This window comes from Molothrus aeneus, chromosome 5 (assembly GCF_037042795.1).
Source record: "Molothrus aeneus isolate 106 chromosome 5, BPBGC_Maene_1.0, whole genome shotgun sequence".
Taxonomy (NCBI): Eukaryota; Metazoa; Chordata; class Aves; order Passeriformes; family Icteridae; genus Molothrus; species Molothrus aeneus.
Genome location: NC_089650.1, coordinates 10914814 through 10986902, shown reverse-complemented (window position 1 = coordinate 10986902; position 72089 = coordinate 10914814). Strand labels below are relative to the sequence as shown.

The 72089-nt window shown below is 41.9% G+C and overlaps 2 protein-coding genes and 1 long non-coding RNA gene across 4 annotated transcripts; 1 reads left to right on the top strand and 2 right to left on the bottom strand.

Annotated features, from left to right (window-relative positions):
- Positions 1 to 5198: 5198 nt before the first annotated feature.
- On the top strand, positions 5199 to 8671 carry LOC136556429 (uncharacterized). The gene is made up of 3 exons (XR_010783677.1): positions 5199 to 5312; positions 7039 to 7333; positions 8623 to 8671. It is a non-coding gene; the product is annotated as an uncharacterized lncRNA (long non-coding RNA).
- Positions 8672 to 14214: 5543 nt separating this feature from the next.
- Positions 14215 to 34122, bottom strand: SVOPL (SVOP like). The gene is made up of 12 exons (XM_066550543.1): positions 34051 to 34122; positions 33822 to 33946; positions 32502 to 32565; positions 30985 to 31110; positions 29511 to 29639; positions 27900 to 27973; positions 25755 to 25957; positions 24431 to 24542; positions 23960 to 24041; positions 22506 to 22595; positions 22011 to 22124; positions 14215 to 14269 (listed from the first exon to the last, which is right to left on the bottom strand). Exons 1-12 carry the CDS (start codon positions 34120 to 34122, stop codon positions 14258 to 14260), a joined length of 1203 nt encoding a protein of 400 aa, XP_066406640.1. The 3' UTR covers positions 14215 to 14257.
- Positions 34123 to 42873: 8751 nt separating this feature from the next.
- ATP6V0A4 (ATPase H+ transporting V0 subunit a4) lies at positions 42874 to 66316 on the bottom strand. 2 transcript variants are annotated; one of them, XM_066549697.1, is made up of 20 exons: positions 66185 to 66316; positions 65638 to 65716; positions 64743 to 64837; positions 63556 to 63681; positions 63076 to 63170; positions 62195 to 62321; positions 61543 to 61625; positions 56756 to 56849; positions 55970 to 56182; positions 55550 to 55700; positions 54650 to 54789; positions 54217 to 54374; positions 53675 to 53768; positions 51240 to 51358; positions 50005 to 50221; positions 48296 to 48403; positions 46269 to 46403; positions 45181 to 45298; positions 44007 to 44178; positions 42874 to 42967 (listed from the first exon to the last, which is right to left on the bottom strand). In XM_066549697.1, the coding sequence occupies exons 1-20, from the start codon at positions 66299 to 66301 to the stop codon at positions 42874 to 42876; spliced, it is 2535 nt and encodes an 844-aa protein (XP_066405794.1). In that variant the 5' UTR covers positions 66302 to 66316. The 2 variants fall into 2 exon arrangements, with proteins under 2 accessions (XP_066405794.1, XP_066405793.1); XM_066549696.1 differs by lacking the exons at positions 46269 to 46403; positions 63076 to 63170; positions 63556 to 63681 and adding an exon at positions 64628 to 64669 and having other exon boundaries at positions 62195 to 62322; positions 64703 to 64837; positions 66185 to 66301.
- Positions 66317 to 72089: the final 5773 nt, after the last annotated feature.

The following is a 72089-nucleotide window of genomic DNA, read 5'->3' as shown; positions in this document are numbered from 1 at the left end:
CAGGTCCAATCTGGACCACCCTTGTCTTGTGGTCTCCACATGAGGCTGTGAAGCCAAGCAGGTCCTGGCACATTTGTTTTTTTCCCATCAGCTCTTCCATCCCACTTGACCCAAGTGAGAGGTGCAGGTTTCCCTAAAGCTGAGATTTTTATTTCCCAGAGTTACAAGCAATAGCAGAGACTCCTTGGGGGCCAAGGCCACATTGCTGATATGTGTGGCAGGCTGCAGACCTCACTGTGTTTGTACCTCTGGGTACAAACCTTGGCAGATCTTGGTGCCCTTTGCCTGCTCTTGCTGCTCAGTTTCCAGCTGAAATCTGTGCCTGGCTTCCAGGTGCTGCTGGTGTTGGGAGAATCTGTGAGGCACAGGAAGGAAAATCAGTCATAGAATGGTTTGGGAATGTTAAAGCTCCACCTTGTTCCACCCCTCTGCCGTGGGCAGGGACACCTTCCATTAGACCAGGTTGCTCCAAGCCCCATTCAGCCTGGCCTTGGACAGTTCCAGGGATGGGGCATCCACAGCTTCCCTGGGCAGCCTCTGCCAGGGCCTCACCACCCTCTTGTAGCCACATTTCTCTTCCCAGAGAAAAGCAGGGCACAATTCTTCCCAAGAATATTTCTGGGTTTCACATTCTCTGAACCTCAGAGAACGAAAACACAATTCTTATCATTTGCTGTGCCTGTGTTTGTGCAAAAGTAGAGTGCAATATGGAGATTGTTTAGCCAAAGTGATGGTGTTTTGTTTCTATCAGGGTCAAGTGTGTGTGTGTTTGAGGATTGTTGGGTGACAGTCACGAGATTCTGTGCAGTGTGAGCAGAGTTGAGTGCTTGGCAGATTCAGTTTTAGATGAATAGAATAATAGGGTATAATAAAGTAATTAGTTAGCCTTCTGATAGCAATGGAGTCAGATGCATCATCCCATCACAGCACTGCTATACCCTCTCAATAAATGTGCTTTCATGGTTGGTGGCATGGTGTTGTGCAAACTCAGGCATCTGCTCTCCCTCCTTAGAGCATCTTTGCTCCCAAGCAGTGCCAGGTGAGGATGTGCTCGTTTACCTCAGTGCTGTTTGGACCTCAGACTTCTGACTGGGTCTGGGCGGTCACAGATGCTCGGCACATTGGATCACCCTAATGTTGAAGGTGCGTGCTGTTTGTTAGGTGTGCCCTTGACTAAGAAATGCTTCAGCTCAGGTTGCTAATGCTGCTCCTGGGGCTGCCCGTGGCTGTTTCCTCGCTTTCCTCTGCTGCCACCGCGTGGGCACGTCTCGGTGTTCATTTATTAAAGGCTTGTATTAATCTCTCAGAAGAATCCCCTCCATCCGTGATTGTGCTGCAGTTTTCAGCTGTGCAGAATGTGCTTCTTCATTTGCCATAGGATTCAGCAGGGGTGGAGTCTGACACGTTAAAAGGACAAGATAAGGAGAGAGAATATCCATCGTGTTTTTCTTTCCCATTTTTCTCCTGAATGACTTGCAGAAGGTGTACATTTTTCACCTCTGGAAAAGGTTATGTAGGAATAACTACAGTTACTTCTACATAACCTTACTTAAGTGTGCATGGCAAGTTACAAACCTCGGACAGAAGTTTCACAGGCATCTCAATTAAAAACCAGGCTCAAGCATTAGCAAAACTTTTCCAAAGGGCTGTTCCTGAGGCAGTTATAGGTAGGAGACTCTGTGTCACTGCGGGCTCATTGAGTGGCTTTTATGTGCCCTATATTCAGCTCTGAAAATTGCACTTGGTACTCAACACCATTTATGCTCCTCTGGAAATATTTTTTTGAGAGCAGAGCTCTATTGAAACTACCAAAATGGAGTTTTAGAGTGGAAGAGGGACTGCTGGAGATGTCTGGTGCAGCTTGTGCAGTTTCATTTCAGAGCAGCTTTGGAGCAGCAGCGTGACCTGGATCCTGCTCACCTTGGGGCTCCATCAGGCCAGAGCCAAGTGGATAACTGTATTTGAAACTGGACACAGACGAGGATGATCTAATTTTAGATTGAACTATAACTTGTTCTCCTATATTTGTCCATCAATGACTTTCTATTTATTGTTTAATCAATAAATGAAGCATTTATAACCTGCTGCTATATAAAAAGGCAGCATAGAGATGCAATTCTGTTAGAAGTGATGCAAATTTAGCTTTTGTGAGGTGAATTTGTATCAGTATTGAACATGAACAAACCCCTCATGAGGTCCTCACTTTGCCAATTGGTTGGGCTTCAGGAACAGTACTCTTTCCCTCTGCCATCAAATACTGCAAGCAATGAAAATTTGGGGTGAGGGGCTGATCTTCTTGCCTGTCCCCTTTCAGTCCAGGGATAGTTGCTGGAAGTAAACACCTGAAAATGCTTTCTTTCTCTTTGTATCAGAGAAAATCCTTGTGAATGTCTGGGGCACATTTGATCATTTTACAGTCTTGTTAAAGGGAAAAGGTTTAAATGAAACACAGACTTTAATGCAACAGGTGCAGCTCTAGGTGTATGGAAAACTGTGCTGAGTCTAGTTTTCCAGAGCCATGGGTCAGCTGCCAGGGCAGATTGCAGCTGGATTCAGTCCTTGACCTTAGCTGTGTAGCAGGATGTTCAGTGTGGTTACAATACCTAAACCAATAACTAAATATCGTGTGGGTTTAGCTGTTACATTAGCTCTGACAGAAGTAGTTTGGCCCCAGGGCTGTGAACTCCTGGGCCTGTATGATAGAGAATTGGTGTTCATCCACAGAGAATCAAGGATGACTTTCCATTTCCTCTCTCTTTTCTCCCTCTACTGGCCAACAGAATAAGAACATAAAGCATTCAGAGCTTTCTTTTGGTTTTCAGAGACATACTCACCTAAAATTCATCCAAACTTCCAGCTTTGACTCATCTTGAAGGTAGAATTAAATGAGCCTACACAGCTGCATTCAAGACCTACACAAGGTGCTGTTCTGTGGCTAACTTTGGTTTCAACCCTTGTCTAGCAGCTGTCACAGGAATATTCTGGAAGGCTCAATGTCCATCAGTGCCTTGGAAAATTCCCTGAGAGTGAGTCTGGGACATGTGGCTGCCCGGGGCCAGGCTGAGTGTTGTCCCCCCAGCACTGCAGGGCCACCAGGGTGTGAAGGCTCCCCTGGAAGTCTCCAGCCCAAGCTCTGCTCAGGGCAGGGTCACCTGAAGCAGGTTGTAAAGGGATGTTTCTAAAAAGTGAGGTTTTGAATATCTCCAAGGATGGAGACTCCACAACTCTGGGCATCCTGTTCCGGTGTCTGGCTACTGTTGTGGTAAAAAAAGCTTTTTCTTATGCTTCATTGCAATTTCCTATGTTTATGTTTCTCATCCTCTCAGTTGAGCATGCCAAAGGGAAACCTCACAAATATTGGTGTTAAATGCTTTTGCATCTTGGAGTTTCAGCCTTTTTCTTCTAGACTGCCTACTGCTTTATGTTTTCTGAGAGGCAATCTCTGATTATAAAATGAGATGATATAGCAGCAAACACTTTTTCAAGTCTGCTTCTGCTGAAAGAAAGCCTGTCCAGCTGCATTAAGAGAAATATGAGCCTCTTAAAGCTGCTCAGCACTCAGACAGAAGGAAGCTATATTCTGTTCTGTCTTAGACAATTTAGAGCAGCCATTCAAAAACAGCCTTTAGCATCTTGAAAGCAAACATGCCCTCAACAAGGCTTCTTGAGAAAAGAAAGGACCCCCATAAAAAACATGAGTAATAAAAGATATTCTCTTAAAACAGCTGGTGAAATAATGGGAGGTGTCCTGGACTAGAGTTAAATTTTGCTATCTTTTTGACTACTCACACCTCAATGCAACTTCAGCGGGGTTTGTCTCTCTCCTGGGCTGTGGGGGAATAATTTGGAACAGTCCTGCTTTAGATTTAGTACACTGACACTGAGGAAAACAGTCTTTAACCATCTCTTTCACCCTCAGGAGGCCATTTTGTCTTTCTTCCCAGCTTCTTGGAAGTTTTTTGTCTCTGGCAGACAAAATGTTTCACAGCTTTTCTTCTGAGAGGCTCAGAAGTGTATCCCATGTGTTGTGCTAGGATGGAATCCTCTGTCTTGCAGGTTCTCCCCACTAATTAAAGGAGTTTTGGGGTCGTAACCTACAACACCTTTGGCAATGTTTTATATGGTGATTCTAATATAACACCCAGAAGTCTCTACTTCTCCTTCTCACCCAACTGCAGTTTTTCACAGGACAATTGCTCTGCCTCTGTAGATCATAGGAAATCCTGTGTATGTAGTAGGAATAATCCATCCAGGCTGCACAGCTGTTTGGGACTGGCATAATTTTCACCATTATGTGAAATATAATAAGAATTATTATAAATAATAATACCTGTTGTTCTGAGGTACTTTTTAAACTTCTGCAGAGGTTTGTGGTGGGACAGTTCAACCATCCCCTTGCCAAGAGAAAAATTAAATCTCTTGGTTCTGATCTGAAATGTTTGCAGTGAAGTGCTGCCAGTAGATAATTAGTCATAAGAATATAGTATGGATATTCACAAGCAGTGACAAATAAATTTGTTGGCCTTTTTTCCTAGTCAAGTATGAAATGTAACTGCAATGTAAGAGCAATGCAGAGGGCCCCTGAAACAGTGGTTATTCTGCAGTGCCTGTTATGGCTTCAGAAAGTTGAATCCTTTGGAAATTTTTGCAGAAAAATGAATACAAAGGATTTTAAGATGCAGCAGTGTCTGTGGGATGACATGAGATGAAAAAATGCCAAAGTTCTATATAAAGCTTTCAGGTTCATTTCTCTCCAAGCACATCATCCATCAGATGATGAGCTCAGAAGTTATGGACTGCCACGTTTAACATTGGAGAAGGAATCCCTGGAGAGCTAAACAAAATCCATGACTCTTTCTTACCTATACAAGAGAATATGAAGTACTGTGTTTTCCTCTCCTAGGGCTGCTGTGTTTTGCTTGTGCTGGCTTCCCAAGAGATCCAAGTGTATAATGAATTGTCCTGGAAAAGCAGATTTGTCATTTTGTTGGAATACCCAGGTCTAAAGCCTGGAATACCAAATTTTTCTGGGAAGAGTGATGAAAACCTCACTGTTTCTGGAAAGCACTGCACCAGGGTGTGGCAGCCATGGGAAATACTCACTCTCTCATGTGTGGGGCTTAGGAAGTCATTCCAATCAGCTCAGCAATAACTTCTGCCTTCTTTTCTTTCTGTTTCTAGAGGTGTGGCCCTCTGAGTCAAGCAAACCTGATCTGTGCTTCTTCAGGGTAAAAACTCTTTGCTTTCCCAGTACCCATCCTGCTGTCCATCCACTTGAGAAATGTGGGAAGAGAGGCTGTCATTAAAGACAGGTAAAAAAACTGCTCAGGACCTCAGCCTTCTCCTGATCTATTGTTACCAGTTTCCCAGCATTGTTTGTTTGGGGGACAGAGCTTGATATCAGTGAACAATTGTCCATAGCCTTTCTCAATGCAGTGTTCCTTTGAATTTAGAAGGCCTCATTTATTTTCAGATGGTCCCTTTTCCTAAAAAGGCAGTGTATCTCTTTTTCTTAAAAAAAGACCCCAAGCACCCAACTCCCCATGAGCAGTTTCCCAACTTCTAACACATCCATGGAGCAAGAAGTACTGTGTGTGGTAAAATACCTCTGCATACTAGATTTTTCTAGTGCTACTAAATTGCTTTACAGCATCAGCTTTGACTTTGTTATTAGTAGAAAAGGAGTGAATGAGGAGTTTAAACACTTTTCTTGAAGACTTGTTTACGGTTCTTTTAACCCTAACTGCACTGTAATTTGTGCAAAGAGGGGCCTGCCTAAGAGGTGGCAGCACAGTCTTCCATCTCTGCATTTATCTGAAGAGTTTGGCTTGGGGATAGTAAGACAGAGTTGCTGCCACTGCTGTGATGTTCTGAGAACCTGCCACGCCAGCCCACTAAAACCCACAATTTCTCCCAGACCAAAGCTGCCAGCAGCCAAGAGTCTGGCTGCCCTTGGAGCCTGAAACTGGGTTAAGGGAAGGTTCCTACACACAGACACATTTTTGATGCACTTTATTAGGAATCCTGGTGAGCCATAGGATTTGAACTGCCTTAGACCTGGAAATAAATCCCTGTTTTAGAAGCTTTCAGCCAATTACTGAAGTTCTCCTGAGATCCAGCTTGTCAGTGGCAGCTTCCCATCCTTCCTGGGAAACTGGGCAGTTTTTTCCCTGGAGAGATGCTCCAGCAGCATTTGGAAATGAATGTTGGGGATTAATCCATAGGAAAGGTTAAATCCATGGTCACTGTCAGGCTCTTGGCAGCACTGAATTCCCAGCTAAGGGGAGAGGAGCCACCAAAATTGTCCCTTCCAGTGCAGCAGCTGTTTTGTGCCAGTACCTGTAACCTGGGATTTATCCTGATTGTCTGACTCTGGAGTCATTGAAATGCTGGATATGGAAAACAGAGCAGACAGTGGATTGACCATTGATTGTGTCCTCTGGTGTTTTTTGGGAAGGGCACAGCAACTGGGCCTTTAGGGAGAGGAGCCACTGCTTCCCAGTGAGGTATGGGAAAGGCAGCCCAGAGGACATGGCTTGGGAGCTGCAAGCTGAGGAGTGGCTCAAATCCACCTTAAACTCCTGAAATAATCCTGTTCCACCCCCATTCCGTGGTCAGGGACACCCTCCTGGGATGTCCATGGAATATGCTCTGTGCCAGGCTGGTGAAACAGGTGGGAATTTCTCCCTGAGCCCAGTGCCAGGCAGGAATGGGGTTTCCATGGGAAGAAGCCTGGGAGCTGCATTTCCAGAGCTGGGAGGCTCCAAGCCTGGAAATGTTTCCAGTACTACTCTTTGGTTCTTTCCAGAACTGGGCGTGATGATGTTTCTCCCCAGAGTGAGGTAGTTTTCCCTGCATTGTTGGGATTACCCACTGGGTGTTTAAGGGCTCTGTTGTCTCTTTCTCCTGCATAGAAGAGGGAGCAAATGGGGATACTTCTGACTGTCACAGGGATGTGGGAACACCCCAGTTCCAGTGAGGAATGTGGTACCCATGGTGTGTGCCCTGAGATAGTCTTGCCTGTTGTTTATTCTTTAGAGCCCATTGGAGTGCTGGCCTGGATCTGGGAGGAGCCACTTAGCCTGGAGTTGTGAGATTTTTTTCCTGTCAGAAATCCATGATTGGGATGTTCTTCCTGGCTGTCACAAAGGGAAGGAACAGCTTTGGAGTTGTTTCAGCCACATGCTGTGGATGCATCCCCTGAAGACAGTTCAGGATTGTTCATCTGACTCTGCCCCTGATCCATGGCTTCCAGGGAGTCTCCTGGTGTCGTGGATATACCCAGAAGAAGATAGTCCAACACGTGCTTTTTGAGCCAGGAGTTCCAAACCCAGTAAGTCGCATTCTGTGTGAGCTGTCCCAGTGGTGGGATGGGAGAGGGAACACCCTCACACTGCTGTTTGAGACATTACAGCTGGGAATTGGGGCCAGCTGGGCATTTTAGAGCAGTGAGGCCACAAGGTCAGCCTTGATCTGCATCCCCAGGGAATGCTGAGGCATCCCATGCCTGTGGCGCTTGGTTAACACAAGCCTGATGTGGAGCAAAAAGAGGGGGGGGGAAATTTTGGGTTAATGGGAGGAATGGAATTGTGATTTCTGGAATGGAATTGGTAGTTTGGCTTGGAAGGAACCAAAAAGACCCTCTGGACTCTGTTATCCCATCCTATGGCAAAGAACACATCCAAAACTGCCTCCTCACCTTCATGGAATGGCAATGGCTTTTGGGAGCTCTGGAAGGAGCACCTGGAGACCAGTTAAAAATAGAAATGGGATTGTTTTGGCTGCTGTTGGATGTTGTTTTCTCTTTTCAAGATGTTCCTCTGATTGATGTTTTCACAGTAGATTTCTAGGCCTCATTTGAGGGTAATTCCAAGAATTTGGAAGTAATGGAAAAGAGTGAGGGAAAAAAGGTGATCTTGATTCATTATTAGTAATTCCAAACTTCTCCCACAACACCATTTTGGGGGAAAGCTGGTTAAATTATAAAGATACTGAAGAACAAGTGCTGTAAACCCCCCTGGCTCTCTGATAGAGCAAAGCTTCCAGTAATCCCAGTAGATCTCTCAGAAAAATTGTGGGATCATGAGGTTTTTCAGGAAAGGAGAACAAGGACAGAAATGAGGGAATAAGTTTCCAATTAATAATAATTTTATGGGCGTAGGAATGATTCCTGTATGTTTGATGCTGCCCTTCATATTCCTGGAATAATTCTAAAGTACTCCTTCAAAAAAATCATTTAAATTTGGGAATTCATATTTGAAAGGAAATGATGCAAAATAAATGCAGGGAGAGATCCTGGAATTGTGGAACGGTTTGGGTGGGAAGGGACCTTTAAGAATCACTACATTTCATCACCCTGTCATTCCATCCACTAGCCCAGGGTGCTCCAAGCCCCATCTGGCCTGGCCTTGGCCTTTTCCAGGGATACGACAGCCATGATTTCTCTGGGTTTATGGGTACAAGGGGAAAATTTTTAGTAGGAACTTAGATGTTTTTGTTGCTCTGTCCAGCCCCAGCAGGCCTTTGGGGGGCAGAGGGTGTGGGAATAGGAGCTTTGTTCACTGCGTCAGGGTAGTCTCTGATGGTCACAAACACCTTGAATCTCCTTTGTTCTCTCTGCAGGCCGTTTTGTGAGCACACAGGTTACCAGACCAAACAAGCAGATGCCAGGTAAATCCAAAATTGGTTTCTACCCAGAGTTAAATTTCCAACCCCGTTTCAGTGCCCAGCATAGGGACATCCAGAGGGTCCCACAAGTCTGTGTGTGCTGCCCAGGTTTGGGATGAGCAGGCTGGTGACCGTCCCTGTGTTTGCTCCACAGGATGAAGAAGCCAACCCTGCTGAGGAGGGAGATGAGCATATGTGGGAGGATGGAGACAATGGTCACCAAAAGCTAGGGAAGGCAGAAGTTGCCTTCCAAGGAGAGGGACGCATCTATCCTGTTGGAATTCAAGCTGTAAGACCAAAGGAAAAAAGGTTAGATTTGAATTTCTTACTCGGGTTCTAATGTGCCATTGAAGAGATTTCTAAAAAGCTCATTATCTGTGATGGGACCTTGGAAAGACAGGAATTGAAGCTTTCTAGAGTGGCCTGAACCTGCCTGCAAGTATCCACATGCAGCTGCCAATTTGTGTTTTTGAGTAGAGCTGTGATAAGTCCACGTGGAACTGTACTGGAACGGTGGAACTGGCCACTTTTCATGAGAAAAAAACCCTTATACCCCCAGTGTCTTGGGGTCAGTTAAGAGGTGTCTTTGAAGCTCCAAGGGCAGTGAGAGTCCTAGTTACTGGCAGCTTTGGCTTCAGAGAAATCCTGCAAAACAGGCAAATTTAGGAGGCGGCAGCCCACTGTCAGCCAGAGTGACTGGATGTGAATGGTGGATAGTTTCTGTGGGGAAAAAAAGCCTCATTCCTCCAGTGTGTCAGGGTCAGCTCAGAGGTGGTGTTTGGGGCTCGAAGGGCAGTCAGAGTCCTATTTGCTGGCAGCTTTGTTGTGGGAGAAATCCTGTGGCAGTCGTGAATTTAGGAGACAGCACCCCCACTGCTGGCCAGTGCAACTGGATGTGAATGGTGACCATTAGCCTTGGGAGAAAAACCTAATTTCCCCAGTGTCTCAGGGTCAACTCAGAGGTAGCATTTGAGGCTCCAAGGGCAGTCAGATTCCTAGCTGCTAGCAGCTTTTGTCTTGGAGAAATCCTGCAATGTTAGCAATTTTAGGAGGTGGCACCCCTCTGTTCCAAGATGCGACTGGACACGAATAGTTGCCATTTTCTATAAGGAAAAAAACTTCTTCCCCCAGTGTCCTGGGGTCAAGTAGGAGGTGGCATTTTGGCTCCAAGAGTAGTCAGACTACCAGTTGGAAGCAGCTTTTGTCTTGGCAAACTCATGCGATGCTGGCAATTTTAGGAGGCTGAACTCCATGATCAGCCAGCTGTGACAGGAGACAAAAAATGGTCATTTTCCATAGGGGAAAAAACTTGTTCCCCCAGTGGCCTGGGGTCAGGTCACAGGTGGTGTTTGGGTCTCCAAGTGCAGCTAGAGTCCTAGTTGCAGGCAAGATTAGTTTGGGAGAAATCCTGCGATGTTCGCAAATTTTTAGGTCGGCATCCCACTGTTGTCCAGGGCTAGTGGCCGCAAACGGAGGTCATTTTCCGTGGGAAAAAGAAGTCATTTCCCCAGGGTCTGGATATCAGCTCAGAGGTGACATTTGGGGCTGTAAGTGTATGCAGGGTACTAGTTTATGTCAGCTTTAGTTTTGCAGAAATCCTGCAAAGGTTGCAAATTTTTAGGTTAGCACCCCATGGTCGTCCAGTGCAAGTGGCCACAAACAGATGCTGTTTTCCATGGGAGAAAAAAAGTATTTTCCCCAGGGTCAGCTCAGAGGTGACTTGAGGCTGTAAGGGAATGCTTGGTCCTAGTTTCTGTCACCTTTAGTTTTGGAGAAATCCTGCAAAATCTGAAAATTTTTAGATTGGCACCCCACTGTCATCCAGTGCGAGCGGCCGCAAATGGAGGTCATTTTCCATGGGAGAAAGAAGTCATTTCCCCAGGGTCTGGGTATCAGCTCAGAGGTGGTGTTTGGGGCTGTAAGGGTGTCCAGGGTCCTAATTTCTGGTGTCTTTAGCTTTGGAGAACTCCAGTGTAGTTTTCAAATGTTTAGGTTGGCACCCCACTGTCGTCCAGCGCGAGTGGCTGCAAATGGAGGCCATTTTCCATGGGAAAAAGAAGGCATTTCCCCAGGGCCTGGGTATCAGCTCAGAGGTGGTGTTTGGGGCTGTAAAAGTCTAGGTTCCTAATTGCTGCCCTCTTTAGTTGTGGAGAAATCTAGAGAAGTTTGCCAATTTTTAGGTTGGCACACCTCTATCATCCGGTGTGAGTGGCCACTAACAGAGGTCGTTTTCCGTAGGAAAAAGAAGTTATTTCTCCAAGCTCTGGGTATCAGCCCAGAGGTGGCATTTGGGGCTGTAAGGGTCTGCAGTGTGCTAGTTGCTGGCACCTTTGGTTTTGGAGAAATCCTACCTGGTTTGCGAATATAGGAGGCTGCCTCCTATTGTCAGTTGATGCAATAGGATGTGAATAATGATCAGTTTCCTTAGGAAATAGATCTCATTCCTACTGCGTCCTGTGGTCAGCTCACAGATAGCATTTGGGGCTTCAAAGTCAGTGAGAGTTGTGGGAAATAGTAAAGGGAAAAAAGGTTTTTAGAAATGGGAAATGTAGGCTTTAGAAACAGAAAGAGTAGAGAAACTTAGAATTAGTTTTAGTTGTTTAATTTGAAAGTAGAAAAAGTTATAATAGTATAGTAAGCAAAGATATGAAACAATAGTTTGAGTTTTAGGCTTGCTCAAGATAGATTTTAAGATTGTAGAAAAATGTGTTTAGCAAGATAGTAGAAGGTTTTAAGCTTAATAATGGTGTATTGTTAATAGAAAGAAGATAAGTATTGTGTGAAGTAAGTCTATGAGTATTTTTAGTAATTGGTTAAAACAACTGTCTGTAAAATGTTTTTTGTTTAAAAAGTTTTTAACTTTAAAAAGTTTTTAACATTAGTAAAATGTTATTGGTTAAAAAGTTTTTAAGATGCTCTGTAACAAAGTAATCTTTGGCTATTGTTGGGTGTATGTGATCTTTATTTTTTTATTGTCTCAGCTATGTAATGAGGTTGATGTTGCAAATAAAGCTTAAGGAATGTACTCTAGCAATCTTGTTTTGTTTGTGAGGGGAAAAAACTATGCAAATGGTGCCCCTTCATAATCTTCAGTATAAAACCCTGTCACATCATCCTACTAAAAAACTCAAACAAATAATAAAAGATCGCAAGCTAGCTTCTCCTTATTTTGAAAATTTAGTGAAAAATATTTTTAATTCCTATAGCCTCATCCCAACAGATTATCATAATGTAACTTCTCTGATTTTACCTAATTCACAATACATTTTATAGGACTTAGAATAGAAAAGACTTCTAAACAAGTTATTTAAAAAATAAGTGACTAGTCCTTATATTCATTTTACTATTACTCAATTAACTAACAAAAATCCATGTGACCAAACAACTAACCTACCTAAACATGTACTTACAGATATTAAAAATACTACAGGAAAAATATTATTCACCATTGAACCAACCAATACTCATGTAAATGCTTACTCTACAATGATACAAAGTGAGTCAAAAACCTACAGTACTTTTTAAAATGAACTAACACAAGCTGTTATAAAACAGTATCCAAACAAACAAACTACATTCCTAAAATCCTTACTTTTACTAATACAAATGAAGAATACAAAAAAGTTATTCTAACTTTACCTAACCAACCTCCAACCATTCCTCAAATACTTTCAGCTTACAATAAACTTAACACCCCACAACACTTTACTAAAATATGAACGAATATTTTTAGAGAACAGATTACAGAATCTCAAGAAAAATAAAGAAAAAAGCCAGTAGAAAGAAGACAAGCAAGGATTGTGTGAAGCAGATGTACCTGTACTTTTAGTAACTGGCTAAAACAAGTGTTTGTAAACTTTAGCAATATGCTATTGGCTAAAAAGTTTTTAAGATGCATTATAACAAAGAAATGTTCAGCTGCTGCTGGCTGTGAATTTTGCCATCTTCCTATTGCCTAAACAATGTAATGAGATTGATACTGCAAATAAAGCTCACGAGAGCTGTGGGGGAGAGTGGCAGAGACTGGAGAGGAAATGCAGCATCAGAGCTTTCCAAGGAACACCTGGCAGATCAACCTCCAGGACCTGTGAAAAACATTTTTCAGCTGAGTTGTGAGTCCATCTATTCCTGTCTTCCACTCACAGACCTTTCAGTCATAGTCAGGAGCCGGTCTGGATGGAAGGACCCCTCTTTTTTAAGGGATAAACAGATAATGAAGACCTTTCCATGATTTTGAAGCAGTTTTAGATATGAGAGACTTCGATTAAAAAAAAATCCATTGATAATTTACCAAATATTACCTAATTCAAAGAGTTGATTTTGCAGATTTTTTTTGTTGTATCAAGCAGACCCTTCAGCAAGTGGTTTATTAAAATTTAGAGCAATTTTGAGCACGACTAAGTTGACAGCCAGAATAACAGCATCAGGCTCTGGTGTGGTGCTGTGCATGGAGGATGCTCTGTGCCTCTTTGCTGTGTACATGTGCAATGAGAAAAAGGCCTGCCTTTGCCTCTCACCTGCTGAGATCCTGCCTATCTGTCTTTGTCATAGGGTGGCACTGCACACTAAAATATGGAGGACACTCCCAAAAAATAGTCAGTTGTGGTTGCAGCAGGCCTTTGACATAACTTCTGATCATGTGGTGGATTTTTAGGCTGCCTAGAGTCTTTTTTATTTGTTTTCTTTTTGTAAAAATATTGCTGTTTGGTTTTTTATGGAAAGTTTTAACTACGTGAAGAGAGTTGCTTATATGTGATACTATCCCAAAGTACCAGGAAACAGAAAACAGTTAAAGAGAAGTTAAGGAGCAGAACAAAATGGTGAGGGAGACCATTGTAGTAACAGAAGTGTGATCAGTGCACACAGTGATTCTACAGTAGCAGAGAATAAAAAAAATAAAGAGGTGCTGTCACCACAACCTGAAATCCTAAAGATCCAACTTCACACTCAAGTTGTTCTCCCTGTGGAAAACGCTGAGAAGAGTGAATGTACTCCACATCCAGTTACTTACCTGTCTGCTGTAAACTGCTTGAGAATCATTCTTTTCAAATAATCCACTTGAAAAATCTGACTCACCTTTCATTTTGTGGTCTTAAATATCACCCAAAAAATGATCCGAAATCATCACTGCAGTGTGGTTTGAGATCCAAGTTTTACTACTTCCATGCAGATGGTATTTGCACAAAAAGTTGAGGAAAGTACTACATCCTTTCAAGCTGCTATGGCAGAGACTGTATCTGCGTTGTGTATTTTCCCCACTTTTCCTCAAATCATTCAATGATTTTCCTCTTTTTTTTTTTAAATATTATGTATGCAGTGTCACTATTGATAGCACTAGAAATAAAGAATCTTCATCTTACTTCCCAGGAAAGGTAGAAAACATCTGTTTATTGAATCATAAGAAAGGAAAGGTCCTTGAGAAATTTACCATTTGTTTACACAAATAATAGCTCTTACGCTGTTAAATTGCATTTTTTTTATAATGGAAACATTATGGAGAAACAATGAAGATCAAATGCAGCTTGCATGAAGTGACAGACTCCAGGGGTTTATTTTTCTTTCCTATCCAGTCCAACATCAAACATTCCTCTCATTTTACTTGCTAAAAATAGGGAAAGAAAAAATAATACATTAAATTAATAAAATGCACATAAACCTCAACAGGAATGGATATGGAAAATAATGTGTTTGGATATGTCGAAAAGGTCTCACTTCTGACAGGTAAGCCCTGTTTTTGAAGGGATGGGTTTTTGAATTCTGATTTGGAAGCCCCCCTAAACTAGCTTGATAAAACACCTGTCATGCTCTAAATAATATGGATTATTAAGAATATGGCTGCTAAAGAATATGGATTATTCTTAGCCTATTGTCACAATCATATTTTGTGAAAAATCCCATCGCCAAGATTTCTTTTCCAGGGAAGCTGAGAAGCCTCAGAGAAAAAGGAAAACAATATTATCTCATTTGCTTCTCCTGTATTTTGCTGCTTTGGAATGCGGTTTGGAGATTGTTTATCCAACAGGTCATTGTTTGATTGCTTTCATGTGAATTGTTTTGACTTAATGACCAATCATGGGCCAGCTGAGTCAGGCCTCTGGCAAGAGAGTCACAAGATTCATTAACACCTTTCTAGCCTTCTCTCTGCATCATTTCTCTATTCTTTAGAAAAAGATAACATAACATAACATAAAATAACATAATAAATCATTACAATGTATATTATTATATATTATAGTATATATGTTATATATTATATATGATATAATACTATAATACAATAGCATATATATTATATTATTATATGCTATATATTCTATTCTATAATTATATTCTATAATATAATATAATGAAATACGATACTATAATATTATATTATTATAATATATTAAAATAATATATCAGAATTATATCTATTTCATATATTATAAAATATACATTTTATATAATACATTAAAATAAAAATTATATATTTTATATATATATAAATTATATTATATAATAGTATATATCGATTACAATACATTAATATATATGATATCTATAATATATTATATAATATTGTATCATATCATATAATATCAGAACATATAATACAATAATATAATATAATATAATATAATATAATATAATATAATATAATATAATATAATATAATATAATATAATATAATATAATATAATATAATATAATATAATATATAATAGCTATACATACTTAGTATATAATACATAAAATATAATATATATTACATAACAAAGAATATAAAACATAATATATCATATATATAATGTATATTATATGATATATAGTATTTAATATATAATAAATATAATATAAAATGTATACTATTATATTTAAAATATATATTATACATAATTATATAATAGACTATAGATAGTATATATAATATAATATAATTATATTATATTACATTATATTATGTTATAATATTTATTATATGTACTATAATATATATTAGATGTAATATTACATTATATGTATTAAGTTATTATAAAATATATAATATGCAATATGATATAAAAATATAAATTATATATATTCATATTTATTATATATTATATTAGAGATAATATATTTTTCTCATAGCATATTATATTATATTATTATATTCTGTATTAGATATATATATTCTATATATGATATTATATGACATTATAATATAATATAATATATGTTATAAATAATAATATATAAAATATATTGTTATAATAAATATTATAATAATTGTAATATATAGAACTATCTATATATTAAAATGATAATGTAATATATTGTAATATATGAATATATTATATTATGTTATATATATAAAATAATATACATTATTTTAATTATATATATTAAATATGTTTATATATAATATATCTAATATAATATTATATCATAGCATAATATTACATATTATATATTATATTATGATATGCTACTCTTTTATATGCTATTATATGCTATTATGTGGTATGGTATTATAGTATTTTATGATATGATATTATATTATGATACATTATGTTATAATGAAATAATATATAATATATTTATCATAATTTTACGTATAATTTTATTATGTATATTTTATATAGTATTATAATTATATATAATATTATAGAATATATATTAATAATATGTTATAATATATATAATATATATGATAAGAAAGAATATCATAACATAATGAAATAATATAATATAGTAATATAATATCATAATATATTATATTAGATTATATAATATCATAATTTATTATATTATTCTATAAAGTAAATTATAATTATAGAGTATTATATATTTTATATATATTATTATAATCTTTATATATTATTATAATTATATACTTATAAGAAATTTAGCATATATATTTATTGTGATATATATTATTATATTATATATTATTACATATTATTATACATTATATTATATTATATTATATTATATTATATTATATTATATTATATTATATTATATTATATTATATTATATTATATTATATTATATTATATATTGTTAGATATAATTATGATAATATATATTATAATATATATAATCTATAATAAAAACTACGTTTTTTTATATTAATGTATATCTTACTATAATAGCATATGATAATGTATCATAATATACTATAATATATTACTATATAATTTCATAACATACATAATATAACATAAAATTATATAATACATAAAATATTTTGCTAATATAATATAATATAATATAATATAATATAATATAATATAATATAATATAATATAATATAATATAATATAATATAATATAATATAATATAATATAATATAATATAATATAATATAATATAATATAACATAACATAACATAACATAATAATATAATATAATATAATATAATATAATATAACATAACATAATATAATATAAATTTTATTATGTGTATTATATTACAAATAATATAATATCATAGCACGATATAGTATATATTATATTATTATATGCTATATTATGTATTTTATGCTATTATATTGTATTATCGTACATATAGTACAATATGATACCTTATCACATGCTATAATATTGTGATATAATATAATGCAATATAATATAGTTATATATTATAATTTTATATTTATTTTATATATTCCACATTATATTTATTTTAAAATATATTTTTATAGTACATAATATAATATATATATTATGATATATATGGTTAATTTTTTTCTAATATATTATAATTTAAACTATATAATGTTTTATTATTATATTTATAATAAATTATATATATTATAGTATATATAATATTTATAATTTTTATAATTATATATATTATTTTAATGTATATTATATTATCTCTTATAATATAATATATATTAACGTATATTTATATAGATTAATATATGTTATATTACATAATATATATTATAATATATACAAAATATAATATTATAATAAATATATATATTAATATATATTCTGATCCAAAAATTAAAATTATAATGTAATATATTGCAATATATTATTATATTATATTATTATGATATATAATAATATATATGATTATAATTATAGATATATTAGAAATATATTTTTATATAGTATATCTAATATAATGTAATATTATATCATAGCATAATATTCTATATTTTATTATATATTATGACATGCTATTATATTATATGCTATTATATTATATGATATTATATTATATGCTATTATATTATATTATATGATTTTATGATATGTAATTATATTATGATACAGTATGATATAATATTATATATAATAATTTTGCATATATTTTATTTATAATGTATTTTAAATACAATATTATAATTATCTATATTAAATAGAATATATATTATTATTATGTTAAAATATATTATATATAATATATGATACAATATCATATCATATAATAATATCATAACATAATATAATTTTATAATATATCATATATTATATAAATTTATATTGTATTATATTACTATATGCTTTATTATATATGATATTTTGATATATAATAAAATAATATAATATAATATATACTTTGTTATAGATTATTTTATACAATAATATATATTTTTATAAATATATATTAAAAGGAAATATAGTATATATAATAATATGTATAGTAATATATATTGTATTATTATATTATAATATTTTGTATATTATATTTGATATAATATTATATAGTATAATAATATCATAGCAAAATATTTTATGCATTATATTTTTAATGTTATGTATGTTATGCACTTCTATTGCATTATATTATAGTATATTATGATACATTATGATATGCATTATATTACGATATGCTATAATATATAATTTTATTATAGATGATAAATATTATAATATTACATATTATTATTATATTAAAATATCTAATAATACATAATGAAATATATATTTTATTATATATATATTATACTACATATAATAATATAGCTCAATATAGTATATATTATATCATTATATGCTATATTATCTATCATATGCTATTATATTGTATATAATATAGTATAGTATAATACAATACATTATCATATGCTTTATATTTTAATATAAATTATATAATATTTTAATTTTATATATAAAATAAAATATATATGGTATAGTACATATAATATATATAGTTTTTATAGTTATATATTATTTTAATATACATTTTATCTATTATAACCTTTTTATTAATATAATATAGCATAAAATACTATAAATTAATATAATATATATTAAGGTGGTATACATTAATGTACAATAATATAAATTATATTATATTATATTATATTATATTATATTATATTAATTATATTATATTATATTTATAACTAAAATAAATATTATTATATATAATAGTATATATTATAATCTATATATTAAAATTATAATGTAATATATTGTAATATATTAATATATTATATTTTTATGTTATAAATATAATAATATATATTAGATATATTTATATATAATATATCTAATATTATATTTTATCATATTATATCGTAGCATAATATTCTATATTATGTTATATATTATATTATGATATGCTATTATTTTACATACTATTATATGCTATTATGTTATATTATAGTATTTTATGATATGGTATTATACTATGATACATTATGATCTAATATAAGATATCGTAATAATATATCATAACTTTACATATATTTTATTTGCTATGTATATTATGAATAATATTATAATTATATTTAATTATATAGAATATGTGTTAATAATTTGCTATGATATATATTATATATAATATATGATATAATATCATAACATAACATAATAGAATAATAATATAATATAATGATATAAGATCATAATATATTATATTATATATTATATATTATATATAATATAATATATGATGTATTATATATTATATTATTATATGCTATGTTATATATGATATGATTATATGATATCTAATACAACATAATATGATATTATATAACATATATAATATAATATAATATAATATAATATAATATAATATAATATAATATAATATAATATAATATAATTTTATTATAGATAATTATAAATATTATATCTATTACTATAATTATATATTAATATGAAATTTATCAGGTAATGATATATATTAAAATATATTTAATATTATTATATTATATGTTATTATAATATATTATATATATTACCTTAGATATAATATTATATAATAATATCATAGCAAAATATTTTATGCATTATATTTTTTTGTGTTATTATGTCTGTTATGCTATTATATTTTAATTTTTATAGTATAGTATAATATGATACATTATCATTAGCTATTGTATTATGATCTAATATAATGCAATATAATAAACTTATTTATTATAATTTTATATTTATTTTATAGATTCTATATTAAATATATTGTAAAATATCTATATTATTATAGTGCATAATATATAATATATATATGATAATGTATGTAGTATAATCTTTTGTAATATAATATAATTTTTATTATATTTTAATATAATATATAAAATATATTAAAGATAATATAGTATATATTTTAGAATTTTTATATATATTCTTTTAATGCATATTATAATATCTATTTTAATCGTTATATTATTATAATATAAATAAATTAATAGAATATGAATTAATATAATATAAATTAATATATATTAATAAGTTATATTATATATTATAACATTTATAAAATATATTATTATAACAAATGTTATTATATATATTAATATATATTATGATCTCTATATTTAAATTATAATGTAATATATTGTATTATATTAATATAATATATTTTTATGTTATATATAATATAATATTATATTATAATTATATATTATATATATTTATATATATCAAATATAATATATATTATATCATAGCATAATAGTCCATATTATGTTATAGTATATATAATATTATATTTTGATATCCTATTATAATAAATGCTATTATATGCTATTATGTGCTAATATATTATATTATAGTATTTTATATGCTATTATATTATGATACATCATTATATAATATAATATATAATAATACATCATAATTTTACATAAATTTTATTTATCATATATGTTATATATAATGTTACAATTATATATAATAATATAGAATATATACTAATAATGTGTTATAGTATATATTATATACAATATATTATAAATTTTAATATCATAACATAATAATATAATAATAGAATATCCTAATATATTATATAATATATTATTATATTATATATTATATATGATATTATGTGATATATGTTATCTAATATAATATAATATATAATATAATTTAATTAGAGATTAATATATATTTTATATATAATTGTAATTATATATTAATATGAGATTTTGTATACAATTTTATGTATTGTAATATATATTATATTATTATATTATATTATTGTTATATAATATATATTATATTAGATAAAATATTATATAATATATTAATATCATAGCAAATTATTTATGTATTCTTTTTTATGTTATGTATGTTATGCTATTATATTGTATTATAGTATATTATGATACATTATGATATGCTATTATATTAAGATATACTAAAATATAATATAATATATATTTTTTATGATAGATGATATATATTTTAATAGATTTTATTTTATTATAAATTACAATATCTAATAATAGATAGTATAATATATTTTTTATTATATATACTATATTACATATAATATAATAATATAGCACAATATAGTATACATTATATTATTATTTGGTATATTATTTATTATATGCTATTATATTGTATTATAATATAGTATAGTATGATATGTTGTCGTATGCTATTTTATTATGATATAATATAATGCAAAATAATACAGTTATATATTATAATTTTATATTTTTTATTCTATATTATATATATCGAAAAATATTTTTATTATTATAGCACATAATATATAATATATATATTATAGTATATACTGTGTAATTTTTTCTAATATATTTTAATACAAATTATATTATATTTTACTATTATATATAAAATATATATATTATAGTATATAGAATATATATGTAATTTTTATAATTGTATATATTATTTTAATGTATATTAAAATTGATATGATATGATATGATATGATATGATATGATATGATATGATGTAATGTAATATTTCACAAGAAGCAAGCTTTGGGCAACAGGGATAAGAGTGCTTGAAGCTGCTGCAGCAACACATTCCTGTGAGTGCCTGTCAGGCTTGAGAAACCTCAGGAGAGCTGGGTTTGGATTCTGGCTGCATTATCACCTACAAGTCCCTAACAGCTTTTGGAGCCACAGGAGCTCCTGGAGTGGTGGTACCCACCTGCAGGGCCCTGCCCCTGGTCTCGATGGGCAGTGTCACTGCAGAGATGGCACAGATGATGCACACAGAGGAGAAGAGACACAGGGCTCCCAAAAAAGAAGCACTCATAAGAACCTGCAGGTCAAAGAACATCAAACAGCAGCTTGTTGGTGTGGGGGGCTGGCACTTAATTAGCAATTAAGAGTGGACAAAGGGTCACAAGTGCCTGAGAGACTGCACAATAGAAAAAACAGTATCTTGTGAACCTTAAGAGTTTTCAGAAAGTATCAAATATTAGTGAACTTTACTCTGTGATGAAGTTACTCAAAGCTGCATCTGGCAAGGACCACCCAAGTACTCTGTATATGGTGTTGGGAGGGAACTGATTACATCATCCCTTTTTTTTGGATGAATTTCAGGGACATCTCTGTATTTGATGGCATCTGTGAGAGCAGTTGGCATGTCAGTAGTAGTGTTCAGCACAATGTTTACCAACATTATCAAGCATGCTCTTACTTGTGATATAAATGGAGCCACCATTGCTCCCACACGACACAATGCCCCACTTGTCCCCATCCCCAGTGCTCGCATTGTGGTGGGATAAACCTAAAACAGGCCAGAAATAAATTGGATTAGTGCAACAGCAATCTGCACTATCTCTACTTTTCTTTTTCTTTTTAAAATTTTTTATCAGAGAGACCCATTGTGTTATCAAGGGCTGCCAGTGGGATAAGATATGAAAAGGAATAAAAGCTCCTTTGGGCCTCATTTGAGCCATTACAAATCTCTTGTTTTTTGTCCCAAGTAAAGTTTTAGGGCAAGTCAAAGTCGGATGTGATTCCCGTTTGTTTAGCATTTGTTTAGCACCACTACCCCCACTTTATTTCCTGGCTCTATGATCAAAATCACAGAGGTTAGTTTGGATGCTATAGGAAAAATTTTGTTTTTACTGCTGGGCCCCCCTGTATCTGGGAAGCAGGAAGAAAAGATTGTCTGCAGCATTCAAGTCTGCCTATTCATTTTTATCAACAGCACCTTTGTTTAGAAGGAAGAAAAAGAGCAACAGATCCCAGTAAGAAATAGTCAGGCTTAAAAAAATATGCTCTGTGCTGTTTATCTTTCACACCTCCCCAACACCTGTGCCAATGAAACACTTAAATGTGAATTTTACTGAACTTTTAGTCCTCTTAATATCCACAGATTTTAGCAAGTATACTCATATAAGCCTTTTTTAATACTTTACTGGGCCAAGCAAATTGACTAAGTTTTAAAGAATAGTCCAGGCACTTGGCTCAAAAGATTTTGATCATTGATTAAATTGTGAGTAGAATTGATTTATGGTGTGGCTGTTACAGCAATGGTCTTTACATCAACAGTAACTTATTCAAAACTACTAAAATTGTGGTATTAAAGCCAGGTGCAAGTTTAAATATTACAGTGCACTATTAAAAGTGCAAGGGAGCTACTTCTGTTTGCTTTGGATCACTTTAGTCAATTAACAAGGAAATCCATTTAACACCATACAATCTTTTTTTAAAAAAAAAGAACAACAAAAAAAACCCCAACAATTTAACCTTAACTCACAGAACTCATGGCTCCAAAGTTGTGTGAAAGAAAAGTTCTTTAAAGGATTAAAACCTTTTGCAGACAGAACATAGCAATTTCCATTAAGTGAAAAGAATCATATACCCATATACTACCTCATACAGCCCCTTAAGTGCTGGAAAATGTTCCTTTTAGTGGTAGTCTGTTTTCTCACTGGGGGAAAGATTGTGGGTTTTGGAAGACAGTGGTACCTACCCAACATCCTCAAAAATAATGTTTTATAGGAGCAGAGTGACAGCTGGCTTAGTAGGGCACGCCTCTTCCATCTACTCCTGTCATCTCCAAGCTGGTTTTCCGATTCCTTATTGTACACAAATGGTATTTGAAGCCTCCAAGCAGCTCAACATACCTCAAGGAGAACCCACCTCTGCTGTGTAAATGTAGATGGTGTTGAAGTTGGCCGAAACCAAGGCACGCAGCATGAAGAGAAAGCCAACCATGCCTGCCCTGGAGAGAAACCATGTGGAGCAGAATTAATGCCACCAAGAAGCATCAGCAGAGATGCCAGAAAGAAAGAAATAGAGGAAAAAGAGAATGAAAAATGTAACTTCTTTCCAGTGCATGTTGTTTACACATTTTTTAATTTTTTGGACTGTGCCAGAAAGCAGCTTGTTGGATGCTTAGGGGAAGCCATGTGGGCTCAGTGGTACAAGCGAGCCCCTCTGCACACCACTGCACCACAAAATCTGCTGCCACAGCTTTCCCAGGAAAAGGAGAGCCGGTCAGAGGCTTTTCTTACACCTATAAGAATTACTGGCCTGACAGACTGGTGACCTGAGAATACCAGAGGTCCTGCCCTCAGCACTGCATACCCTCAAACAAGACCCATAGAGTACCTTGAGGTGCAGATATTAAGGAGAAGAAAGAATAGAGCTGTACATCCCATGGTGATACACAGGCTTAGACGTCTTCCGAGGAGATTGATGCTGAGAATGTTCACTGGATTCACTGGAAATAAAAAGGAAAACCATAAAACATTTGATGATCTAACTGCAATGATTGTCTGCCTTGACAGACCTTACACAGTGTGACTCAAAGATACCAGTCTGCATGCCCAGTGCCTACCAAACATCCTGTAAAATGCACATACCCTATCATTCCCTTCCTGCACCCAAAGTTTGTGATTTACCCCCATGCCCCTTGTGCTTCACCCGTCCCCTCAGATGGTGAAGCCTGTGCTTCTCTGAAATCGGCTGTGCTGAGCCAGGACACCAATGTCTGTGCTGAGCCATGCAAGGAAGGCACGGCCGGGTGAGCAGCACAGGCCTGGGTGGTTTTGCTCCCTCTGCTGTTCCAGATTGCAAGGCAAGACATATTCTTTTACCATCTGTATGGCAGCTGTCTTTTGTCAGTGGGCAGTTTGCCTTATCTCTCTCTCTGAGTGACCACAATCACTCCTCCCTCAGGAGGGGACATCTGCTGATAACAGGCCATTGAATGTCACTGCACAACTGATAAGAACTACAGCATCCCATGGTGAGATGCTCCACCCAGAGGGAGGAGCCAAGCATTCCTACCCAGATATAGTCCGGAGGTTCTGAAACACCGGCACGGCTTCTCTTGGATTTCCCGGAGGAACAGCTGTCTATTCTTCCACTGGAACTTCAGAGGAAGACTACACCCTTTTCTATAGGACCCCCTGCTCCAACAGAACCACGCTTGACACTCCAGGAGGGCTGCAGCCACATTTCCAATGGGACTGCTACCAACACCCTGACCCACAGGGTGTCAGGTTGTGTTCTGATTCTGTCAGTGTTGTTCTAGTGTACTGCATTCTTTATTTTATCCTTTTATTTTTTATTTTCTTCCCTAATAAAGAACTGTTATTCCTGCTCCCATATTTTTTGCCTGAGAGCCCCTTAATTTGAAATTTATAACAAATCGGAGGGGTGGGGAGGGTTTATATTGTCCATTTCAGGGGAGGCTCCTGCCTTCCTTAGCAGATTCCTGTCTTTCCAAACCAAGACACTCTGCCCACAACCCAGCCTGAGGTGTGTCCCACTGAGTGCCCTGCTCAACCAGGAGCCACAGGCTCGTGGTCTTGTATATCCCAGAAGCTGCCAGCAGTGCCCATTTCATGTCAGGCCCTGTGACCAAGTGCAGGCACAGCTCAAAGCTTTGCAGCAAGCACTGTGAGGTGGGAATGGGGGAAGGGGTTACGTGCGATCTCCCCGGCTGTGCTGATGATCATGCTCTGGTAGGCAGCAGGCCCAAACAAGCGGCAGTGGCAGGGGCTGTGGCTCTCCTCAGAGTCATCGCTGGAGTCCTGCAGCGCTGGGGCTGCAGAGCCACACACAAGGTCCCGCTCCAGCAACTCAGCACTGGCCAAGATGACGCCGTAATAAGCGAAAGCTATGCCAAGCCTGTGAGGAAAAATGCTGCAGTGAGGTGCAGCTGTGGTGGGGAAGGTGAGGAAACTCAAATGCAGCAAGTTTGGGGTGTCCTGGAATCTCTGCTGTCACTGTCATATTTTATGAAAAATCCCTTCACCAGGATTTTTCTCCTGAGAAGCCTCAGAAAAGAAATGTAAACAATAATTATCTGATTGCTTGGAATGTGGTTTAGGAAGTTGCTTACCAACAGGTGCATCTTTGATTGGTTCCATGTGAATTGTTTTTACTTAATGACCAATCACAGCCAGCTGTGTCAGACTCTCTGAGTTTTTCTTATTCATTCTTGTCTAGCCTTCTGATGTCTCCTTTCTCTTTCTTTAGTATAGTTTTAGTATATAATATTCATAAAATAATATAATAGATAATATAATATATAATATAATAGATAACATATAATATAATATAATGTAATATATAATGTAATGTAATATATAATACAATATAAAATATATTATATATTATACAACATATAATGTAATATGTACTAATATGTACTAATATAATATAATATAATATAATATAATATAATATAATATAATATAATATAATATAATATAATATAATATAATATAATATAATATAATATAATATAATATAATATAATATAATATAATAATCAGCCTTCTAAGAACTTGGAGTCAATTCTCATCTCTCACCTCATCCTGGGGACCCTCACAACAGCACCACAACAACTGGTGACCACACTCTGCTGCTGCTTGCACCAGCCCTGCATGATGGAACCCCTTAGCCTGAGCAGAGAGGTGGCTCAGGCATCCAGCAGGCCACTGGTCACCTGTCCCATGGCACTCTCCTCCTGGGGAGGCACTGCTCTTTCTCAGTAAACCTCACCCCAGCTCATAGCTCAGCTTTGTATTGGGTTTGCATGGCCAGGTTTTGGTAGTGGGTTGGGATTACAGGGGTGGCTTCTCTGGGAAGCTTCTGGAAGCTTCAGTCCTCCATGACTGACAGAGCCCATGCCAGCTGACTCCAGCTGCTGACCAAGGCTGTGCCCATCATCAATACTGGCAGTGCCTGGGGGATAACATTTGTTAGAACTGGAAAAAACTGTGCAAGAGCAACAAGCAGCCAGAGAAAGAAGTGAGAACATGTGTGAGAAACATCTCTGGATGAGAAACACCCAAGTCAGTAAAGAGTGAAAGGCAGGAACAGGTGCTCCAGGTGCCAGAACAGAGATTCCCACACTTCCCATGGTGAGGCAGCTGTGCCCTGCAGCCCATGGAAGTCCACAGTGGAGCAGAGATCCACCTGCAGCCTTTGGAGGTTCTCATGCCAAAACAGGTGGGTGCCTGAAGGAGGCTGTGACGCCATGGGAAGCCCGTGCTGGAGCAGGCTCCTGACAGGACCTGTGGGTCTGTGCAGAGAGCAGCCCATGCTGGAGCAGGTTTGCTGGCAGGACTTGTGACATCCTGGGGGACCCAGGTGAGGGCATCTTTGCTTTGTCATTATCAAGTAATTCAGAGTACACCTGATCATAAGCAGGCTGAAAAGTAATTTTCACTTTTTGATCCCCCCTGGCAGTTTCAGAAATGAGCAGCAGAATTTGGGCCACGAGGGAAGGCAGGGAATGCTGGGAGGAATGGAAATGCAGACCTGAGAACATATCAGGAACTCCTGGGACAACTAGGAGACAAAGAAAGATAAAAAAAATCAAAAATATATTTCCTAACATTCATAGAAGTCAAGGGGAAAAAAAACCATAAAAAATTCAAGGCCTGACTTCACAACATTTTGGGTCGATGGGTTTCCAGAAAATTATTATTTATACATTTCCATTCTTCCATTCCAGAGAGCAAAGCCAATGAAACATGTATTACCAACCAAGAGAATGAGCTGAAAAGCCAATGAAACATGTATTACCAACCAAGAGAATGAGCTGAAAAAAAAAAATTACCATATGATCCATATCTGCAAAGTGGTTCTGAGGTATTTGGGGTGGATGAGGTCCTTGAATCTTCCCCTTCTTTCCTGAAAATCATACAATAGAAATAGAAGTTTCTATAAAGACATCTGTGAGAGCAGTTGGTATGCCAGGCCCTCCTGTGCTCCCCCCCTGTCCCCAGGCTGCTTGTGGCACAGAGTCACAGATGGTGCAACACAGCACCCATCAAACCTCCAGAGAGCAAAGCCCTGCTTCCCAAAACAAACCCACAGGAAGCTGCACTGCAAAGGGTGGAGGAGGGGAGAAGAGAACCTCTTGAGCTCTCCTGGCCCCAAAGGATGCCCAGATCTGAGCGGTCTGGTCCCACTGTGATTGTGATGGTGCCAGAGGGGGCCCTGGTTGCTGTGGGGGGAGCAGCATTGCTGGGACTTTTGTTAGCTCCCGCTGCCCTGGGTGCTGGTCTGCCTGTGAAGCAAGCTTTTGGACACATACATCTTCCTGGGGAGCCTGAAGTGCCAGTGAGCAGAGACTGGCAGGCACTGGGGGCCCTGCCTGGCCTGCTGCCCTCCAGGGTCCCACCACCGAGGGGAGACAAGTTCGCAGGGATGGTGTGGGCTGACTTTATTTTTATTTTCCTCATTATTGCTTAAACCTGAGAGAGGGCAAAACTAATAAAAGCCCTTCCCACATCCAATGTGGGTCCATTACGTAAATTCAATTAAATTACAGGGAAGCTTTAATCCTAACTAATTCCAATACAATAGCAGCATCTTGCATGAATTGCTAAGGACAATACTCAGTGCCTGTGGCGTTGAATATGCAGGAAAAAAAAAGATCCAGGAAAGGGATTTAAAAGAGCTGAATAATTTTGAGGCCCTGAACAATAGATTTGTCTTATCTTCCTATCTTGGGGGTCAAAGGAGCCACTCAAGTCCTCAGTCAGCAGGGCCCAGACTGGATGAGAGGGGGAGAAGTCTGGGGGGAGACTGCCCCCCCTGCAGCACCCACACATGTTTGGGCATTTCAGCCCAGCAGCTGCTCAGCTGCTTACAGGTACTGTGGTGCTGTCAGTGAAAAAGTCTCTCCTCCTTGGACCCTCTTCTGCTGGTCAGTGGCTCCACTCTCAGGATCTGTGGTCCTGGGACACAGTGGACAAGCCAGGCCAGGGGCTTGGAGAAGCCTCTGGGAGCACTGGGTTGACCTCATGACAGGATCCTTGCAGCCTGCCCAGTCACAACACTGAGAGATACCCCAAGGGACAGTGCCCAGATCTCATGGCAGAGGGAACACCCCTGCAGGATGGGTGGGCAATAAGGAACAGCATGCTTTGCCAGTAGGGAAAGGAAGCAACTATTTTCTTAGCCCAATATTTTTCTGAGCAAACACAAACCGAGAAAGAAAAAAAGAGCAGAAAATTCCATTCCATTTTGATAGGCCAAGGTTACTGTTTCTCCAAAAGAAAACTGACATCTTGATCATTACTTTCAGCAGTTGTTTGGAAAAGAATCAGGCAAGGAGGACAAGAGAGGCAGAGCAAGATGTAGTTGGCAGTTCCACTCCCTCCCTGAAGCCCAGATGCTGGCAGCCCTCCTGGGATGGATGGGCTGGAGAGCCTGGACTCACCTGGGCAGGCTCCCTCAGCTCCCCCTCTGGCACAGCTGCCCCGTTGATCCTGGCTATCCTCTGCAGCGTGGCCAGCGCAGCCCCCGTGTTCCCCGTGGACACGTTGTACCGTGCCGACTCTGGGATGAACTGCAAGCAGAGCAGGAAGCCTTGCTGCACCTCTCCTGTCCTACTCACAGCATGCCCAGGAGCCTGCTCAGGTTGGCACAGGGCACTCCATGAGCTGGAGCAGCCTTCTGTCTGTCCTTCCCTGCCCAGCCATGCCCTGGGGTACTCTGTGTGCCCCAGCCCACCGATTCCCATGCTGGGGGGCTCACCCTGCCAAACAAACCCATTTGTTGGTCTAGCTCCCAGTTTCCCAGGGGTCTGCCACTTGATCTGGGTCAAGCACTTGTGAAAGGTGAAAGGCAAGGACACAGGTTTAACAAAAACAATACTGAATTAATTGACATTCTAAAATGAGATGAGGCACATATTACTTGCTGAAGCAAAAGTCTTGGAAGGCACAACAAGGCCATTTTAATAAGAAAGAAGAAGTGGTTGAAATGCAACTCGTCACTAGTATTTGGTGCTCTTTCCAAAATAAAATAGTTTTTTAATTAAATGACTCTATGACATGATAAACAATTACATCTATTTCACTCAAATGTAAATTAAAGGCCTCTTTTTTAAAGGTATGTATACTAACTCTGTCTTTTCTTTTCCCCTGGATTACAAACTTCAGCTATCCAAATTTTCTGGCAAAAATAATCAGGGAAACTAAACACCCAGGTTATACAGGTGTACAATCTCAGCAACCTTACATTTGCCTGCCCAGGTAGCACCCCAGATGGAATTGTGCATTCACCCAGCTGCACGAAGAGCTTTTACATCTCTAGAGCCTCCATCAGCCACAGCTCAGCACTGCAGTGCCCATGAGCACTGTAAGCAGGGATTTTCCACACCACCCTCCACAAACCAGATGGTTCTCATGTCCAAGGCTGGTTTTTCTGAAGCAGGAGGAAACCTGGGGAAACTGTGGTTTACCCTGGCACTCTGTGAACACTTCACTGAGGCTACTTTCCTCAGCCCTAGAAAATGTTAATGAAGAGAGTGTGCTGTGCCCAGCATTAGACTGAAGGTATTATTTGTCATTTTTTTCATAATATCTAGCCTGTCTTCCTCTTGGTACCTGGCCTGTCACCACAATCCCTGGGTGCTGCTGGCAGCCTGGACACTGGAACCTGGGCTGCTGGAGGGCTACAGCAGACCAGTAAAGCCAGGCCATCACCAGCAAGGTGGCATCTCGCAGAGGCTGGACTGCAGCCCCGCCAGGACTTCAGGACCTTACCAAGCTGCTGAGTGAGAGGACTGAAGAGGAGAAAGGAGAACACAAGAAGAGCCCTAAGAAAAAGGGGAGGAAGGGCAATGGTGCCTGGGGAGATATCAGGGCAGTGGCAGTACAGCAGGGAGTGGAGAGTGGAGATCTTCCTACCTTGAACACCAGGATGAGAAGGATGCCAGGGATGGAGGCAATTCTGATCAACCACCGCCAGCCGATGGTTGGGTTCACCACTGATGCCAGGCCAATGATCAACAAGGATCCTGCCAACCAAAACACCTTTCCAAGGGAAAGCAAGGGGTTAGAACATGAACACGTGGCAATGATTTGTTTATTTTCTTCCCTCCTGGTCTGGTTCTGTGCATAGATGTGGAACTGTGCTAGGAAATGCTGAGGTTCAACTGAGCCATCCTGTGGCTGTCTGAGAAGCTGGGCTTGGGTGGGAGGAAAATTTGAAAGATAAAAGTTTGGGGAAGGACAGTGAAGGTAGCCTTAATCAGCTCCAGGTAAAAACCAATAATTTGCTATGGATACAATTGTACTTAAAGCCACTGCTTTTGTCCTTTCAGTCACTTCTCTGCTAATGCTCATGCTCACAAATTTTTCTGTTGTCTAGGTCTCTGCAGGGAAGCAGGAGATTTACAAGCTCAGAAGGCAAAACCAGGCCAGATTTCCACTGCTGAAAGTTGGTGGCTCTCCAGTAGACTCAATGCCCAGCTATACCAACAGTGAATCTGGCCTCTGGTCTGCAAGTACATTCCTTTCTGAAGTTCACTTGTTGCCATTAGGAGACACATCCCTTTCCAGGGAACCACCCAAGGGAGCTCAGCCACAAATCACAAAAGCTGCAGCAAGTTAATTAATATCCTGTGGACAGAAGTAACAAATTTCTGGGGAGAAATACAAGATTGTTCTTCCATAAATCTTTGTGTTTCTGATGACACTTTGGTAATGATATCTTGGGATCAGGTTGCAGTGAAAAGTAAATTATCCCTGACACGTACAGTTTGGTTGAGCAGTGGGATGAATTTGTGCACTCAAAGGTGTCACCACTGATCATCTGCACATGCAGCAACTGCCCACTGCAGAAGTCTGCAGTAAGCAATGACCCAGCAAGTGGGCACAACGCTCCCAGCATGCGTCAGGCCAAATTTGGGGCTATCTGTGCTAACCCTCCTGTGCAAAGCCCCCGGCAGAACCTGAGCAGGGAGAGGAGCAGATTAGGACTTCACCTGGGAGTCACTACATAAACCACTTGTTATCTCTGGGGGTCCAAAAAGGAGGGAGCAGGGATACACCTCAGCTTGGAGTGGGCTGGGAATGCTGCCAGCTCTGGTGCCTGCCAGTCCATCAGCACTGGTCCCATCAGACCAGGTAGTCCCACTGTCAATAGGACAACCGAGACAATCTGGGTGTCAGCCATCACTCAAAGTCCCTATGAAATGTTTGGAGCATCAAATCATCTGAGAAGATATTGCCTCTCTCCTGTGTATGTCTTTAATAGCACAGATGCCACACTCTGAGGTGCAGGAGGCAGTGTACACTCACTCAGACCCAGACAAGTGGGATTAGTCTGGGAGAAGTGCTGATGTGCTGGAGACGTGGCTTCCAAACTGTGGTGGGACAAATCTCCTGGGACTTGGAGACAGAAGGAATGTGCTCGCTTTTACCTGAGATAAGGGCAACATGTATCCCCGATATTTGGTGGGCAAAAATTCCGTTTTTATGATAAGTCTAGCAAAAGAGAAAAAAAAAAAAAAGCAGAAATAAGGTTGCAATGAGAATTTCCATACAGATCAAGTAACAGTTCAGCTCAACTCACAGAATGAATACCATCCCTCTTCCACCTTGAACATCCAGAGACAAGGAATCCCTGTTCAATATTCCTCCCACTCCAGCACCAAATTACATGCAAGGGAAACACAAGGCACAATTCCTTTCCAGCCCATGGCTGTGGGATACAAGCTGGTAAACACTGCAGTCCATACATCAGGAAATCTATGGGAAGGTCCTGTGGGGTGACTGAGGTGTCAGCACAGGCATAGATATGTTCATAGAAATGAACATTTTAGTAAAGGGTTTTTTCCATGAAGTAAGGAAAACTCTGTTCCACTTTTTAAATGGCTGGCATGCCCTTGGGGCATGGGGCTTGTGGCACAGGCATCTCTCAAGGTCCCCAGTGTGAATTGTGTTTCCTTAGCTGGACAGGGAGAGAGAGGTGGAAAAAGGCCCTCAGTGGGTCCTTCTGTCTCAGCCAGTGAAGTGTTTTATAAAATGTTCAATTTCCCTCCACCCTCATGAGGCTCATGAGCAGCCTCCATGAGCTGCCAGGGAATGGGGGCCCTCCTGTGAGGGAGGCTGTGCCAGCAGCTCAGCAGATGCATGACTCAGGTGTGGGTGCCTTTTCCCAACAGCACCTCTCTCCCCTATGTCCTTTCCTTCACCAAAGGCCTTTTGGGTCAATGTGACCAGTTTGAGGCTTTCCTTTGTGGGCAAAAACCAGGAACCATGGATGGTGCTGAAATGTTTGATTTGTTTCCATAATAGAGTCAACAAAAAAACCCCTATTTTTCCAGGCCCCTAGTGAAGTGGTTGTTAATATTGTGAATTTTTCTTCCTCAAATCCTCCTTTCTGCCCCAACAAGACAAAAACTTAATTTCATTGGGAAAGTTCCACAAAATTCAAAAATAATTTTCTACTTAAGCAGAATTGTGACTTTTTTTTTTTTTTTAAGGAGGAAGCATCTGTTACCTGTCTAATTGTTTTTATATGTGCTTAATAACCCCTCTGTCACCAGTTTAATGCAAACCAGCTGCCCCCTCTACTCCAGGCCTCAGGAGCCTTCGGGAACTGCAAATTAGGTCAGCTGACTGGGATTTAGGGCAATTAGAGAATGGCTTTTTGTTTGAAGGTGATGTGGGAATTTGGTCCCCTTTCCCCTTGCAGCCCCTCCGTTACCTTCTCTGGAAGGCGGCTGGCACAGCCTTACCCTTGCGCGTGGCCCGAAACGCCGCCTCCCACCATGGCCCGCAGGAACACAAACCAGGTGTAGGACGGGGCAAACGAGGTCAGCAGGGAGAAATAGGCTGCCCAGAGGAAGGAGAGCAGCAGGATCTGCAAAAGGGCAGGAATTGGGGTCATTAAGGCACAGGCTCAGCCAGGTGCATGGCTCCTGTGGAGCGCAGGAAAAGGATGCGCGGCCCCCAGGAGTCACTCACCTTCCAGCGGCCGTACCGGTCGGCCAGGAGCCCGAGCACTATGCTGAACACCATGTAGCCAAAAAACACCATCTGAGGGGAATTGGAACACAGCTGTGGAGGGCCCGTTCCCAGACACATGGGGCAGCTCTGCTCTTTGAGCTGCAGGAGAGCTGTGTGTTCTCAGGGCAGCAGGATGAACTGTGGCACCCAGAACCACAAGGGAGAGGCTTTCAGGGGATGGCTTCTTGTGGGCACTCACTGCTGCAACCCTCGAAGCTGGGGGTGGGTGGCAGGGTTTCAAAATAAGAATGTGGAAGTGGGGATTTGCTTTGGCATTACTTGCTCTGGGCATGGACATCTGCTCTCATCAGCTTCATTTCTGATGTCTGCAGTTGTGACTCTGTTCTTGTCCCTGTAAAGAGGCCCTAGGAATTTGTTTGGTTTGCTGGGAAATGTGCTTTCCAAATGACTATGTGCTTTACCCATGACTATGACCACATGGTGGATGACCTGTTTGGGGGAACATGAGTCACTCACTGTCGTCACTAAAGCCACCTGCCAGTCTTGGAGCTGCCACTCGCATCGGATGAGAGGGGACACAACAGTTATCAGCATGATCTCCATGGCTTCAGCCACCTTTGGGAACAAATGTGTGTGTTAGCAAGAAGGGAAACCACAAGAAGCCCACAGGGAAAAGTCTCTCAGTCCTACAAGGCCTGCAGTCGTGGCAGTTCCACCATGTTAGAACAGTTCTGTGAAGCCATGGTACCTCCACAGTGGTCTGAGCCCTGTGCCTGACCTGGGAGGTCTGGGTGACAGGGAGGAGAGAAAAGAACACCTAGAAAGCAGGTACAGGTACACTGTGTATCTGGGAAGTTTGGAAAGAGTCATCCTTGGCAGAGAAGACTCTTACCCTGCTGGATTATTAGAAGATCTTCAACTATCTCTGGAAACCAACCTGCTTGGTTGGGTACCTTGTGTGGATTCAGGCATCTAACATGAACTCTTAAAACTGTTTTTGGTTAAAACCATCATTGCTCCATTGGCTGTGTGCCGCAGTGCTGGCTTCAGTTAGGAATGAGCTGAATATTTACACACAACTTCAGACTTTTTCACCTTAGCTGCAGCAATCTTCATGGATAGACCCTCATTACATCTTTAGCCCAGCCTGGCCTCCAGCTTTTGCCCAAGTTCCCAAAAACAGATACACAATTAACCCAAGACCCTGAAAGTTATGATATTTTTCAGGTGGCCAGGGGTGAGAAGGTGCCAGGCCTTCTGAGCCAGATTGCACAGGATTTGGGTGCCAGGGGGATGACATGAAAAATGCAACTGTGAAGCTGAATCTAACCTTCAGGTCCTAACTGAAGATGTGTCCTGACAGTGCTCCAGAGCAGGGGCCAGACTGTGATGCTTTGGGCCAACCTGCTCAGCTTTGCCCTGAAATGGGTCTGATATCAACAGGACCAGAATCTATTTTCACTAAGGATGAAAATAGCAGAAATCCTGCTTGAGAAGGTATGTATAGAAAAAATGGGCTGGCAGCAGTATGTGCTTATGGTTGTTATTGCACGGCAATGAGAAAAATGAGAAGAAAGCTTTTTTCAGGCCAGCACAGATGGCTGCAGATACCTACCCCAGTGCTGCCCATGATGAGGAAAAGCATGATATGGAACCTCCCAAACTCAATGGTTTCCACAGCTTCTTCCACTGTAAATGTCTTTTGTCCTAAACATGAAAAGAAAATTAAGACACAAATTAGCAGTCATATTGTACCTCCTCTTCATAAAAAATTTCTCATGCTCCTGTGGGACTGCACCAGGAAAAAGCCTGGAAACATCTACCAGCTTTATGTCCACTGACCAGCCTCTGGATGTCCTGGTGGCAGGGCTGAAACAGCAGCCAGTGCAAACGGAGGAAGGACAGCCTTGTACTATTTAAAATGCTTTTGAAACAGATTAACATTTCAAAAATTATTCCAAGTAAATGAATCCTCAAATTACCAATATAATAAAACGTTTACACAAAGCAGAGGCCTGAGAAAAGCCAAGCCATCCAGCTCTTCCCACTGCCACAGGAAGCAGCTACCAGCCTGGTAGGTGTGGTGGGAGGGGAATGTAGGGTGCTGATGTTGTGGCTCCGCATACAGAGGTTTTAAGTGGCTGGAATGGCACAACTGAGGACCCTCCCTCTACCCCAGCTAAACAAGGACCCAAATTTCTAGTCCCGTCAATAGAAACCTACCTTTTGGTGGTTCTTTTTTCTCTGTGTGGATTTCCTCCAAGCCAATAGCATTTTCTGCCTCTTTTGGTGCAGTGGCCATCTCAGCTCCTGCTGTCCCTGCAGGTAGGGCTAGGATTTACCTGTAAGATCTCAGAACGGTTACCTGAGCAAGAAAACAGCAAGGCAGTTTCTCACACTGGAGTGGAAACTTTCAGATACAGTCAAATGTGAGTTTCATGCAGCTGCTGGAAGATGTCCTTCCCATTAGGGTTTTGGTGAAAAACACATAGAGACATCACAGGGTAAGTTAGTTAACTGAGAGACATCAGTCATCACATCACACTGGCTGTTTTTATGGAAAGTCCAGGGATTGCCTTAGGGAAGGCTGGAGACCTGCTAAGACAAGAGAGCATGTGACAATTTCCCCAGCCCAGAGGTCAGTGAAATGCAGTGCCAGTCTAAAAGATGCTGCATCTCCAGGAGCCAAGACATGATACAACCAGTAGTGGTTGCCCCTGTAGGAGGCTCCCCAGTGGCGCTGGGTTTGAATGGGCAGTAGAGATGCTGCAGTCTGCAATTGCTCAGGGTGGTGGGAGCCCCCAGTGAGGCAGAGCCAGGTGACCCAGCCAGCTCCCTAACCCCAGCTACCCCTGAGGGTGGCAGGGGTAGCACTTGGCTCCTCACCCAAGCAGCACACAGCTTCCTGCTGCAAACCAACCCCTCTGCCTGATCCCTTGGCGCACTAATCCCCATCCTCTCAGGCCATCCATAAACAAAGCCAAGCGTTCTGGATTGCAACTGGAAGCTGGATTCCTCTGCCAGTGTTTCTGGCTTTCAGCACTAGATCTTTTGGCCTCACCACTGTTGCTTTTCCTCATCAGAAAAACTGATTTTAATCCTAAGCACACTGATTGCTTAAACCCACAACCTTTCCTGCTGAGTGCATGCTCAGGCACTGCAGAGGGGGGCTCAGCACAGCTGCACTTTGGTGATCCCCTCTCCTTTGATGACCTCCCTTCAGGAGTGCTGGGCTTGGCCCAGGCTGTGTTCACAGCCAACCAGCAGAGACTGCAGAACGGCAAGAGCTGGAGGGAATTAATGGCTGAGAGCATCTAATGAAAGATACAAAATTCCATTTGAGATAGAAGGCAGCTTGAGCAGAGAAAGCATGGAATTACAGTACTCCAGGATGGACACCTTGATCCTATACTGAGGTACAGTTAGAAGGAGGTCATTAAGGACTAATGGCAGATTAGTCAGCTGGGTCACATGCACTGACCTTGCTGTCACAGGTCATTACAGGCCAGCACCAAAGGCTATGCAAAGGATATTGGTTACATCTGTCTCTCAGCAGTGCCCTCAGAGGCAGCAAGAGCTGCCAGCAGCTCACAGAGCCACCAGCTGATTATCATGGCCAACAGCTAGGGACTATTTCCAAGTGGAACTGGCTCAGCAGAAACCAAACAAGGTGCTTGGAAGAGCCACGGGAAGAGGTAAAGATTTACTGTGTGTCTGAATTGCCAAAGGCTCTGCAACAACAAAATCTGGGCACCTGTTCTTCTCCTTTTCTGTTCCTTTATACCTAGAGACCTGCAAACACATTCTGCCCTAAGCTGCCACATCACACTCTGTCAGGTTAAACAGACACTCTCCTCCAAAAGGTCTGTGGCAGACACAGCCCACAGTGGTGGCAGGACAAGCATCAAGGCCTGGGCCTTTGCCCACCCATCCTGCTACTGTTTGCTGAGGGGTGTTGGAGCATTTCACTGGTGCCTGCTCTGGGCATTCCTTCTGGGAAGTGCCACAACTCTTCCACAGAAGGGGAGGGAACCCCAATCTCTGGTGCTGCTGTGCAGAACTTGCAGTGAGGGTCGGGTACTCAAGCAGAAAGCTGCAGGGCCGCCTCCAGCACCCCACAATAGCCAGACACCCTCAGAGGCAGCAGGATGGTGGATAGCACCTAATGTGAGAACCACACTAGCCTCTACCACAAATAAAACTACAAACAGCAGCTGGTAAGCAGGTGGGATACGCTCTCCAGCACCTCAAATAACACCAGAAATCCCTGCAGGCACAGTAAACCTCCTAACATTTCCTACCAAACCTGAGTTTTGCTCATCACAAACCTTTGCAGCCCTGTTTGCCTTGATGGAGCAGCCAGTGTCTATCTTCAGGGAGTCACAAATTTCCCTCTATTTGTAAATCCAACTAAACACCAACTACAAGAGCCAAAAGAACAGCCGTGACAAAGCTGTTGCTGGCAAGGAAAATAAAAATCCTCCAGCTGAAGGGAGCAACCAAAAGTACAGTGAAACTGCTGCTGGGACCCATCAGAATGATGCTGTGACCCCTCCCCAGAGGGCTGTGAGGCACAAAGGCCATACAACATACAGTGCTGCCTGTGACACCACCTGGGAACACTGTCAGTAAGGTGTAAGGTCAGAGACCTTTTCTGGCTGAGAATTTTCCCTGCAGGTGAGAGTGGGGCTATCTGATTATACAAATGATCATATGCCCCCAATATTAAGCAAGCTTTTACTAAATATTTTTTATTTAGCGAAGCTTTCTTACCTCTGTAGTGTCTCAGGCTCGGAGGAGAAGACCTTTTCTCTTTTCTGACAGTTTCTCCTCTGCTATTTACTTTTTACAGTGCTGGCAGTGCTGTTTCTTTGGGATCCAGCTCCCAGGAGTCAGGTTTCCTCCTTGCTGGGCACAGGCAGGTCCCTCTCCACCCACCTCCACCACCCAGGGGTAGGTGCTGCAGGCAGGGTGCCCAAGTGCTGACCTGTGCTTGTCTCACTGCATCTGCAGGTCCTTCACAGGCACTGCCTACCACAGGTGTTGGTGCTTACTCATCCCTTCTTGTGAGGATAACTCCAAGCAGGTGGAAGAAGCTGGGACACATAATTATTGAAACACCAGCAAGATCTTAGCTCATAGGTTTCAGAGGTTGGTTGTGCAGCAGTCAGTGCCCATGTAAGGCACCTTTGCCATCCCCTGCCTGGGCACTGCAGCCACCAGCTCTTCTTAGGCCAGAAAAAACCAACCCAGGCATCAGCACCATGAGAAAAATAAGGTCTGTTTCATCCTTCTAAATTTCTTGATGGGGTGGCAAAATGGAGGGAGCATCCTTGGCTTTAAACTGCTACAGGGATCCCAGCCTTGCTGTGCAGCAAATCTCAGTGCCACGATAGCTGTGGGCTCTTGACTAGGAATGTGCTGACATTTACTACTCAGGGTTGGTATGGGTCTCACAAAGGTTTCCAAAATCCTTCTGTTTTGAATACATACACTGAGCTGGCTGCAATAATTTTATCAAAGTAACTCCCAAGCTGAATCCCATCCTTCCAAGCATCTGGAAGGTATTTGCTACCAACCAACATATGCTATCTCACAGCTTTATTTTATATCTTCTTCTTCTTAATAATATCTAATATTCAGCTGTTATTGGCATCTGCTGAATGAGCTGCACCATCCAAGCTGCCAGATCCATACCATTTTGTTTTCATTGCAAAAACTCCAACAGCGTGTGTGCAATGACAGGAGGGTGTGGATGTTTAAGCATTCCAGCTCCCCAGCAAAGAAGAGAAAAAATGACCAAAATTCCAGTGAAGTTCAAAACCACAAAGATGAGCTTTCAGGCCCAGGTGTTTGGGATTGTACAAAGGGATACTATGTCTATTACATTTTTCCAACCACCTCATGGTATTCTACTTATTTGCCATGGAAAGGCAAAGGCTGGTCAGAGTGAAGAACAAATTGAAATGCTTACATGCATGAAAGGTCCAGGAGAAACAAAAGAGTGGGACAGAGAAAAGGAAGGTCTCCATGCTGGCCAAGGACTCAATGGAGAGCCATCGTATAGGTAAAGACTGAGGAAAGTGCTGTTTTCTGGAGGAGCCAGAGGCTGAATCCCAAAAAACTATTGACTTCTGGAGTTTCTGAAACCTCAGTCCAAAAGCTAGTTCATTATCACCAGTCCAGAGGACCTAAGAGACTGGACAAGAACTTGAAACCCAGCTTTTTTCATCTTCCACATCACAAAGTTGTCCTGGTGGAATGGCACAGACACACACAGAGCAACGGCTCTCACAAGAAGGAGTAAAAAATTCAGGAAAGAATGGCTGTGAGGGACTAAAACCAGTTTATTTGACTTCCTTTCTTTGCCTTTTCTTTCTACAAGGTCATTCAATGAGCTTTGTTTAATGTTTGCTCCCTACAAAATGACGAAACTCATGCCACCAGTTCTCAGAAACAAACTACTCCCTAGCAATGGGATGAGCTTTGGGTCCAGAAGCACCCTTCCCATAGGCACAGATCCTGAGTCTGCTGCAGAGGGGCATGCTGAGGTCCTGGCTTAGGTCACAGTCACAAGTCACCACAAGTCACAGCTATTCCAGCACTGGGTACAGTCCAGTTAAAGACACTGGGCTGTTGTACCAAGAAGGTCTATTAATCTACAACAATGGTCTCTGCTGGACTTGACCACACCTGATGGCCACATCCACAGAACCAGCTAAACAACGTGTTCCACTCAGCAGCTGTGCAGGGAACAGGCAATCACTGCTCTACTTCCAAATCCTCCTCATCTGCTGCAGGAAAACCTTTCAAAAGCAAAGCACTCTCTGGAACATTTCTAGGTTTTTAAAGAATTCTTAAAAAGAACCCAGATGAAACCCAGGGCTCTCTTCAAAGTGTGTCAGTGCAACCCTGCCTCTCAGCAATCTGGATGCTTCTGGAATATTAGTGGGCTTGGTGGAGTGGGGAAGCATCATTCCTGTATCACAAATGCTCAAGTGAGACACAGGCTGTGCTGTGTTATTTGGTTGCACACAGAAAGAGAGAGAACTGAATACACAATTAAGCCCAATGTTTGAGTTGCTGTTCAGTACAGTAAACAACAGACCACCTTGTCACCTGAGGTATTCACAGGATAACTTGTTTTTCTTGCTTAAAATGTAAGCCTTAGACAAAGAGCAAAACACCAAGAAGCTCTGAAAGGAGCGGATAATCTGTTGCTGGTAATCATCTTCTCAGTTACATTGCAATCACATGGAAGGCTGCAATTAAGATAAAATGTGTGTTTGTGCAGAAAATTCACCCACTGTTTCATAAAGCAAATTCTTTTCTCTGCGTTTGATAATGCACCAAACTACTTTGGCCATTCTTTCTGCAAGACAGCTTTTCTCCTGAGTAGGAATAGACAAAACAGGCTGGAAGGAAGAAACAAAGGTGATGTGCATATGCTGAGCAACTGTGACACCATCTGCAGTCATGTCTCTGTAGCTTTTTCCTGGGCCAAAGGTTGCTTATGCCCAAAGAACTGGTGACCTGGGACCATGCATGGGTCATGGACACACTCCTGTGCCCACCTCTTCTCAGCTCCAGCTGCTGCTCCAAGCCCAAGCTGTTGAAAAGGTTGGTATGGCTTCTTGAGGCCCCAAGGGAAAAATTGGGACTCCTGCTTGGCTTGAGGCTGTATTTTCTCCCTGTCACTGTAGCTGGAGGTGACTCTCAAGCCTGACTACTGCAGAAACATAACCTGTGATGAGTATAACACTGTGTGTCCTGCTGGGAACACTCCCATATGGGTTTTTTGGTGGAGCTGGATATCAAGGCAGTGAGTTTTGAAAATAAGGGCTTGTTTGGTCACACCCCTTGGAAGGGAGCACTGTCCGCTCCAAATCCCTTGGTGTACTCTGATTTCTTTACATATTTCAGGGTTAAAAAATCATAGCCTGCTATGATTAACATTATTCAGTTTGAAGGATTAGTAATTCATGAATATTTCAGAAGATCGCAGTACATTAGTACTTCAAATTCACGCCAACTGTTTTGATTCCACTTTTCTTTCTGTTCATTAGATATTAGCATTTCTGCACAATCTGCTTTAACAACTCATCTTGAAAAATACAGCACATCTTGAGTCTTCAGTGACAAACAAGTCAATTGAGATAAATAAAATGGCTGCCAATGTAGAAACTTTTGTTTACACAGCTCAAAACTAACACTTTTGTTAAGTGATGATGTGTGTACATTTCTATAATCCAGTGCTGTCAAGCCCTGGAGCAAATCAGAGAAAAAGGGCGTTATTCTGTTAAAGCATGTGGAAAATTGCAAGTCTGCAATACGATCTGTCTTTGAGATGGTTTGCATTGTGCGCTAAATGAAGGGCTGAAATCTTATAAGGGACTTAATTATGTCATACGATCAACCACAGACAAAACATATTTTCCTTGGAAAGAAATGCACCACAACGACAAGGCAGCAAATGGAGCAGAACACATGTGAGTCGATTGTTAATTACCAATTTAATTCCAAAGCTGCATTTCCTCTTCTCAACCAAGCAGTAGGCAGCTGATCCCATCAAATGCTGAGGACCAGGTACTTGCAGACATCAAAGAAGTCTCAGCCAAGGGTCCAGCCAGACCAGCTGATACAGGTCATCTCTTAGCTGATACAGCAGTATATTGGAATGTAGCTAGGACATACTCATCTACAGCTCTTCTTTCAAGGGCCATGCCCCATTCTCTTTCATCCCATGCATCCTACTCTGTGGGTGAGCCACCACAAGGAAACAGAGCCTGGTCTGAGGAGGGAAGCAGCGATGCACTGGTTTTACTCTTCTGCAGTGCCATTGATGATGTGATTGAAGGAGAATGGAGAAAATTTGTATCCAGCTCCCACGTAGAACTTGTTCTGAAATTCCACCCTAGGGAGGAGCAGAGGGAGGCATCAGAGTTGCCTGTAGGCAGGACCTACAGCCAGCCAAGAGGCTGAAATACAGCACCCATGGGAAAAGGGAGGCCACAAGATGTTGGACTCTAAGCTGCGAATGTGTGCCCTTGACGGCACCAGCAGTGAGACACAGGCAGCCCAGGGAGCAACATGGCACACATCAGCTCTGACTTTCCATCGAGCCAGACTGGAAATGCTCATCACGAGGCCAATGAGCAGAACCTTGCCTGGTAACCCGCTTCTAGAAGCTCTGAGAGCTGAGATAATCACCTGCTAAATACACTGGAGGGAGACAGACACCTCCTCTTCCCTGCACAATGACAAGCACCTGCACCACGGTTTGGAAGTGTTTATGATTTGTGCTAGGGCATTACTTGGTGAAAAAGGCCACAGCTTGGGGCTCAGGTAGGATGCTGAGTTACAGTGGTGGTAAAGGGTGCTTTGTCCCCTTGGTCTTGCTCATGTGCTGATGGTGGGTCCCCTACGCTGTCCTTGCCTGCACTGATGATCAGGGGCTAACTTGGATCTGGTTCGCCACAAAGCCTGAGCAGCCTGAAGCTCAACTTGGCCCGATGACACAAGCACAGACCCAGGTTTTCATCAGGTTTTGCACTCCCAGCTGAACTCCTGCTGCCCTTGGCAGTGGTCTTGTTAGATCCCTGGCTTAGATACACAGCTAGTGGTGTGGCTGTGCTGCCTTCAGGCCTTGTCGTGCAGGACAAAGAGGCCTCAGTGGCTCTGCATGTTTACCAGGACAGAACTGCAGGTTGCCGTTTGTCTCACATGCTGACAACCACCACAGGTGCAGGAGGACAAGCAGGTTGCTCCAGGGAGCAGGTCAGAGCACGGATCTCTGAGCTCCCTTTGGAACAGCCTCCCTCACTTCATTTGCCTAAGGGAATTAATGGTCCAAAGCACTGGCACAGCATGTCTGACACTGTGCCCAGCTGTTCCCACAGCCTGTTCCCTCCCAAGCCTGATCTGGAAAAGCTCCAGAGGAGCTCTGCCTGTACCAGTGCAGACGCAAAGCGTGCAGGAAGGCCGAGAGCCCCTCCATGACCAGCAGGATGGCCACCGTCAGCACCGCGAACGCTGCGAAGATGATGAAGATGGCGACGAGGCCTGCCCAGCTGCTGCTGCTGAGCCCATTGTGCATCACCATGGTCCAAAGGACCTCTGACAGCTCTGCAGAAGGAAATAAAAGGAAAACAGTGCTGAGCAGCTGCTATGGAGAGACACAGCAGGCAGTCTGCCAGCTCACCCATTTTTCTCAGTGTGTAGAGTACGTATGCCCTTAGCTAAGCTATTTAGTTGCTTTATTTTATTTGGGTATTTGTTCTACGTGTAAAGCTAGTGTGTATCAGCTTCCACTCCACTCTTACTAAGCTCATTTCTGTGCCAAGAAGTACAGCTCAGCCCTGTCAATCCATGGCACGCCACACCATAGCCCCCCTCCTTGCCCCCCACCCCTTTCTGTTTTCCTTTTTTTGTGTGCACAATTCTTTAGGGCAGGTGCAACTCCTCGCCAGAGGCATTACAGCAATATTAATAAAAAGCATTTTAGAAAAATTAGAAACATTGAAAATCTAAGTTCCACCCTGAGGCAATTTCTAGTATTTGAGCATCTGTTTCTATCACAAACCAAGAAAAAAGACATTGAAATGCTGTACATTTCTCATGGAATGTGATGTTCCACTGAATGTTTCTGGGAAAAATCCCAGTGAAATTGACAAATTCCAGAAGCTCTTGAGCCAGACCTTTTCTTTCTTGTTTGCTGAACAGAATCAAAATTACTGTTTCAAGTAATTTTGGCATTCATCTGCATACCCTAAGGCTACAGCATGTGCTTCTTGGGAAAAGCAGCTATGGCTCCCATACTGCCTTCACCTCCATGGACTGGACTACACAGGTGGACTGCACCTCCCACCGTGCCAGAGGGGTGGCTAAAGTGCAGGAAACTGCCCCAGCCAGTGAATGTAATCACAGCTGCCAGGGATCACCTCTGAAAACTGAGATGCCCATCATGAAACACTTGGAGTGATCTAACCAGAAGCAAAACATCCTCACACATAAATGTCCACAAGGACAAGTTGGGATTTCATGAAGAAATTTGCAGGAATAGTCAAACACCAGCAGAAGCCATGACCACCAGCATGGTGAGGACACTAAAGGGGGACAATCACTCACGTGCATGGGCCAAGCTCAGCGCCCAGAGTCGCAAGTAGGAGGCTGTGTTGGAGATGCAGCCAAGGCAGTATTCAATGGTGTGGATAGCTTGGTGGACAAATACGTCTCCAAAATTGAACTGAAACAACATATAAAACCAAAAAAGTTTTATTAATTCTCACTTCAGGGCTTTCTGGTTAGCAGAGCAACACTCCACCAAAGGCTTTTCTAACTCCTTTCCTTGCTATGTCCTGAGCAACACAAAGGTATTTCCCAGGAAAAGAGACTCCTCTGAAAAGTGTCAGTTCTGTATGATCTTCCCATACATTCTCACTGAAGAAATCCAATTCCAGTGAAAACTAAATGTTTGGGGAACAGCTCATGTTCCACTCTTATGATTTCAAATCCTTAAATGTCAATCCAGTTGCTGCCAATCTCTGCGATTTCTTACAGAGACAGAAATTCTTATGTAAAATAGGGGCTTTCAGACTATCTGCCTATGGGCATACACATTTTGGGAGATATCACTGAATAACTGTATCTCACAATAACGAATAAGCAAATCTGTGAAGATTCCCTGTGACTGGGAACAGCCATCCCTATCCACACTCAATATTGTTGATACTCCCAACTACTACAAATATTTTTGTCACTTTTTCCTGTGTTGTTCCCTACTGTACAAGCTCTTGACAATATCTGCCAAAGGAAGGATTCTCTCCCTAGTCAACAATTCTGGCTGCCAACTTTAAATGCTTCTTTGCAATTTAGAGGAAGGAAAGCTCACTGACTCTTGGGAGAGAGTTGACCTTCTCTGGGTGCAATGTGGAAGTGAACAACCACCCCTGAGGAAACAAAACCTTGAAGTTTGTAAAAGCTTGAGGTTTGCACGAATGCTTGCCATCACCAGGCAAAACCAAAGGGAAAATTCAGAGGAATTAATTCAATGAAAGTTCAAACCCTATTCTGTTTGAAAACACAAACTGTTACAACAGTATGTGTTGATATCTTGTTAGAAAGAAGGGCTGGCAACTCTGCAAAAGTCTTCTGCTTGACTTTGTGTCTTCTACTACTGTGTTTGTATGAATAATTTTCTGCCCAAAGTTTCTTACCTCTTCATCCTCACCCTCATGTCCTTCATGGCCGCCACTGTGGTCTCCCTGGGAAGCTTTCTTGGAGTGATTGGTCTCTGGGACATCTACCTCATTTTCACCTCCTGAGTTTCCTGAGATGGCTTGAGAACGGAGCTTTCAGAAACAAAATGCAGTATGTTTGGTTGATACCAAAATGAAGAAGTCCTCCCTCAATAACCTCATGATGGGTAACACGTGAAGGATTATATCATGAACATGAAGACAGTTTCAACATTAGTCATCAAGGACAACAGAAATTGAATATTCCCACCAAATGGTTAATAATACCTAAATGTTTTCCATCCTAGAGCATTTTCCAGTGATTCCAACTATATTGTAGCTAATTTCTAGTGTCACAATGCACTCTTTGATCCCACCATGAGAAGACCCATCCCTTTTAGCAATTGAGAAAACTGAGGTACTTTTAAAGCTGATGTTCCCAATTAGATGGGTGCAAATCAAAGGAATTAGTGTCAAGCAAAAGAACAATGAAGCCTGTGGGTATCATATGACTTGATGAAGGTCACACAGTTCTTGGATACAGGCAGAAATAAAATTCAATGCTCTTGATTCACTTTAAATTGGCAAAAAACCTTGTGTCAACTTCTCTACAATTATTATTTACAGGATTTTTCTAGAGGCCTGAATAACCTGATCTAATAAGTCCTATTATACAGCATAACCAAATAGAGACCTCATGGCTTCTGTCAGGTTCTGCCTTGTCACCCTTTATAGCCTCCAGCAGGTTTCATGGGAAAGGTCTCCTGACAACATATTGTTTCCTAGTGCAGCAGTAATGATTGTCACACCCACTTTATCTTTGCTTTACCTGAATGTCAGCACAGAAAACAGACTCTGCTGCAAACATATAAACCTAGGGGAATGCAGGATGTGATCAGACAGCTAACATATGAAAATTAGGAATAGAAATATGGGGGCACAATAGGAGGTGGGTAAAACCTGTCAGATGTTCGTGGCATAAAAGCAGGAGATGGAGTCAGCCATGTCAAGCCTTCATCCAAATCCCAGAAGAATGACAAAATAAGAAATTACAGTGCAGAGGCAGGGCTGAAAAGGTCTCCCAGGGACCTGGCTTTCAATTATAGGTCAGAAGTGACTGACTTGGAAAAGGTCAAGCAGCAAAACCAGCGTCTCTTTCTTCAAATGGAAACATCTGTGCCCTATAAATGGTACTCCAGCCACTAACTCTAACTCTAAAGAGAAGTAAATCTTGACTGACAAGTAAAGTCCTGTTAGTGCAGTAATGGAGAGAATTAATGATCAGCTGGGAAGCTGCAGCTGCTGCAGCTGTGTGTTGGGAAGCTGTGGGCAAACCACAGAGCCCATGGGAAGGAGGGCTCTGTTAATGTGAAGGCAATCACTTAAGGAAGAAAGAACTACAGAAAGCAGGCAACAGCTTTTAAATCAAACCTCTCCTTCAAGCACTATTGCTCTCTCCATGGCCAGGACTTTCACAGGTGCCCCATTTCTTCAGAGAGCAAACTAATGGTTAGTGGAGATTGTGGACTGACAACTGAGGTATTTTCGCTGTCTTTCCTTTACCAGTACTTCAATCTTTCTAAAGCTTTGGTTTTGGATACAACAGGTGAAAGAGCTTGGTGTCAGTTTAACAAATAGAGTATGTCCTTGCCAGCAAAGCTCCTGCTTCCAGGGAAATGTTTCCTTCACTGAAGATATTCAAAAGCTGTCTGGACACAAATCTGAGTAATGAGCCCTAGATAACCCTGTTTCAGCAGAGAGTTTGGACCAGATGACCTCCAGTAATCCCTTCCAAATTTAGCCATTCTCTGATTCTAGTTTAGATGGTTTAGACGTGTCCATACACGTCTTGGGCATATGTGGCATAAAGCACACTTTGAAATTGTCAGAGAAAGCCTGAGGTCAGAGAAATGTAGAATTACATCACTGCAAAGAGTTTTTGGGTTCTGTCTCCCCAGCTTTGCCTTTGCAGTACTGAATCTCCCCAGCTGATCCACATCCCTTACCATGTGCTGTGCCTTTTGGTGGTTGGCTCGGAGGATGAAAGGTTTAATGAGGAGCATCCAGGGAACAGCAATCAGAGCAAATATGACTAAGAAACTCTGCACTTCTTTCTAAAAGACAAAACAACAAGAGCAAAAAGTTGCTTTACTTCCATTTGGCCGACTAGGTTTATGGTTAGAAACCTGAGTCTATATAATGCTAATTTTTTTAATACAACAAATACAACTCAACTCCCTGTTGTATTTGTTGTATGTGGCTGTGTATCCTCTGCTTGTGAGAATAAGAATAAATGTATAGTGATTAAGGCTCCAGAAAGCACATTCAGCTAGAGATGGTTGGAGATCTGGAGACAAAAGGCTTTCATTCTGAAAAGGGTTAATTTATCAAAATCTCATGCTGCTGACTTGAACCTGGCTACTCAGTGTCCCAAGTGAATGTTCTAACTCTGTGTGAGTCAGTCAGGCTGCCTTGCTTTGATCAGTGTAGAAAGGCTGCAGTAAGAGCCAGGTCATTCAAGTCTTGCCCTGGATTTACTCCACATCTGCAGTTCCAGAAGGAATTGAATCCCCATAGCTTGGGTTTGGTAACAGATTGTCCCCACAATATAAGGTGTTCTTACACTGCAGTATGGCACCCCTGTTGCTGTCCTGACAAAACTGTTGGTACTTTCAGAAAACATCAAAACAAACAAAGAAAACCTTAAACCACAACTTCTGCATTTTTTTAAAGCTGGCTCAGATGTCTGATCACCTTATGATGGGCTCATACAATATTTTCATTCAGACTACCCAGGCAGATGGCACATTCTGTTTGTGGTGGGGCAGGGGGACAGGAATATAAGAAAAAAATTGCCACCCTGGGAAAGCTTTGGGTTGTTACAAAGCACAATGTTATCTAAAGACTTTTTAAAGGCTGGGAAGACTGTGTTTTTCCAAACTCCCCTGAATCCTTAATTCAGCTTCTTGGAGCTGATCAGGGCTCTCTACTAATTCTGACTCACTAGCTGAGCCTAAAATTGAGCTCCTGTTGGAGTGCCCAGTGTGCAACTGTATAGATGTGAGTGCACACATGTGGCTGGATGCAACACTTGCTTGCAGATTATTCATTGATGCTGCTGATGTAAAATCAATCAAAGAAAAAAATTCCATGTTCTGAGAATATAAATAGAGATGACTTTAAAACAAGTTTCCTCTTAGGAGATATTTTTTTGCTTGCCTTTTTTTTTTTTTTAAGTGAACTCCCAAGAGGAGTTATTTCTGACAAAAAGCTGCCAGAAAATCCTCTAGCTACTTCTACTTTTTTAAGTGAAAATGTCAAGTATTAAAGCTTTCCAAAGATGAAATAGGAACTTATCTTATAGGAAGAAAGGAAGATGTCTCTAGCACTGTGACCAGACTGCAGGACAGCATGCCTGCAATACACAGCTTTGTATCTCTAGTCACACTTTGATTTTTTTTCCCCCAATAGTATCTTCCACTGCATCATTATTCTTGTCAGAATGACACTAGGAAAGAGATTTCCTCTGCATCACTGATTGATAGCTGCTTTCCCCTCCCTGTTGACAAGACCAACACAAATACCAGAAGAATAAACTTTACTTTTGTGACTGACACTTGTGATTGAGCTTCTGAGCCTGTATCTTTGTGCCCACTCTCCACAACACCCACTGCAAATACAAAACTACACTGGATTCAGGCTGCTTGATCCATACCTGATGCAGATACAATGGAGCATTTGAAGTGTCACTATAGTTGAACAGAAACATGTTGATAAAGTGGATGAGGATGCTTGGTGCACTCTGGGATGAATGGACATCAAAATGACACCACTTGAAAATAATCATGAAGACCAGGTAGCCAAAAAGAGAGATAATAAAAATCATCTCTGGGATGAACTGAAGGATAATGTTTATGTATTTCCTGAAGTAGCTGGAAAGAATCAGGAAAGAAAACTAGAGTTAATACACTAGATATTAATACAAGTTTGCACTCAAGTATGGCAGTACGTAATATTTGGAAAATAACCTAACAAATTTACAACTATACTAGCCAAGAAAGAAGTCCATAATTACAGGCTTTATCAGTAAAAGCCATTGTTTAAATACAAAAGCTCTGTTATACTTATTATCTTCAGGTTTTTGTACTTGACCTATCAGTATCTCAGCACCTCAAAAGATTATTACACTGTTTTCACAATTTTCAAAAAATGTCTTATTCACAAAGTTGAGCATTATATGCCAAGAAAGGTATATAAAAGGTACATAATTATGTATAATAAACATAATATAGATATAATATATATAATATAAATTTAAATATATACCTTTATATATAATGTAAAGGTATATAATGATATATAATTATATATGCCAAGAAAGGTATATAACACTTTCTGAAGGTCACTACATACACTGCAGCTTTGGAGAGTCTCTCAACACAATAGCATCAGCCTCTGCACTCTATCACCATTTTTTATTTGTTGTTGCAAAACATAGAGGCAGAGATATAGCCGAGTACACCCACAAATCCTGACCAAGAGCTGCTAAGCTAGGCCAAATGCACACGCCCTACAAGATTTCAGTGTGTTTTGTTTAGGCCAAAAGAGTTTGTCTTTCAAGAGAAAAATTGTCAATAGTGGGAGGTGCTACATCTTTTTAATTTAGTGTGCTTCAATACTTCTGCTGAATTGAGAATATAAGGAAGTAAGTTAAAAAAAGAGTTTATTGAATAAAAAACCTGCAATGTTATGGCTGTCCTTTGGATTTAGCACTGTATATTAACCATTGTGTGAGTCAGCCAGTGTATGGGACATTTCTACCCACACCAGGGAAAGGTCAAAGTTCAGATCATCACTCCAAAATATGACTTTCTCTCAATGAAGGACACCAGTTTAGTGATGAGGACTTGTGTGCTGCTGCAGCAACAAGGCTTGCTGAAATGAACTTACATGTGGTTAAAGAGACTGAGTGTCACCCCAAAAACCATGTGCACGATCCCTATGACAACCGACATCTTCATTTTGTAGGAGTTCAGGAAAGTCAGCTTGTTCGTTGCAACATTCCAGATCTTTGGGTAAAGGAACAAGGAGAGAGAAAGAACAAGATTTTCAGGTGTTTTATCAATAAAAGGTTTGTGGAAGTTGTTGCTTTGGCACCATCGATTTACTCCTACCAGTTCTAGTAAGAGGGTAGCAATGCACAGAAATCTAGATGTTCCTTTTATTACTTTTCACTCTGCCAAGGTATTAATCTAAAACGTAGAAAGTATTAAACTTGTTCAACAAAGGAAATAACAAGGATTTAAAATGATCCTATGACTTCAGTCCTCCAGAATCTACTGCAAAGACTGGTAGCAGAACCTAGATAATTTCTGTGTCATTTCCTGTCCTTAGGCTGAGTCATCATCTTTAGCAAAAGTGGAAAGGCGTGAGAAAATCCCCCCTGCTGCAACCAAAATTAGTTCCACCCTCACCAGAGAAGTACTGAGGACAGAGCATTTTCAAACTTTTTGTTTGAACAGAAAAAACTCTTTTCAACTCTTTGGCCATGGAGATCAGCTTATTGCCTGCCTCTCTGCACTAACTTTTTCATTATGTTAGGACATACATCCCTTCTCAGTCCTGCCTTTTGTATGCTACAGAGCTTCAGGGTTGTTTCTCATTTCTTCTCAAACTTCCTAGACCCCAAAGTCTTCTGTCCTCAGAGACAGTAAGTAGACACCACTTTTCAGACACTAAATATAGTACCTGAAGAGAAAGGAGGATTATTTGGAGGGTGAAACCTTCACGCTTTGCATGTTTGTTTGACATGCTTTGCCTCTTCTCTGGATACCAAAGATACTGCCTAGCTTCTTCATCTCAGGGTGAGTTTTTTCCAAGATACACCTCAGTCATGCCAGCAGGATTTGCAAAATGCAAAGAGCCATCCATCCTTCAGGGCAGATGACACAGATAATCTCCTCAGAGATTATCTGGAAGCTGGTGCTTCCTGTCCACCCCTTCCCTTCCAGCACTTGCTCAGCCATTCTTCCCTCCCAGCCAGGACTTTTACACTCTTGAACAGGGAGAAGCCAGGCTGGAAGAGGTAGCCTAGGTCAGCATAAATTAGAGATGTATCAGAGCAACATACAGCAAACTCAGATGCTTCCAAGGTAATTTTCTGAACCAGACTGCCCACATCCCAGGCAGAGCTTTAGAGCTGAGTTTATAAAAAACTGACTATAAGGTCAATGTCTCTGAGAACCAGGGGAAGAGAGAGTTCCTTTGGGTGACCAATTGAAATGAGAGTGCAACCAGCAGGGATGGGGGTATAATACTGCCATTTATTTCACCTTCCATGCAACAAATAGACTGCATGAAATTTGGAAGTTTGCCTTCAAACGGGTGAGCTATCTCTGGAATGGGTAAAGTACTCAAGTAAGGAAACAGAGTTTAGCAGATGTGTGGTAGAAAAAAAACTGTAGCACAAGACCACTCTCCAGAAAAATCAAACTTCCTTCCTGCTTACTATTTTGCTGCTGCCTGTGCAGAGCTGTTAGCAATATATCAATTGCTAATTGCTAAAGGAAAGCATCAGAAGGACTGATGAATGGGGAGGTGAGTGGTGGTTAATGAAGTTGTATGGAATAGTGTGGTACCTGAGCACGATGTAAATAGTGTGGAATAAGGGATGGGATGGGCTGATTTTGCCCGAGTTAGAGATATTTTTCTTCATAGTGGCTAGTATGGGGATTTATTTTGGATTTGTAAGCACAGGGTAGATAGTATGGAGATATTTTTGTTATTGCTGAGCAGGGCTTACACAGAGCCAAGGCCTTTGCTGCTTTTCATGAGGCTGATGAGGAACTGGGGAGGAACACAGGAGGTTGGGAGGATTCAGAGACAGCACAGGTGACCCAAAATGACCAAAGGAATATCCCAGACCATAGGACATCATGCTCAGTGTATGAAGTGGAGGGAAGAGGGAGGAAGGAGGGACGTTTGGAGTGATGGTGTTGGTTCTCCCAAGTCACCATCACATGTGATGGGGTCCTGCTGTCCTGGAGATGGCTCAGCTCCTGCCTGCCCATGGAAGAGATGACTTAATTCTTTACTTGTGTGCACAGCTTTTGCTTTCCCTGTTAAACTGTCTATATCTCCACCCACAAGTTTTCCAGCTTTCACCCTTCCAATTCTCCCCCTGATCCCACTGGTGGGAGAGTGAGCAAGGGACTTTGTGGGGCTTGGCTGCTGGCTGGGGTTAAACCACAACAACTATATAAGGAACAAAGAGCAAGAAGTGAAAAGCACAGCTTCAGGAGAGAGTGCAGGGAGCTACTAATGTACCTGATATGCAGAAACAGGATTGAAATACAAATTATCTTAGAGCAATTTAATTTAATTACCGGATCTATTCCAAATGGATATGGATTTCCAGAGTAGACTCCTGGGACTGCTGGATTCAACTGCAGCACTGTATTTTCTAGAAGCACATCCTTACTACAAGAGAAAAGGGAAATGACCTTTGCAGCTTACTCTCTCCATCAAAGCCCACAGTATATTTATGTGAGGTGTGCTGAGGACTAGCACAGGATATCTGTAGCTGACTCCAGCCTTTCTGTGACCTGTTATCCTGCACTTGTGTGCATGTAAATGGGCCCCACACAATGGCAGCCTCCCTGACACTGATAATTCTCTATGCATCAGTCCTGGACACCTGCAGATTTTTATGCACATCAGTGCCTGAACAAACAGGCGTGTTCCCGGGAACTCTACATTTCCATTTCAATAGTGAGTTCATCTGTGTGTGTCAGACAAAACCTCTGATTCATTCATGGCTGCATCCACAGCAGGGAGTCTTTCCCTTCCCCACACAGGCAGTCTCTCTTTCCAAGCCTACATGCTCCATTTGGTGTGTTTTTACTTCCTTCCTACATTTAGCACTTACTTCCAAGTGTTATTTTTAAACATGGGGATGATGTGCCAGGAAGAACCAAAGAAGTTGAATGATTTGGAGAAGCAGTCATTGTAGATGAAGCCAGTGTACATGGAGAATATGCCCATGAGCAGGATCAGGTAGCGCCCGCTGAAAAAGGTGTTCCAGATCTGCAGGGGGAGAAGGCAGTGCCAGTGACCAAAGTACCTGCAGGTCCATCAGTTTGTGGGCCTCAACCAACAGTAGACATGACTGCACTAGTCTGTGTATATACAATTATTCACAGAAAATTTTGGGTCCCTTGGGTGTATGAGTAGGTAGAATTGCCAGCCTCTGCCTCACAGGTACCATTGAACCATCTCCACACAGCCCTTGGGAAGCTGGATGCCCCCTTTATCCAGTGGGGCTGATGAGCCTTTCCCTGGGGTGCACCCCTGGTACTCACCTCATTAGTGCTTTTCTGGGCCAGAAGGCTCTTCTCATTAATGACCATCCAGAGTGCAAAGCCCAGCATGACGGCGCCGTGGCCACAGTCCCCAAACATCACCGCAAACAAGAAGGGGAAGGTAATGATAGTGTAGGGAGCTGCAGGAGGGAAAGGTCAAGAAGCTCAGCTCTCTCTAAACAAAAAGGCCTCATCAAAGGAGCAGTCTACTCCAGCAGGCCATTCCTTACAGGTGCTGCCCTAAAAGGCCTCCTCAATTCCTCCCCTACACACCAGGCAGTCAGAGCTAGTGCAGAACTGGCTTTACCATCACAGAGAATGTTCAGTTGTACGACCTGTACCTTCCTTGCAGTTTTATCCTTTGCTTCTTACTTCATCATAATAAACACCATGTGTAGACAACTGCATTCTGTTTTGCAACACAAAAATGTATTTGGAGGTTACTATCATGTTTCTCAACCTGCTCAGCCTCAACAATCTGAGTTAAATCTCACCCTTTCACATAGGCCCCCATTTCTAGGTTTCTATTAATTCTCAGTGGTCTGAAATTCTCTACTATTGTTTCAGACTTTTGTCAGGTCCTTTTGGCCTTCTTTGCCTCAACACAGTGAGCTCAACTTATGTTTCCCTTATGAGCTTAGTTCTTTTCCTCCGACCAGCTACCTCACCATTTGTTCTCTATCCTGTATTTGTATAGTTCCTTATTTTCATCACAATCATTCATTGAAGACTAACAGCCAAATTCTTTGCCTGAGAAAATCCATGCCTAAACACCAAACAGTTCCAATATGGTTCAGATTTCTCAATCAGCAGTGAGTACATTTTTTAGGATAGTGAGAGAGCTCAAAGGCTTTACTTTGGCTCATGCAAACCAGATGTATGTAGCTGCGTGCTTCTCACCTGGGTTCATCTCCCTGTAGTTGCCCACACCATATGCGTCCACGATGTTCTGAAACCCAGCTGTGAACTTGTTGGTCCTGTTGAAGGTGGGTGGTGCCATCTTGGTGTGTATGGCAGTGAGGATGGGGGCAATTGTGGAGCCACTGCGTTCCTGCAAACCCAGTGACAAGGACAGGCACAGAGTGGATGGAAGAATTGGCCCCACAACACAACTTCTGGCTCAAGAGTCTGTCACAAACCTGCTAACATTTAATGCTGACCTTAAGCTGTGTCAAAAGATGAAAGGTCAAATGACAATGGGACAACCTCAACTTAGAAAAGGGACACATTACAGTAACAGACCTGTCTGAACATATGCTCAACATATAAACAATTCAGTGTGGGTGAGAGCTTCAAGGACCCAAACTGTTGCTCTCTTACCATTCCTTGATGGAGAGCTCTTTTTATCCGGTCAGCATCAGCCACTGGGAACCAGATCTCTGCAATGACACACTGCTGGGTGACGTCGATGTTACAGCAATTCAGGATGTGGTAGATGGCCTTGATTTTCTTCACCTTGATCCCCCAGGCCCACAGGTTGGCTGCTGCCTCATGCAGCAGTCGTTGGCGGTGGGACTCGGTTTGTGTTATCACCTGTAAGCACAACACAGGGCAACACTCAGGAGAGGGAAGCACAGGGGGCAGGAGCTACTCAGTTAATTGGAGAGGGCAGGTGGAAAGGAACTATTTGCATGAATGTGTGGGGTATCCTGGAGAGCAGCATCTGCAGGTGTGGACACAGGATCACTCAACACCAGGTGCACAGTGCTGCTCACCAAGAACTCTCCCTGCATGGTCCTGAGTCACTGTAAGTGTAGAGGAGAGACCATTGGGGGTTACTTAGCTGTGGGACTGGCTCCCTACCCAGTTGCTTACAGACTGGCCACATCTCACCACATGCTCCCAAGCTGGCATCTCCTGCAGGCAGCTCTGTGCCACAAAGCTGGGGAATATCACACCCATGAGTAGAACTAGAGTTCATGGTCTTGGGACCTCCACACATCATGGGGCCATCACAGTGCTGCTGCGTAAGTGAACGAGGGAGATAATGAGATTAGGTGTCAGGAAGACAACCTGTGTGGTCTGCAGCATGGTTTTAGACAGGACACATATCTGGGCAGGTCCCACTTGTAGGGTTCAGTCCTCAGTGAAGCCACTGCCACTTACTGTGTTTAAATCCTCGATTCTTGTGTTGACTCCATCAAGCATTTCTCGGCGCTCAGTGGCAGACTCTGGACAAGGATAGACTGTGGCACGAAATCTAGCCTCAGTAAGAGAGAGTTGAGAAACACTCGTTATTTTATGTGAATTTTATATAAAACCTGACTGAGTTTTCTTCCTCTGTACTCTTCTCAGCTCAAAGGCAGGGAAACTGGACTTCATTCCTGACCCAGCAGTATACTCCTCTCACATACCACAAAGTTGCACGTGGTCTTGCAGAAAGGTGCAAATAGGTACCTTTATCCCTTGATGAGAATAAGGATCCCTTTGCCTGCTCTAGCTGAAAAACCCTCTTTGTCTTAGGTGATACAAGAACCTGATGTCAAACAGAGGTCAGCACTAACATGTTGACGCCTCCCTTCTATCCACAAGCTGCTTGAATTGAGACTCAAAAAAACCCATCCTGGCAAAGGCAGCCTCGCTAACACAGTAGCCAACAGATGTCTCTGTTGCACCGAGGTTGGAAAAATACCATGTGGCTGTCTCTGCACTACCCTCCTGCAGGCACTGGGAGAAGGCATCAGCTGAGCTGCTGCTGCACTGCAAGCAAACGCCCTTTGTGCGGGCAGGCTGCATGAGTAAATAACCCTGTAAAAACAAGCAAGCAAGCAAGCAAACAAACAAAAGAACAGCATTTTCAGGATAAAATAGGAGAATGGCTGAGTGCTTCTGGTCCACCTGTTTAGCTAGACACCTTGGGAACAAGGAAAGGATAGATGAAGGGTTTTAAACACCTGAGAGCATGTCTGTTACATCGGCTTAGATAACCAGTATGAAAGCTTTTATAAGCTTACCCCCAAGGTTCTGTTTGGAAGATTCAGTGGGTTTGTTTAGTGTGGTATAAGAAGGACTAATGTGGGATTCTAATTTGAGTGAAAATCTTAGCTCCACACAGGTAGTGCTTCAGCTGTAGCACGAAACTCGACCTTCTCTAGCACAGCTGCAGGTCACTCTGGGGCAAAGGTGCTTCCACCAGCGCAGCACACTGCAGTCTTGGACACCATACGATCCCAGCACAGACAATTAGAAATGAATTGCATGTCTCTCTGAGAAGTGTGCAGTTACCTGTCCTGCCTGCAGAGCAAGTCCCAGAGTACTCTTCATGCACAACAGTGGGCACAAGGAACAAGGAGTTCCCCCTGGGACCTTAGAGGCCACAGGGTGCACGGCTGCTGCTCTCTGCCTGCAAGCCGAAGCTGAGGTGCTGCAGTAACTAAAATAGCACACATCCCTCCTTTTTTTTACTTCTTGGCTTGTTCAGTGATATCTAGTGCATGTGCCACCCCTGCCACTTTGATATCGCCCATCAGATCTGCAGGAAGAGATCTTTCCTCTTTGCAGAGCAGAGATCTCCTGCCCCCGACCTAAGGCAACACATTTCCACCATCCTGCCACGGATATGCTGAGTAAGGGTTGCTGAAGGGCTGTCCTTCTGCAAGTGAGATTAATTCATGTAACAGGGTCGTAGGGGTCTATCCCTGTTTAAGAGACAAAAATGTACAGGCTCTGTGTGCAGATAAGCATCGTACTCTGGCTTTATCTGAGCACAGGATATTTCACCACCTGCTCTACAAAATCAGTTCCAGCACACATACAAGTGAGTACAGTTGCAAATTGAACAAAACATGCTGCAGTTTCCTAGAGATCAGCCCAGAGGTGTGTGTAATGACAGCACGTGTTCTTCAGCTAAACTTCCCTTTCCAGAATTGAATTTCTCCTCACTCAACACCTGGTATTCATTTCCAAAGGTTATTCACCCTATCTAATTATTTCCATCTCCTTATTCTTCACAGCTCTTAGTTCATCTTTAATAAGGATCTTTAATCAAACTTGAAAGCCTATTCCTCCATGCTGTACAGTTCCCCCATTCCCAATAACGTTATTGCAGCAGTGCTGCTTTGATCTTTTAACAGCCATTTTGCATACTGAGTATCAGCTTTGCCCTAATGGCACAGACATCTCTGAAAGCTCCAGGAGAACTCAGCAGGGAATCCTTACATTGATAAACTCAGCTTAGTATTCACATTAGTACTGAGGCAGCCACAAGAAAAGGAGGAAAAGAAAAATTCTTACGTTTTCCTCCTTCCTGCTCCCTCTACACCTTTCACTAATAAATTTGTGCATGGACTTAATGCTCCTGAAATTGGCAGACTAATGTTACCAATTAGAGTCAAGCAGGGACTACAAGCGTAACCTGAGGCACACAGCTCTGCAAACAAATCTTAGCCTGCCTTGCAAGAGGCTGGCTCAGACCAGCCCCATGATTTTTGCAGGATATTTACTTGTCATGAATGATGACTTAGTGCTAAGCAGAAATATCCTGCTGGGGCTGGAACGACACTGCCATCTGCTTTAGGTGTAGTCATGCCTGCCTCAAAGGTGGACCAGACTAAGGTGGACCAGACTAAGGTGTCCTGGCCTGGGTACCAGGGGTGGCTGATGGCCCACAGAGCACAAAAGGAGGGACAGAGGATTAATACATTTAGAGATCTGCCACACAGGAAAACATCTGAATAGATGGGCATATTAGCAACCAAAAATTTGAAATTAAGAAAGAACATAAAAGATGACTTCATTAGCACTGCAAAGAATGTTCTGTGGATTTGTCTTTGGTAGTTGTATTTTCCTTGAGTTACAAGGGTCTGAGAGAAACCAGTCCAAGTTCCCTCCTACAAACCTACCACCACATACATCTGCAACACTAGCTCCTAGAAACTTTGCACACCACAACCTCCCTGTAGGGATCTGCCCACATTTCCAGCACTGCCTGAGCCCTAGCTGCAGAAGGTTGTGCCTGTGGTTTGGGGGATTTTGGTGTCAATCAACAATGAATATGTTGACAGGCATTGTGCTGCTTGTTCTTTTACTCCCATCCCAGGAAAAAAGTTTTGGCTTTTGACTGCAGGGAATTTTAAATGCTGCAGGGGAAAAAAAATCACAACCAAAATGGAGAACTTGCAGCACTCTATGGGCAACCTCAGCCAGTTCTAAATGTATGACCTGGTGACTTGCAAGGCTCAGGGGAAAATCCAATGGGAAGCATTCCCCACCAGCAACTGCCCATGCAGAAGAGGAGAAGGGGTCTGAACAGCATTTAAAAAGCAGGAAAAGAAATGAGACATAAGAGGGACATAGGCCTGATGAAGCAAGTCCAAAGGAGGGCCAGGAAGATGCTCAGAGGGATGAAGCACCTCTGCTCTGAGGAAAGGTTGACAAGATTTGGATTGCTCAGCCTGGAGAAGGAAAGGCTCCAGGGAGAACTTACCACAGCCTTCCAGCACCTAAAGAGGCCTACAAGAAAGCTGGAGAGGGACCTTTTACAAGGGCAGGTAGTGACAGGACACAGGGGAATGGCTTTAAACTGAGAATAGGTTTAGGTTTAATATTAGAAGAAGCTCTTTACTGTGAAGGTGGTGAGGCACTGGCACAGGGTACCACAGGGAAGCTGTGGCTGCCCCATCCTTGGCAGTGTTTAAGGCCAGGCTGGATGGGGCTTGGAGCAACCTGGTCTGCTGGAAGGTGTCCCTGCCTATGGCAGGGGAGTTGAAATGAAATGATCTTTAAAATTCCTTCCAACTCAAAGTGTTCTATGATTCTATTATAGGCAGGAAATTGTAATCCAGAAAGAGAACGAGGCTTGCTGGAAACTCAAAGGTCACTGGCAGCAGCAGTCTGATCCTGCACAATGGCTATGGCACAACTCCCTGTATGTCTGAGCTACTGGGGCAGAAATCAGTGACTGAGAGCTGGGGGTCTTCCCTCATGTCCATGACTGCTTCATGCACAGATGCCCACCTCAGGAGGGCTGAACTTCCCTCTGGATGGTCCTTGCCCTCCACTGCTCATAGAAGGTACCTTGGAGGGCCCCATTTGCAATGCAGGAATTGCTAACAGATCCCAGGATTCTCTCACTCCTTGGGACTGAAGTCAGTCAGGCCAGCTGGATGAAAGATCCACCTGCTTTTATTCTGATGAAAGGCAGGATGTAAGGAAGGGCCTGCCCTGAGTGCAGATGTCAGGGAAGAGCAATTGCTCAGCCTCTCACTGCAGGCTCTTGGCTGGCCTTGCCTGGCTGAGGAGCTGTACCTGAAATGGGTTTGGTGACAGCAGACAGATCCTCTCATCAAATCTGATTTACACTGCAACAAAGCTCATTGGTCATCAGTGTTATGAAAGAGTAACAAAATATTCAGCCTGAATTATCTTTTCAAGATGCTTAACAGGGTGGAAACAAGTCAGGTTATATGAAGCTTTCATTTCTCTCCTGGGCTCTGTCTCTGATTACACAGATATTGCTCAAAGGCCTTGGGAAGGGGTTGAATAAACTACAGCATCATCTTTCTTTGAAGAAATGCAGGAAGGCTTGAGAGCAAGTTGACTGGAAACATAAGGACCATGTTTCCAGTCCTCAAGTTAGGGACCCTGATTTTCAGGGGAAGAGTGCTGGGTATTTTTTTAAAGAATCCCATTTTAGATGCTACAAGTAAAAAACCTAGCAGCTGAAGCTCTCAAGAGCTGCATGCCATTTTGGAAAATGTAGGATCTCAAGTTCTAAGTGCTAAAGTGATGGATGTCTGTCATGATTAGGAGCAGCAGAGCTGAGGAGGAGAAGGGAGGTTGGTTGCAGAGCTGACAGCTGGAGATCTGACATCTAGCTCCAAATTCAGCCAGCCCAGACTGCCAGTAACCACCTCTAGGGGATCCATTGTGGCTCGCCCACAGGCCTGCCTTACCCATCACAAATCTTCTTGATTTTTTGTTTAAGCTGCTCTCCTTGATAGAAGATAATGAACACGTTCTTCTTCACCTCTTCTCTCTGCAACACACAATTCAAGCAGCATTGAACACACCCAGAGTCTAGTGCAGAAAAGTTGGTATCTTTTTTTCGGCAGCCTCTGCACTGGTTGTTTTATCCCCCATCCCCAGTTTCCCATCAGCAGTGCTTTCCCCAGATGCTCTTTCAGGAAACAGGCATGGGCAGCAGCTCTGGGTTATGGGGGAAGGAGCAAAGGGGACAGAGTTCCACTGGGGCACAGGGTTCACCCCAGAGACACCAAGGGGAATTGCCCCTCCATGGCTAATTCCAGCTGGGGACAGCCACAGTCCACTTCCATGGTGGTCCTTGTAATACAGCTGCCCTGTGAGGCCTCGTGTGCATCTTGACAGGCAGGAAAAGGAAACCACCTCAACAGGAGCAAAAGGGGAAAGCAATGTCAGACAAACTTCTCCCAGCCTCAAACTGTCCCACACTTGCCCTACAGGCTCAGACACCGAGCTCTGGAGAGGCAGCCAGTGCTGCAGCACGGTCCAGGTCTCCAGTTTTGTGTCTGCAGGTCACAAGCACCCACAGAGGGCAGAGGAAAGCACAACCAGGTTGGTACCTACTGTCACAGGGTCCTCCATGGGGGTGTCCATTTCTGTGTACCTCAGGTAAATATTTCCCCTGCAGGCTCGCCACAGTAAACGCTCAAAGGGGATCATCCTTTCCCTCTTTATTACCCCTGCTGTGAATCTGAGCAGAGTTACAAGATAAATTAATTACAAGCCCATTCCATGCCTTTTAGGACCTGTAGCACACCTGATTTCACAAGCCCTTGTTTTCTAGTCTGTGCTAGCCAAGGCTCTGCTGCTGCTGCTGCAGGCACTTCTAGGAAAACCTTCCCTGCTCAAGCCTGGCTTTTATCTCAATCTACTGACTTTATTCTGTGGTTCTTTCTTTAAAAAAAAAACCTTTCCAAGATAAACAGGTGAAGGTGAAGAGAAAATTCTGGCTAGAAATGGAAGAATGGAGAGATGCCTAGAGTCACAAAAATGAGAGTGTCTGAATGGCAGAGGCAGGAGGTAGAAATTTTGAAGTGTTGGTTTATCTTTACTCTCCTGTTTTCCTTTTCTGAGAAAGGATCTGACTGCAGCCCAGTGCAATAGCATGGCTTTTTCTGTGGTTGGACATCCATCCACGAGGACCTGAGTCCAGAAGCCATGGGTGAGGTGCCTTAAGATAGAAATTTTCAGTCAATACCTACTAAGGGATCACTGGAATTGGTGGCCTGGAAGCAGAAGTCCATTTGTCCCACTGACCCATGACCTGACCATAGTTTTGATGACAGTTTCTGAGGACAGTCTCTCTCTTATCCTCATGAAACAGCTGTGCAGAGGAGGCTGGTGAGCACCCTCTGCTAAGAATCTGAAGGAAGCTGTGCCAGTGTCACAGCAATGCAGCACAGGGGGGAAGTTTGGCCAAGCTGGAGGCCATCACCAATACACACCCCAGCTTGGCAGCTGCAGCAGCAGGAGTGCTTCTCAGCTCCAGCAGTCCAGATGTGTCTTCACTAAAGAAATCATCTGGCAGATTGGTTTCTGCCTGGAAAACATTAGTTTTACAAAACACTCTTCAGCATTGCCAGTTTGAAAACTATTTTCACATTTTTCTCTTAAAAATTTTTCCCCAAAGGTAGCTTTCCATGGAGATTTCCATGGAGATAAGACCAAAGGAAAACCAATAAAAGTAAGCTATATCTTAGCAATGGAAAAGCATAAATGCTATTTTCAAAGAGATCTGTGAGCTAAGTTTTTGAGTCCCACTGACTCATGGAGCAATGAAGGCTCCAAAGTGACCAAGGTGTTTTTGCAAACCTCATCATGGCTTGTGGTAGGAACCTCTAAAAGCAACATACACCAAATGAAAGTGCAAGTACTTTAAAGAACTTTCCACATCTCTCTGTTGGAAGAGCAAAGAGGCCTCTCACCTCAAAGAAATCCTGGGTTTTCTTCAGCAGATGTTTGAGCTCTGTCAGCTCAAGGAAGTTCTGCTTCAATGTTTGCTGGTTCTGGTTGGCTTCCAGCAGCTCGGCTTCAAGTTTCTCCAGCACTGTCTGTTTAGGGTCCAAGCACATCCAGAAAAACTCTGAAGGAGATCAGTGGCTCTTTCCCAAGCTGATACAAAATCTCAAACAACAGTTTTGGGTTTGTTTTTTTGTTTTTTTTTTCAAGAGAGAATACAGAAATATTCAACAAACAGTTTGGTAAACAGAAGATATTCATCAATGCCAGTGAATTGCTTTTCCATTGCAAACATTCCCTGATGGATGTGCTGTCCTCTTCTGGCACTAGAGTTCTGATGCCCCTGACCCAAGCACAGGCAGGTAGGTGTGTGTGTGTGTGTGGTGGAGGTGTCTCAGCCTGGCTGGGTATCTCTGTGGTTCCTCACAGGCATCTCACACCCCAGACTGACTGGCTGTCATTTTACTGACTACAAAAGCAACCTACATTAGTTTAGGTACATTAGCCATAGGCCAGAAATTAGACGATGATATGGGGCTGGGACTATACCAGGAAATCACATTGCTTGTGAAGCTGAAGCCCTTGGAAAGCTTGATTTTCCTTTCTAGTCACCTTCATATGCAGCATTTTAAAATTACCCTGTCAGTAATGACAGGCTTTATTCTAGCCCTCCTACCAGCTGGGCTAGAATAAAGCATCCTTTGCACATCCAAAAGCGAGGCCCAAGTGTTTGTGTCAGGCCCCAGCATCACAACCACAGTCCCAGCAGGACAGGCAGTCCTGGGATTTTTATGCAGTGAAGTGGGTTCTAACATCAGGTCTCTTGGTAAAACACCAAACCCTTCTTATTCTCTCCTATAGGATGATGAGGCATTCTGTGAAAGTAATACTTTTTCATTAATATGGGGGACCAGAGGGATGTTTCACAGGGCATGGTAAAAAGACTGGGCTCCTTTAGGAACAGGCAGCAGGACCAGCCTCAACCTAAGTGCTGAGGCAGCAACTTGGGGAGCACCTCCTTGGGCAGGGAGAGCTGTGCCAGCCTCAGGCACCAGACTCTTCCTCGCAGGGAGGGTTCTACTGAGCACATTACACAGACAACCCTTGTTGTGCACAACCCTTCCCTCTCCTGGCTCCACTCCAAATTCTGTACCTCCATATCAATCATTTCCCGAGGCAGGGGTGTCTCTGGGTACTTTTCTCCTTTGACTATCTCAACATTATCTTCCATCTCATTTTCCAGAAAACCTGCAAGGAAAGGGCACAGAACTCTCAACACAGAATCATCCCTGGTGCATCATCCTGGTCACCAGCTTGTAGCTCAGCCAGGACCAAGGCATCCTGTGGTGCTGTGACAAGATTAATTGATACATGAGTGCCATCATCCCAGTGCATAAACACAGCCACCAAGGAATTAACACCCCCAGCCTCCTTTCTCAGTGGAGGTGCTGTTTCTTCTGAAGTCACAGTGCCCATTCCCATTCCCACTGGCACAAGTGGCCACCATGGCCCCCTTTATTTGGGGCAGTGAGTAAGGCACACAGAAAGCTCAGGTTCCACTGCTTGGCCAACAATGCCAGGTGCTGCCACTGTGGGTACAGTGGGCACCAGCGTTGTGGTGGAGAGAGTGCAGAGCTCCCAGGACACACATCCACAGGACTGTGGGAATCACAAGCTCTGCTGCTTGCTTTTTAAGGACTTATCCCAAGGCTGAAGCCCTTGGCCAGAAGAAGTGTGTGCCAAAACCTGGTGCACTGGTGTAAGAGTCAGATTATCTGGACCAGCCCCAGATTTATCTCGAGATTTTATAAAAGCTAATTAACAGTTTTAAGTTCAGTTAACCATTTTCAAAACAAGGGCAACAATTTATTGCCCATATGGGGTGAAGTGGTAATTAGCTGATGCATGGAAAACATTTCCAGGGGCTCAGATGAAAACATCACCATTTTGCCACTAATTCTGCTCCCCAGTGTGAGAGCACTTAAAGAAACAAATCCCACACCACCAGTTGGCAGGAAGCCGATTGCATCTGACAAGCGTTTACTCACGCAGGATTCTCTCCAAGGATTCACACCTTCTCACTTCATTCACAAACTTTCTCTGGAAGCTGTTGACATTCACATTCAGCTAAAAACAGGAGGGAAAACAAGCCTGGGGCTGAAGGCTGCACAGTGCTGTGCTCATTTTTGAACATTAGCAGAGGACGAGTGCCTTTGGTGTGGATGGTGAACACCACTGGATGTGAGAGGGTCCTGCTGGCAGGGAAATCCCATGGGATTCATCATGGCCCAGGTGGCCTTGCCCACAACAAGAATCACAGAGGGGCCTTCATGGAGACACTTCTGAGTCCTGATGATGCAAAGGGTGGCTCCAAGGCTGCACAGAGGGCATGCAGAGCATTGGGTGGGGACTGAGGGATGGGTGGGGTCTTGGCATGATGCTTGGGTTTCAGATCAGACTTGGGGAAATCCCGCTTTCACCGTGGACTTTTTGGCCTCCCTCCAGGTGCATCTTTCCCAAGTGCTTTGAGGGAAGGACAAGCACACCCTGGAGCACCTCTCCAACAGCTCAGCACGCCAGCCAGGCACTACTCACATCTCTGAACTGGACCAGCCCCAGCTCCCCCAGCTCAGCCACGCAGCAGTAGGCAGCCTCCACCTGCAGGAAGAGCTGCCTCAGGCTCATCTCCTCGCTTCGGAAGATGGAGGCCATCCTGCAAGCTCTTCTCTGGCCTGGGAGGCCCTGGGAGTCCTCGTGGCAGCAGCACTGTCTTCCTTGCCCAGGCAGGTGCAAGAAGGTGCCAAGCTCTGCAGGAACATCGGGGTCACTGAGTCAAAGTGCTGGCACATAACCCAGTGCTGCCCATCACATCCTCCAAAAGGGTTTCTTCCCCTTCTAAAGCCTCCTTGGACCCACATGAGGCTTCATCCCACCAGAGCAGTGAGAGATGGTAAGGAATGTGCATGCCACAGGCAAAGGGGGCAGTCACCAGTCTCCTGTGACAAATGATGAGCAAATTCCCTGCCCTGTCCTCTGCTGGACCTAAGCACTCCAGACCACTGCACTCAGGCTCTGTAATTTGGTGTTGGATGCTGTGATGGGAAAGAACTCAATTTCTTTTGCCTTATACACACAGACAAAAAAAAATATACCCAAAGCAACAAACCCCAGTGATTTCACCTTGCAATTAGACAAGTGAAAGAGGCCTGGCTGCTTTTTTGTCACTGTCATTGATAGTGTGAACATTGCAAACCCATCTGGAGCATGTCATATGGGCGTGGGGAGAAGAGCAGACTATTTTCTTTAAATTAAAACAACCTTTAGGATTTCAGAAGAATTTTTTCCCCATAAAGGACTGTTTTCAAAATGAGATACATGAAATAGCATGCATTGCATAAAATTTCCCATCATCTCTATGCTTATTATTATTTACTTTGAATAACCTGAACATAGAAATTGTCTTTAGCTGTTCTCACACAAAATTAACTGATCAGCATGAACAAACACAGTAATTATCTTTTTCCAGAGAAAAACATGCAAGTAGATACACTTCTTACATGCATTTAATTTTGTAGCAAGTGTATGTTTTATAAATAGCAAAACAAAATCCCTTCATAACCTCACTTCTACTTGTTGACAGGGGCAGCAAGTCAATTGTCTTTAACCCCTTCTGTCGCTATGAACCTTATATTTCAGCATTTTTTTAAAATAAATTGTGGATTCTAAGAATTGTTTTTATAATATACAAAAAGATTAATCTTAAATATAAGAGAATCATTTCAAGATATTAAAGGCTTATTTAACAGGAGCATGATAGTCACAGGTCTGTATTTGCTCAAATGTTCTAGGAATTCTCCTACTCTCTGTACCCATTCACTCTAAAATTTAGGATGCTGAAAATGCAGTACATGATAAGTAATAGCTTGTTAAAAGAAAACATCAAGTGATAACTTAAATGGATTTAGTATATACATTTTAAATTTGCTTGGACATAGTCCAGCAAACTGTATTTTTCACAGGAGAAAAAGACAAAAGCTGCAAGAGACCCACTACTCATGCAAAGTAAATCTGTGGTAAGTAAATAAAAACGTTTAAGGGACCATCAAAGTGTCCAATCCTAATTTCTTTAGACTGAAAAGTGTGAAGAAACTATAATGTAAAGCAGTTTGTATTTCTAAACCTGCAGTTAGCTTCCATTAAAAAAGGTGCTAAATCCTTAGAAATAATACAACAAAACTCAAATAAAATATTTAGAAATATCTTACTTAAGCTGCTTCAAAGCACCCAAAACCAGGATTCTACTCTTCCTTGGTAATCTGTCAGGGAAATCTCCAAAAGCTCACTTTCACGTTGATTCGTAATGAGAGAAATACCTACTCCGAGGAAGGCAGAGCTTTCAGCCCTCAGTTATCCCCACAGGTGCAGGAGGCTTGCCCAAAAGCACCTGCTGGCCAGCAATACTTCTGTCAAAATCAGACAGAAGTACTTCCCCCTTCCCTACTCTCCCTCGCCCCCACTTTTTGCTTTGGCAGAGAAACAGTTAATTGAGAAATCCCTCGTCGCTTTTTCCATTGAAATGCACGAAAGCGCTCCCGTGTTCGGGCAGGGCAGAGGGTGCACAAGGTGTCACCGGGGTGTACCTGTCTGCCAGCCACCACGGGTGTACCTGTGAGCCACCACGGGTGTACCTGTCAGCCACCACGGGTGTACCTGTGAGCCACCACGGGTGTACCTGTGAGCCACCATGGTTCACCTGTGAGCCACCACGGGTGTACCTGTGAGCCACCATGGTTCACCTGTGAGCCACCACGGGTGTACCTGTGAGCCACCACGGGTGTACCTGTCTGTCACCCACCACAGGTTTACCTGTGAGCCACCACGGGTTTACGTGTCAGCCACCATGGGTTTACCTGTGAGCCAGCACAGATTTACCTGCCAGGCACCACGGGTTCACCTGCCAGCCCCCACCCCGGGTTTACCTGTCTGTGAGCCACCACAGGTTTACCTGTCTGCCACCACGGATTTACCTGTGAGCCACCATGAGTTTACCTGTCTGTCAGCCACCACGGGTTCACCTGCCAGGCACTGGGATTTACCTGTGAGCCACCGCGGGTTTACCTGCCAGCCAGCACGGGTACACCAGTCAGCCAGCGCGGCTTTACCTGTGAGCCCCCACGCTCCTTTCCGTCCGCCCTCTCTGTCCCCGGCTCTCCCGGTGTCCGTGCGCAGGTGACAGTGACAGCAGGGCTCTGCAGTGACAGCAGGGCTCTGCAGCGGCTCTGCCGGGAGGGGAGGGCAGCCCTGGCCAAGGTCCCGTCCCACCCAGGGCACGGCAAACCTTTGCTTTTAAGGTCAGAACCGGTCTGGACCAGAGAAGGGAAACCCTTTGTGTCCCAGACAGCCCGCAGGGGGACGGGACCGAACGCTGGCGAGCTCGGTCACCACCTCCGTGCCAGGGCTGTTGGCAGGCGTGTTGTGGCAGCTCAGCTTGTTGGGACTGACAACAGATGGGACAACCCGGCTGTCACCGCCCCGGGCACCCGGAGGGAGCTCTGGGAGCCTCGGGAGCCGCTGGGTGCGGAGCGCTGACCCCGCATTTGCGAGCTCCGGGGGAGGCTCAGCGGCCAGGGAGGTGGGAAAAGCTTGAGCGCTGTTTCTCGCTGGTTTTTCCTCGCCGAGGGCAGTCCGGGAAAGGCCAGGGAAACAACGGGAGATTAATGATTTTCCTGGCGCTGGGGGACGGGCAGAGCGACGGAGCAGGGAGAGGGCTGGGAGGGCAGGGGCTCTGTTAAACAGGGACAGTGCTGACAGGGAAATCGACTCGCAACCCCTGACATAACCACTGCTGGGGGGCAAAAGGGGCTTTATAGACTCTCTGCCGCTTCGGCCACTAAAGCAAGGGCTCCAGAGAGAAATTTGGCCCCACCTAAAACCAGTGGCTTATCTCCCACTGAGGAGGCAGGGTTTCACCCTGATGAAAAAAAGAGGCAAGCTGGGAAAGTACTAAATCTAGCACCCAGGAAAAAAAAATTCCCTCCCAAAATAAGAACTAATAAAAAAAAAATTCCCTCCCATGTCACAGACATCTTTTATGAAAAATCCTTTCCTTAGGATTTTTCCTCCTGAGAAGCTGAGAGGCCTCAGGAACAAAATGCAAACAATGGTTATCTGCTGCTGTGGAATGCAACAGGTGCATCTGGGATTGGTCTCATGTGGTTGTTTCTAATTAATGGCCAATCACAGTCAGCTGGCTCAGACAGAGAGTCCAAGCCACAAGCCTTTGTTATCATTCTTTCCTTTTCTATTGTTAGCTAGCCTTCTGATGAAATCCTTTCTTCTATTCTTTTAGTATAGTTTTAATATAATATATATCATAAAATAATAAATCAAGCCTTCTGAAACATGGAGTCAGATCCTCGTCTCTTCCCTCATCCTAAGACCCCTGCGAACACTGTCACACTCCCAAAATAAGAACTAATCAAAATGCATGGCTATATAAAATAGTAAAGTACCCTTAAAGAAATGCTTTCTCAGACCTGTTCTTTTGGAGGTACCCAGTAACCCTGGCCCAACAAGCCAAAGGATTTAGTTAGTCTATGGGAACACTGCCAAAAAACAAGTAACAGCAGAGGATTTCCCAGTGCAGGGGTTTTCTATTCAAAAGCAACAAAGAGTTGTCACACTTCACAAAGTCAGCTTGGTGAGAAGGGTCCTGCCACTTGCTCAAGTTTAAGCTTGCTCTGTATCAAGCTATGTGACCCAAAAAGGAGATACTAAAAATTACAAGGTACTTTTGACAGGTGGGCATAAAACGTGCATTTTGCTCAGCAAACCCCCCAGATGAACTGGCTGTGGGGCTCCCATCCCCTTTGGCTGCTCTGTGCTTCTCCTGGACCAGCCACTGCCTGTGGTGAGCTCTGGTTCTCTATCAGTGCTACCAAAGCAAGGGACTAAAGGCTGATGAAGGTCAGCAGCTTCTGCCAGGAAATTGGAAATTACCTTGATCAGGCAGATGTGAAGTCACTGCCATTGACTGTGTGGATGCCCCACAGGGCTGGGGAGAAGCTGGTGAGGCAAAGGGAGGACTTTGCCTTCCAGCCCATGGAGAGATACCAAACAACAGGAGTCATCATTCAGTCCCAAACTGGTGCATATTGACACAACAAAACAAAACAGCTCCTCAGGCTGCTCCCCTCACCTCTGACCACATTCTTCCCTCTGTGCTCATCTGATGACACCAGGCTTTGCTTCCTCTTTGTTCCTTTGCTGCTCTTCCTCAGCCCCCCCAAAGCCCAGTCCATCCCCAGAGCAAGCTGCAGCAAGCTGGCTGCTCCATCCTGCTGGCCAAGGAGTGAGCAGGGATAAAGCCTCTCTGCTGCCCTCCCCCACCCTCCCCGGGTGAGAAGCAGAGAGGAGAGAAGAAGAAAGCCTATCCTGTTTCATGCCTCTGGCATGTGGAAGTAAGAACATTATTTTCTAATAATCCTATTAATGCAGATGAGATGATGATGATGGCTGGCCATGAGGAGAAGCCCCATCAGTGGGCTCTTTGTTGGTGCAGGCAGCTCTGCCTGGGTGAGCTGAAGGCAGCCTTTCTCCCAGCCCTTCACTGCCTGGCTGGTCTGGAGCCCTCTCTCTGGGGTCTCCAGATGGACAGCATGAGGTCACAGCAGGGCCACAGGCTCAACATTTGTCTAATACCAACCCCAGCCTGGACTGGAGAACACAAAGGGCAGGGTTGTGCTGTTTTCCAAAATGCTAGACTTGCTTTCCTCTGTGTGACAGCACATCCCCTCTCCCCTTCTTTCATTTTTAAAGAGTAAACACTTTGTGAGTTTAAGCATTAAAGAGTAAAACCTTTGTGGTTTTGACATTTTTTTGTCTGAGTTTTAAAAATCAACCCCCCTGCTCACAGGTAGCTTTATCTTAGATGGCTTTTTTTTTTCACATCAATGAAAACAGCAAACAAATTGGCCCCCTCCCTGATGGACACATTATTGGCAGCAGGTTTAAGATTTTGAGCTTTTTTTTTTTTTGCAGCAGCAGCAATCAGATTTCATTTGGAATGAGAAATACAAACCAGTTGCCTATGTAAACAGAATATGTATACACACACACAGAGTGAGTGTGTTTGTGTGTGATAAAGGTAAGAACTTCCTGAGAGCCACACCTGGTGATGTGTCAAGGGCAATGCTTTGGTCACCAGAGAATCTTAGCCTTGAAGCTCTCTGTGGCACAAAATCTACCCCACAGTAGCTATTGCCTCCTCCATAACCATCAGGGAAATCTGCCCAGCAGCCCTACACACTTGGAAAAATTTCCAAGAGGAGAGCTGGGGAAGGACCTAATTTTAGAGTAAAGAGTCTTGTCTTGAGAACAGCATGGAAATGGGAGCCCAAGGAAAGGAAGCACCATCTCTGCAGGGTCTGCAGTTGTGCCTCACATGCCAGGGCACCCTCGTGGAGGGAGATGGGAGTAGAAATCAGGGGAAGGCTCTGGA

What these genes read in the sequence shown, in the direction of transcription:
- ATP6V0A4 (XM_066549697.1), bottom strand. Translation starts at nt 66,301, where the DNA reads ATGGCCTCCATCTTCCGAAGCGAGGAGATGAGCCTGAGGCAGCTCTTC. An exon ending in CTACAGGGAGATGAACCCAG is followed by an intron (nt 54,790 to 55,549) that starts GTGAGAAGCACG and finishes TCCCTCCTGCAG; the next exon opens with CTCCCTACACTATCATTACC. An exon ending in ATGAGGGTGAGGATGAAGAG is followed by an intron (nt 45,299 to 46,268) that starts GTAAGAAACTTT and finishes ATGTTGTTTCAG; the next exon opens with TTCAATTTTGGAGACGTATT.
- SVOPL (XM_066550543.1), bottom strand. Translation starts at nt 34,122, where the DNA reads ATGGTGTTTTTTGGCTACATGGTGTTCAGCATAGTGCTCGGGCTCCTG. An exon ending in GTTTCGGGCCACGCGCAAGG is followed by an intron (nt 32,566 to 33,821) that starts GTAAGGCTGTGC and finishes CTCTTTTGCTAG; the next exon opens with ACTTATCATAAAAACGGAAT. An exon ending in CTTAATATCTGCACCTCAAG is followed by an intron (nt 24,042 to 24,430) that starts GTACTCTATGGG and finishes GTTTCTCTCCAG; the next exon opens with GGCAGGCATGGTTGGCTTTC.